Genomic DNA, 71,270 nt, shown 5'->3' on the forward strand with positions numbered 1-71,270 from the left:
TACCGCTTGCATCTGTCCATGGCACTGCTCTCACACAGCCTTTCCCTTTTTATAGACAACAGAGATGGACCCAGTTAAGTTAATTGATATAAAGAGGAGATTTTTGCTAACCTGACACATTTTGTGAGAAACATATGAGGGAGCAATCCCATGAGCGGCTGAACAAATGATAGGACAGAAACTGGTGGAGTCTCCACGTGGGGATGGGCACAAAGAGCAGAGGAGGTGAGAAGCTCTGAAAGCCAAGCTCCTATGACGCTAACAAAACTGTCGCTCAGCAGGTCTTATTAGCCTGGGCACGGTGCCATGCAGCTGAGGGGACAACGTGCAGTCAGCAGTGGCTCTGGGATCTCTGTAACATGCCCCGCTGCGTAGTGCAGATGTCTACGTTGTGTTTTCTTCAGACCATTCATGCTACAACTGTTTTTAAGAGGCTAAAAAAGCCTCAGACTTGACAAGATACACAAAGTTGAAGTCCAAAATGAAATTATTAGCTCATCTAATGTGGGCTCCCATATATCTCAGGATATTAAATTTCACCTATTTATTTTCTGCAGGCTGGAACTGATCCAAAGCCTACTGCAGCCTTTGGACTTATTCCAGAAAATTCAATGGGTTCTGATTCAGGCTTTGAATCAAGCCTTAACTTTATACATTTTTGATTATTGAAAGGACTCTAATCCCCTCCTGCCTCCATGTGTGCTGATACAGAGACCTCATTTTCCATTGGTGGATGCTGGAATTTCTCACTCTGCAGGAAACATGCAACACTTTAAATCGATGCAGTCAACCAGTGTATTTTTCTAATAGATTTTGTGGGTATGTTAGTGGAGCCATGTGGCACAGACTCAGGACACAGTTGACATAAATTATTTCTAAAACTCAATGAGCTGTGAGCATAGAAACAGAAGTATCGTCCTTCAGCTTCAAAAACAGGTCTCTGCCCCCTGAGTCAGGGATGATGTTCCCAGAGGTGCAGTCATACACCCACTGATGTGAACCAGCATCCTTGTCCAGGTACATACTCCCAAAGCTTTGTGAAAAAAATATCGGGCTGGTTGCTGAAGAAAAGCAGGCATTTCCCTTACAGCATTCACAAAAATAACAGTGGAAAGCAGGAAGTTTGGTCCAAGGCAAAGCGTTTTTGTTTCTGGAAGCAGCAGAGAAGAAGGGGAGATGGAGAGATGACAAGGTAAACGCAAAAAGCAAGGCATTTGCCCTGTGAGCCTGAGCAAGCAGAAGGAAATATTTCCCTCCACCTTGGGGAAATCTCCGTTCTGTGTCTCTCAGCAACCAAGAGGCAACAAGTATACACAAGTGAGCGGAGGCTGGCACAGTACCAGCCCCTATATACAATTATTTGAAGAAAGTTAGATGTGAGTGCTGAAGAGAGAGAAACCCCCAAGAGCAAGCAATGATGGCAGCTACATACAGAGTTACTTAAGAAATACCCACAAACTTCATTCCCTGTATCATTTCAAAAAGAACATAGAACCGATGTGTTGAAAGAAGAGTGCAAGGGTTAATCGTTTTACAGATATAAATAACATGAGGTCCAGATCACTCTGCAAATACAGCTTCCAGCTATGCCTGACTCAATAGCGTTCCTTTATGCGTGGTAGTGTAATAAGACAATTCAGCACATCGCCAAGGTATTTTGCGATATGCTGTCATCTCCAGCCAACTTCTGAAGGGTTGTGTGGTGAGAAGGGAGACTTCACAAACTGGTGCGCTCAAACTGAGCTGCTCTCAGAGGAGCGTGCCAGGTCTCAGTGAAGTTAACAGGTTGCCGTCTTGGTTCCAGTCCCAGTCTTTTTTCTGTCTCCTCCTCCAGCATTTTAATTCAATACTGGGGAGAAACCGTAACTACCAGCTAATTACTGCAAGCTTCAGAAAAGTGTAATCTTTCTGATGACCTGCCCAGTAACTTAGGAAATCCTGAGCAAACACTGAGCTTCTAACAAGCCAATTAATGAACTATCAGTGCAATTAATGGTTTCCTTTTATTTAGGACCTTTAAACATCATAATAAAGAGATTTATTCTTCTCTGCACTGCAGTGGTTTGTGGAGTGTCATAATTCGGCACTAATTCTCAGCATGGGCAAATCTCTGCCTCTTCCATGTACCTAAAAGCTCTGGAAAATCAGACTGCAGTTACTGCAGCCACCAGCAAGGGAAGAACCAGTGCGTGTATAGGGGAGGTTACTGGTGAGGGAGATGCCTCCTCCCCATAACAAGACCCATTGGCTCATAGCTCGGTTCCCCAAGCTGGAGATGGGATACTGCAGTTTCGATGCCCACTTGCCTTTGCTGTCCCATCCTTCTGGCAAAATAAATGCTCTTCAGGATTATATGGAGCCTGGTCCTCTGACACTAGGGCCATGACAGGTCTTTCACCTCCCAGGTGAAGCTAGGCACAGCTCTGTCCTCACTGCTCTCAGGCTGCTGCAGGGCTCCCGGTGACCAGCCCACCATTTTAGAGGACCATCTCTAACCTCGTCACGCTGGTGCTTGGAAAAGTTTTGACTACTAGTCTAAATATGTGCACGATCAATATTTACTTCTTTACTATTATTTTATTTACCAATATCTGTTAATGCATTTATTCTTTGGCTTTTTCTTAAATGAATCTTCTCCCTTCTCATGTTTTCTCTGTTGATACATTACAGGACATTTATACTTCTTCAGTTTTCAGCTTGCCAGGCTGACACAGCCAAGCTCTTTAGGTGTCCTCTTATCCTCCCACTTTCAAGGTAGCCCTTCTCCTGTACCTAGGATTTACCTTTCCTGGGTGTGCTTGACTACAGCTGTACAGGGTATTTCAGTTGAGATCTTACCCAGTGCCTCGTACAATGGCATTTATTCTTCCATCTCTCTGATGTCAATTCCTATCCTGATACATTCTGTTATCTGTTTGCTTTCTTTATTTTGTATTTTGGCCATTACATGTCCAGGAGCTCAAAATTATCCCATCAGTCTACAGTCTTTCTTATCCCACAGCAAAAACTATTCATAGCTCATTGGTACATGATCTTGCACTTTCTCACACAGATTTAATCTCTTTTCTCTCACTTCAGTCCTTAACTTCTTTTTTGCCTGCTCTCCTAGTCCTCTTGCCTACCAATGATGCTTCCCAACTTGATGTCAATAGACTTTATTGGCTGACTCCTCCTTGCTGTGCTGCTCTGGAGAGGCTTTTGCAGAGAGCTGTGGCCTTCACAGTCTTTTGGCCTTCTGGAAGAGCCACTGCAGGGACTGCATGTTGTTGCTGGCTGCTCAGCTCCTCCAACCTTGAGCTTCGTCACAGCTTTTAGAAACACAACATCTGGAACTGGCAACTTACTGCACTGTAAACTCTGTTTTTTTCTGATATTTTCATCTCCAAGATGGTTTCATGTTTCTTAAATGAAGTGATCATGTTCAGGGCAGGCATCTTTCCATATTTCTGATGATAAACATAGATGAAGGGAAATTACTTAGCTTCTTAGCACTGTGCTTATTTTGAGTTTTTCCTTTTATCCTTAGTGACCCAATGGGCCCCTGGCTTCTTTCCATGAGACCCTCTTTCCAATATAGGTAAAGAATTCCTTACTGTTTGTTTTAAAGTTTTTGTACTTTTCTGTATGAAATTTATGATGACCCTTCCTATTAATTTCCTCCTTATTATTTGCCTGCTGTAATTTATATTTGTCTTTATTGGCATCCCCAAAATCTGATTTCCCCATTTTAACTTTGGCTTTGAGACTCTCCAACCTTGCTGGTGCCCATACTCTTGTCAGTGGTATTCATCTCTCCTGAGGCTCTGCTGACCCTTCTTTCCAAGGAACTCCTTGATGCTTTATGTGCAGAGGCTACAAATCTGCTGGGGTACAAAGTGCAGCTGGAAAAATTCAGGGACATTGGGAACTATTAAACATGAAGGAACTCCCTCTGAGATGCAAGTTGTTGCAGGCTAGACTGATACTCTGAGAATGTAACATTATGCATTTGCCTCTATTTCTGTGTTACTCACTACTGGCCATGGTCAGAGACAAGGTGGGCCTGTGGTCTGACTCGGTACAGCTGTTCTGAGAGTCTTGGCCAGAAATCCTAGATTTTGCCTTTTCTGATTTGTTTTTAACTTTAACATTTTGAGAAGCTTCTCGTTTAGCTGAAGTCTCCCCTCGTGAAACCCAGTGTGTCTGCCTGAAGCGTTCCCTGGTGCAGAACCAGCATCGCTTTGTGCGCGGAGCCCCTCGGTGCTCGTGGTTCAGTGCCACTCACTGCTCGGTACCTCCTCTGTCTTGGCTGAAACCGGGACCGGAGCAGCTTCACCTCCGCATGGCGGCTGAGCTGGAGCTGAGCTCTGCTGACCACCCCTGTGGCCGAGGTCTGAGACAGGAGCTGGGGACAAGGACTGTCACACGGCCACTGACTTGGTCTGTCACACTCGTGTGACTGCAGGCCCTGGGACAGGCTGTATATGTATTCATATATACCCATATATATACACGTGTATGTATACAAAACATCCGTCACGGCAGAGCCTTGATCTTGGCTGGTACTTACTGCAATAAAAAATAAATGACAAAATACTAAGAGCAAACAAACAATTGTTGGAAACAAACCCAAGTGTGAAGGGAAAATGTAGGGAAATTAAGAAAATCACCAGGACAAAAGTATGCTTGCACATATAAGTGCATAGAAAAGTACAATAATAAATTGCTTCTGTATGTAGCTTACTCCTATGTTTCCCTATGTTTGATTTTCCCATCATTTATTCTAGACAGTAAATCAAGCTGCTTTTGACACTTCCTGGATTAGTTAGAGGAGGAAATAATGGATTATGGTAACCTTTCTCTAGAAGAGGTGTCAGAAATGCTGCAGTGCCCTCCTCTTCGGAGAAAAAAACCATCTGTGCTAAGGGATGAAAACACAGGAGAAGCATTGCACAACTTTGCTAGTTTATGGGAATCTGTCAGGTCATGTTACTAAAACAGCGCTCTTGAAATCAAAGTTTAAGGTGACACTGCCAACTTGAAATTATGCCCGTGCCTGCAAAATAGGTAATTGTTGAAGTGGCAAGTAATATATAATATACTAAACAAATTTGACATATTTTTTCTCTCTAATGAGGGAGCTATTCAGATATTTTTTTGCTAAAAAGACCCTTGTGAAAATCTAAAACTCAAAGATTGAGAAAACAATCTAGTAAGAACAAATAATGTGACAAAAATATTTCAAAGGCATTTCAAAAGAAATCCTAGAGATAACATTTCAAAACTGTGCTATCGGGACTTGATTTTTTCAAAGTTCTTCTCCAATAGGAATCATAACACCCTGATAATGATCAAAGTTTGTAATGAAGCAAATTTAATGCCATGATATAACTTTTTGATCTACGTCACCGCGCTCTTTAGAAAAATGAGTGACCTTTGCATCTCAAAATCCTTTTGATATGAGTATGGGATAAAACGTTATTTTCTGTTCAAAGCAGCTGTCAAATAAAGTAAAAATCAGTCTAAAATCAGTGTAAATATAACACGTAGTCACATTCTCCTAAGTTTTTCTTGCATGAATGTTATCTGCTTTACTGAAAATACTGCATATCTCATTTTCTTGAGGAAGGATACCATACATTTCTCAATATTTTCATAAAATTATGTATTTTTTCAAACTCTTCTGTCTTTTGATGTACCACAGGAACATTTAGGATTACAGTCACTCTGCCTGTTGAACCCATACCCAGCCACATCAGCTCTAACCAGATGGTACCAGTGGCAGAGGGAGAAGGAGCTATTTGCATTTCTTCGGTCCTGTCCCTGTTTTTCACCACTCTCTGTCCTCGAAATTGTTTAGAGAAGTCTTGGATCCCTAGATTGACCAAGCCCATCACAATCTCCTTGTCTCTCAGGTGTATATCTCCTGACTCAGTCCAGAACTGCAGCAAGCATCTGCTCTGCCTGTGCCACCAGCACAGCTCAAAGCCTCGGCACTGGTTTGGCCGCAAAGGAGCAAGCATCGACCTGTCTTTCTCTTGACCCAATTTTTCTCTGTCCCCAGTCCAGTAAATGGGAACGTGTTTCAGTCTGAAGACAGATGGAGGAAAAGTCTCAGGATGTGGCTGTGTGTTGCAACAGCTTGAAAGTGAGCCAGCACGACTGCATCGTTGCACAAAGTAGTAAACAAGCCCAGCCAGAGTACGGAGTTAAGATAACCTGGGCGTTCGGTGTCAGCTCTCGAGCTGGGGAGAGTCACCACGCAGAAGGGACATTTGTCAGTCTTCTCTTTTTTCCCCTTTTTTTTTCTTACACGCTGTGGAAAAAAAGGGGGAAAAAGTAAACATAAAGAAATGCGAAAGATGAGAACCTGACAGTGTTTTAAATGGATTTTCGTATTTTAGGATTTGGGCCTTCTTAATTTTGTCAAAAAACAAGAGAATTCTTGGAGAAAATTAAAAAAACTCACACAAGCATCTGTTAAAAATTTCCATCAAAAAGCAGTGACCTGTGTTGGCTAGTCGAAGCTTTTTCATTTATGTTAGCAGCTGCCAGAAGCCCATTTGGAGCAGGGATTTTGCACTGCTAGCCACAGAGGGATTTTGGATAGAAGCCGCCCTACTGAGTTGTACTCACTGTCCCAAATTTCTTCCATAGTGATGCTGAAAGAGGACCTCTGACGTGAGGTGATCTATATACGTGTACAGCATGTTGTGAAGATTTTTAACCACCTGGTAGTGAGTTTTGGGAACACTGGTCTTAACCCAGGCCCCAAGTAGTATGGCCAAGCGGAAGGACTTTTTCTATGCAGATATCCAGACATACAGGTTTTGACCAAATGCTTACGAAGTCCCTGATTAATTCTTATGTAGTTAGTACAATGATATTTTTTTTTATGTTTGGGAAAGAGCAATGCTTGCCGAAATATGCTATTATGTCTAATTAGTTATTTTTCAAGATTAAAAGCTACTATACTACCTCTGGGTAACGTTGCTCACTACTTAAATCCCTCAGCAACTTCAGAAAATATTTAGTAAAATATTTAGTATCTTACAGCTTTTTTGTGATTTTTTTTTTATTATTATCTTACACCAGTGTAAACCAGGAGAAAACCCACACACTTCAGCATGCTTGACTGTTTGTTCTGCTGCACCAGCCCTGTGCTTCTGGGATGCCACCGTCAGCAGCATTTGGTGAGAGGAAGGGGAAGCAGGCAGGGTGGCGGTTTACCAGCATACAGCAGGCCTAGGCCTCCCGACAAATTGAAGATTTTTATCGACCCAATTTTCCCCAGGATCAGGACCTCTAAATTTTAATAGCTGTCTGGTGACTGCAAAAGCCTCTTTATCTATATCCTTCCTCTACATGATAGTAGCAAATCCAGCGTCTCCACCAGATGCAGCATGTAACCTCTTTGAAGAGTGTCAGATGTTGCTAGCGTGATGCACTCTGCACTCTGAGAGCATCAGCCCAGTGCTCTGCAGGGAGCGAGGGACTGGCTTGGTAATATCTGCCAGTTCAGAAGCTGGGGTCAGAGAATTTCTTCACATTTTTGGGATTATGTGTGCTAGACAGGTAGAATGCCCACTGCTTATGCACAGAAAGTAGAATAATAGAAGACACTACAGAGAGGAATGAAAGAAGCGATAACCGAAAGCAGCCCTTGCAGGGCTATGGAAGGATTTCATGAAGCTCTGAATCTCTATGAAATCTGCTCCCCTGCAGGGTCGCAAGCTGGCGTGTTAGCCTGACTTCAGATAGCGAAGGGTCTCCCGGCCCCATCACTCTGTGCGTTGCCACCGAGGGGCCTCTGGGCAGCCTATGTGTCCCACCAGCTCTGTCCCACCAGCTCTGCACGCAGTGGAATCCCATTGTGTTTCTTCCAGAGGCGCCTCTAAATCCCTAGGGGCAGGAGCAGATTTTGGCCAGCATGCAAGAGTGCTTGAAATGCCTGCTTAGAGCCTGCTGCTCTGTTGTGAGAGGTTGAGGAATCTAAGCAAACGATCAACTTCTTGGGATTTAGGAAACAGTCTGGTATTTAGGCTAGAGTAAAACCAAATGTTCCCTGCAAGAGCAGATGAGGATGCTGTGTTTCACTTCCTGGAATTTAGGGCTGGCAAAGACAGAATCCTTTTAATTCATATCATATCAAGGTCTTCTGCACATTCCTTCTGAATGGGAGATGCTGGAAGTGGAAAGTTGGCTCTGGTTTTTGTGTGTTTCCAAAACAAACTCCTTTTGGTGATATTCCTAACACAGATCGAATGAGTGAAACAAAAACCCTAGAAACTTTTCTTAGAACCCCACCTTTAGGACACTGATTTTTGCTGCGAGACCCCTGTAGTTACGTCTTGTTACATATAATGTTGTCCTCACAGATTTTCTGTTTTACCATTTCAAACTTCCAAAAGTGAAAAACATCATGGGTGATCACTGTGACTTCAAAGAAAACAGGCTCACCCTCTTGGTCCAGTTCTTTGCTCACTCTAACTTTGTGGATTTCAACACTTACCCCTCATTTGCACCAGTGAAGACACTGCATCTGCAAAGTGACTGGTCTTTTTTTCCTATACAACTAGCACTAAACCTGAGCTGATCCATTTCATTTACTTGGTCAAACCCAGTCTCCTGGACTGTAACTCCGATAAGTATTTCATGTGTGGTACACATGGGCCCAAAGGTTTCCATGCTAATATGAACAGTCTAAACTTGCACCTTTGTAGCCTTGTAGCTGCTTTAGTGAATTGCTAAGTGCATAATTAACTTAAATCCCAGCAAGAGGACTCAAGCCTCTGCCTATGTTTTCTCCACAGGCTTAGCTGTTCCTTCTTCCCTGAATTCTCCTTGACCCAAACAAACTCATGCCCCTAACGTGGACCTCATCACTATGTCTGCGCTAATCATCAGCAAAACCAGTCCCCATCCGAATGGAGAATGTAAGGACTGGCATCAATACATTTCAATAAGCCTGGAGACTTGTCACCAACACCATGAAGACTAGGAGGATGCAAGCTCTGCCCGTACCCTCTGCATGAGGCATTTCTTGCTCTGTGGTCTGGTTCAGGCTCCAGGTCTCAGCGTAATCCCTGGATTCAGGAGACTACAGACTGTGCCCAGATCTTTTCCCAACAGAGCTTGGCTTTGGAGATGCCTGTCAGGCCACAGGACACCTCTGGGATCAGGGGCACTCCATCAGGTGTTGGGAGTGGGCAAAGCTTCAGGTGGTAATGAACACAGGAGTGAGGGAGGGTAGATTTTTACTACTTTATCATTAGTGCTCCCATTTCACTGAACCATGCAGAGGAAACTCAGTCCCTCTTCCTGCAAAAGATGTGAAACAGTGGCATTGCAGCCTGCTGTGGAGAGATCATACATGTGTAACACCACCCAAACTTACGCTGTCTCAGCTCTGCCTCCACTGTTAACCTGAAGAATGAAACAAAGCATAAATATAAAATAGCTCTTGGCTATTTTAGAGCTTCTGTGCAATCCCTCTTCCTTTCTCTCTCCTTCCCGTGGTCCCCAGAGCCAAACCCTCCTGATGCTCCAGGGCTGGAGCCACAGGGATGCTCTTTTCCAGGCTCCAAAGCCACAAAGACATGACGAGGAAAGAGTGGCCTCACGAGCAGCCCATGGCTCGTGTGGCTGGTGGATGCACACCTCCCATCTGTGTTCTGCCTCCAGGACTGCCCAGGTTGCTGCCAGGGCATGCCAGCAAGCGTGTCCTCGAGTGTCTTACTGTCCTGCCCCTCTGCCCACATCTGCACGCTCATTGTGTGGTGGGACTGGTCCTCAAGCCTCCCCAGCAAATGGTAGACACTCAAGTCCACATGGGTTAGTCATTACGTTGCCATATCAACGTGTCACATTCAAGCTCCAACATCAGGATGACATCAGATTTCTCAGCACTGACTCCTTACCAAATGTCCTGGTTTCAGCTGGGATAGAGTTAATTTTCTTCCTAGTAGCTGGTACAGTGCTGTGCTTTGGATTTAGTATGAGGATAATGTTGATAACACACTGATGTTTTAGTTGTTGCTCAGTAGTGCTTACCCTAAACCAAGGACTTTTCAGCTTCCCATGCTCTGCCAGGTGCACAAGAAGCTGGGAGGGGGCACAGCCAGGACAGCTGACCCAGACTGGCCCAAGGGCTATTCCATACCATATGACGTCATGGTCGGTATATAAACTGGGGGGAGTTGGCGATCGCTGCTTGGGGACGGGCTGAGCGTTGGCCAGGGGGCGGTGAGTAGTTGCATCACTTGGTTTTCCTGGCTTTTGTTCCTCTCTCTCTCTCACGTTGTTTTCCTTTTCATTACTTCTTCTTCTTATTATTATTATTACTGTCTTATTTTATTTTATTTCAATTATTAAACTGTTCTTATCTCAACCCATGAGTTTTCTTACTTTTGCTCTTCAGATTCTCTCTCCCAGGCCACCGGCCAGGGGAGGGTGAGCGAACAGCTGTGTGGCGCTCGGTTGCCGGCTGGGGTTAAAACACGACACCAAAGAAAGCCAGAGCGCTGGGATATTTTGGATTCACTACCTGCTCTCAGAATCCAAACAGGGTCAAAACAGTCACTCCTGGCACGTTTTAACCTCTGTAGAGAGCTGAATGCTTTTGTCCCTGAAGGACACCTCACCGCAGCCTACTTCGGGTTTGGCTTTTGTGGTGTTTCCTTTCTGCTGTGGCTCCTGGAGATGCCACAGGAGTTGCAGAGCTGGCAAAGCCGTGGAGCTGGGCGGAGGGAGCCTGTGGTGCCTGTGCTTACAGCCGCCGCTCGTTTTATTTTTGCTTCTGGGTGGGAAGCCAGCAGTTGTTTTTAATCTCAATTTGAATGCTTCTCTCTCGGAGTCTGGCTCTCTTCTTGTGTAACACTGTGATGCTGAGATATTCTGGGACACTTTTACTAACCATGTCAGATGATGCGTTCCTGGAGACTGGAGTGAGGGTGTTTTTCAGTGCAGGGCCACATGTTTGAGTGATTCCAGCTGGGAAACCCACTCTCTCTAGTGGTCTGATGGAGCCCAGGTTTACTGACCTTCATAAAACTGTGCCACCCACTGCAGTAAGACCCTCCTCCATGCCACACACATCCCCCTTCGCATTGCGTACCCCAGTGACCTGGGACTTCACACGTACTTCTGGGTTTGGGCAGGCAGAGCAGCTGAGAGGCAAGGATGGCAGCGAGGAGAAGGGAGGAAACGAAGCTACCCATGAATGACAGCAGGCTTCACTCAGGCTCCAGTGGACTCTGAGAGATCCAACATGGCTTTTTTGAAAGCAAATTTGCTACATCGTTAATTCCAAATAATCCCTGCTGCTGAAATGGGATGCAAACATCCTCTGCTGTGATCCTGCTTCTCTCCTACTCTTCAAAATAATTGAGGGGTGATACTGACACAAGGTGACTGCCTACCCTAGCTCCTCTTGTCCCCCTTATCTCCATTCAGATGCTAATGATGGTTTAATCAATGTTTGTGATTCACAGGCCTAAAGCAAAGCCAGGCAGAAGGTCTGTAGACAGTACGGGAGCTAGCTATTTTTAACTCTCCTTCTCTCCTAAGTCAATATTGGGATAGGCAGCAATGAAAAAAGCCAACATACGGAGAAGGAATTTGAAGCCGGGAGAGCTTCAGAAGCCGTCAGAACAAGCAGCCCCACAGGGCAAAGGGCAGCAGAGAGGCACTGGCAGGTGCTAAGTGGGCTGGGGGACCATTTGTCTCTCAGAAAAAAAAGCACTCGACTCTTCGGATATTTACAATGGCTTCTGTCCACTCAAACTGTCTAACTACCAATATATTTTAACCTCCCATAGGCAGACCTGCGTGCCTCTGACTTCCCTGTTAAAGGCAGAGGATACTTCCGAGCGCTGTTTTGATCAGCCCCCAGCTGTACGGCTGCTGGTGTTTCTGGAGTAAAGCATTTCCTCAAACCCTTCATCTTGTCAAGTAGACTAAATCCTACTATGTTTTGGAAAAGGATAATCGGAGCAGGCTTCATGGATTCTTCCAGACCACCAGAGACTCTGCTTGTAGCTTTCTCAATGAGAAGTTCCCAAAGAAGTTTTATAGAGGTATGGGTTTAAATAATATCTTTTTCTTATAGTAGTACAAAGCACATTGGGAGAAAAGTAACTAAGAAAAGAAAATATAAGTTAGGTGATGGATAGGAATTGCAAGAATTTATTTGGATTTACTTTGGCTCTACAAATGTTTTCTCCCATCACAAAGAGAGAGGGAAAGGAAAGTCTGTATTCTGTTGACAATGAAGACAGCATATTTCTATTCCCTTTGGCAAAGAAAATAGAAAATAGGGATAAAGTGACATGTTCCTACTCTATTACTTCTTTGTGGTGTTCTTGACTGATGGACAGAGAGCCAGCAAAGACCACTGTTCTGATTTGGGCATTTTTTTGTATCCTTACTGCTATTCCTTCAGCACTTAGCCTGTTAATGGGGGACAAAGGAAGCAAAACGTGGATGGGAACAGGGGCCAGGAAGGTGAGGGATTATCCGACAATTCCTTTCTCTGAAAGAAACCTCAAATGGGTAAGATCAGAACAGGCCCCATCTTCCCGGCTCTTGCAGTAGAGGTCCTCTCAGAGCTGCGGTCTGGGCTCTCCCACGTTTTCTTCCTGCATCCCTCCAAGGCACCCGCGCAGGGCGGAGGAAGGATGGCGGATAAGCTCGTCGCAGCAGGAAGCTGGGGCACGACGTGTGTCTCACTGTTACCTAGCTCTACAAACCTGCTCAACAAAAGCTTAAAAGGTTGCTCCATGAAAGAGTCAGCTTCACCATGATGTCTTTGTTCACTGATTCAGCAAGGAGTCCTTTAGCAAAAAGAAGGCGGACAAGGCTTGATATCCCTGTACTTTTGAAACAACAAACAAGATTTGACTCCTCCTACATCCCAACTCCACTTAAAAAGAGCAAAACACATTTTCCAAGTCCGTATTCTTCATACACCACAAGGAATCAAAGGCAGCTGATTCTTCTTTTCCCCCTCTTTTCCTACACACCCTAAAGAAAGATCTGATTAACCTGTGATGAAAGTCTGGGACCACTCAAGAGAAAGACAAGCATCCTTGTCATTTCATTGGGGCTGAATGCCAAACCTGGAAAAAAATGGCCAGCATCTTCTCACCAATTGCAGTCAAATTATGGTGAAATAGTTTCTATCAGGGACATGGGGCTAACAAATGAAGTGATATCGGACACAGAAACTATTAAAGGACATCTTGTCATCTGATTCATGGGAGCTAGAAAAATGTCTAGTAATTTATGGGTCTTCAGTATTTCAGCGGCCCTTTAGGGACTCCTTTCAGAGTTTGCTTCCCAGGGATACAAAGCAACCACCTTCTGAAAATTGCTCCTTCTCAGTGTGTTGAGTTTAGCTTTCAGATAACAAGGTTTTCACCATGAAAAAAACCCTGTTGACAAGTGAGGTATGAATTCAGATTCATTGCAATGCCTGTGTTGTGGCTAGAAGAGTGAAATGTTCACCAGCAAGAGGAAGCTTGCTACTGCTGCAGCAGCAATCATCAATTTAACAGAATATTTTTTGTTGCTGTTATTTGGACAATGTCCTGCAAAATGATAAGTTTAAGTACGTAACATATTTTGAACACAGTTGGTTATCAAGGGTTAACTTGGTTAGTGGAACCAAAGTGAAAGTTTTAAAATACTGCTGCCATGGAGAACAAATGCCTTCAAAGCTCCTATAGCATATGTTATTTAAAAGAGCACTGAAACAATGTTCTGGTTTGAATTATTTTTCTTCACAGTGCTTCTCTAACTTTATTGCCAAAGAAAAGACTCCCAGAGCCAATTTTTAATCTTAATTATACCAGATTCAATCTGGGATATTTCCCTTGAAGTTAGAGTTACACCAGATTTACACAAAGCAGAATCTGGCCCAGTTTCCCCATTAGACACTTTCTCAAAAGATAATTTAGGTTAAAAACTGGGGTATCTAACTAAAACAGCTAGCAGACCAAGGATCAAAACCTGCCTACATGCTCCCGTATCCCCTGCACTTGAGCCACACCAGAGCTCCCCTGTCTGAGCGAAGCCCAAGCTGTAGTTTCACATCCATGGCTGCAGGGAAGGGACCTACCCCTGCATTTTCCTCTCATCTCACTTTCTCATTTCTCCCTCTGCACCCACTGGGCTCAAGTGAAGTACATGTAACCCAGTACTCTAAAGGACTGTCAACAACGGACAGGCAAATATGTAACTGGAGCAGAAAAGTGCTCCCTGCAGAATTAGAAGAGGTACAGGCTAAAACCTGGTCACCTCAGACAAAAGGAAAAGCCCAAATCGTCTTTTCTAGAAGTGACAGAAAAGAGAGCAACAGTATTCCCTGACTTTTCAGTGTGTCAGTCCCTCCTGTCTCCCAACTAAAGAATGAAAACTGAACCTGTGGGCTTCGGTCACTGGTACCTCGTGGAATGGCTCTAGGTGCCATTGGTGCCTGCTTGGTTTCTTCCATCACAGATTAGGTTATAGGGCTAACCTCAAGCTTGTGTTTGAGCACAGGAAGCACACAGTGCTGCAAGAACGACAACGTGATTCACACCTCCTGCTAGCACACCTCCAGCACAATCTTGGTAAGTAAATACAAAATGAATGACTGAATTCATTGACTAAGAGAAATGACTAAACTCATTTCCAGAGCTGGAGCTTTTTGCTGACTGTGTCAACACAGATGCTGAGTCTTGCAGTTCCTAATGGTGGATTAGGGGTTCACCTGTTTTGGAAAGTATTGGGTGAAACTCCTAACCTCCACTGTCTCCACACAAACCCCAATTCTGCAGGCTCTTAGGAGGCATTGATGGCCTTCCCTCCTCTTTGTCCTTGGGATCGGTGAGACCCATGCTCAGAATCTCTCCATGCCACAGAAACAGAGGGGTAATGTTTTGTTTGTCATGGTGTTTTGGAGCATGAAACATCCAGGGAGGAGAGGGATCCTTTTAGAAAGCCAGTCACAATTCAGAAACCGTGGCCATAGCTCCAGTTATTCTACAGCAAATCATCCCAAAGGGATACATTGCTAATCACGAAGCATCAGAAGAAAACCTGCTGTGGGATGAAGCAGAAGAATGACATCCCATGTCTGGAGCATGGGCAATTCAGGCTAGTCAGTAAGGAGACACGCTGGGTCTCTCCTGAGTTTGCCCCCTCGTGATGCTCAGCCTACCTTGGCTCTTCTGTGCCCATGGGAGGGATGTATGGTGGATGCAGTCAGCCCAGGCATGTATGGGGACCGACGCTGACACAGACCAGGAGTGGCCTATGCCCACCCTGTCGAGGGTGGCCGTGACCACTATGTCCAGGGTGGCCTCCGCACCAGCCAGCTCCCCCGTGCAGATCTCAGAGCTGGGTCCCCAAGCACAGCAGCCCGGGGGGGCAAAGCTGGTACTAATAGTAAGTAGACACAGAACCAGAGCAGCCTGGTCTGGCTGTGTTTTTGTCCTGCTGTCTGTAATCCATTAATTGCTGCAGCTTGAAAGAACAAAGGCAGAGATAATGGTCTCGGGAGTTAGGAACCGAAATCAAACCTGGGCTGAATCAGCAGAGGAGGTCCTTTGATTTCAGAGGGAAAACTTCTCATTTGTGGCGCGGGAGGAATTGCTCTCTCTGCTCTATTTGCAGCCTGCCACATCCCCCGAGCTGCCGAGCCCGGCCCGCGGCTGTGCAGGGCTGGACCTGCAGGGATGAAGCCCTCAGATTCCCGGGGATGGGAGGGCGGCCCCGCTTCCCCACCCTCTCCAACCCCGCTCCATCCCTTAATGAACAACAGCGACGGCCGAGGCTGGCGGGGCTGGCTCCTCCCGCGGGCTCCGGTGCCCTCTAGTGTCGCGGGCGGCGGTGCCGCTGCCCGGGCACCCTCGGCCGGCGGCGGAGGGACCTCCGGAGGGCCCGCACCGAGCGCCGCTCTGCCCCCCGCCCCGTCGGTGGGGTGACGGGGCCCGGGGCTCCCCGCCCCGGGGGCCGGGGCAGAGCGAAGCGCGGAGTGGGGCGCCGGTGAAGGGCTGGCTGGAGGAGCAGCCCGTTTGCCCCTGGCCTTCTGGGCTGCCTTACCTCACCCCTAAACTGGGCTCGGGCCGCTTCTGGAGCAGGGCGGCGTGTTTATCCTGCCCCAGTCAAAAAGGCAGGGCGGGAGCAGAAGGAAAAACAAAGCCTGTTTTTTAAAGAACAAGGCTTCCACGGCTGTTCTGGCGTCTTTTAATGTCAAGAGTCAAACGCAACACTGAAAGCAGAACAGCTCGACGTCGTGGCAGCGGCGGCCTCAGTGGGAAAGCGGCGGGCGTGGGGAGCCACCTACCTGAGCCAGCCATGTGGGGAATCAAAATAAAGGCTGGGGACGGCAGGCTGGGCAACGTTAATTTCTTTTGTCTGGCTCCCTGCTCTCCCGGTGACACGGGATCCCTGCTATTCAGAGCCAAATTCGGTTGAACAAACAAAATGAGGGAATCTGGTGTTGTGGAAAGAGCGAAAGAAAAAAAACCCAAACTGGTAGGACTGTAAATGCACACAGGGCCCTCCTGCGGGCAGCACACACCTCCTGGGGGGCCTGGGGGGTCCCCTTCTGTCTCAGGAAGGCCTCACCGCTGTGCTCTCCTCGGAGCTCCGTGATAGATGCAAGCACAGATTTATAGCGACAAGCGATGAGAGGCCGCTCCGCTTTCTCCCTCTCTCAGGGGTTTGAGGGGGTCTGCTCCAGGCTGGAGCTGCTCTTCACCACGCAGGGGTCCCTGCTCCAAAAGGTAAAAAGGGTGAGCAGGCTGCGGCTGACCCCCGCACCGTGCATTGCTGCAACGTGGGTAACGATAATCAAAGCCAGACCTGCCTTCCCACCGAGACAAAAGGCTGCAGCCCCACGGCGGGGCTTCCCGCGGGCCCCGAGCCGGGGCACCCCCTCTCACCCGCCCCTGTGCTGCAGGGGACCGCTCGGACCCCACAGGGGCCACCTATTAGGCTGCCTAATAGCCTCAGCCGGCTCAACGCCGCCCGGCTCACCCTTGGGAGAGAGCCGCAGGAAAGGGCTCATTACTTGCAGCAAATTGGGACTCCTCCCGGGTGAGGGGATGCTGAGCGGGGCGGCTCACAGCCTCCCGGCTCCCCTGGAAGCCTCCGAGAGCGGAGCGAGCCGCCCTGCAAAAACCCGCCCCGTCGGTGCCCGCTGCACCGGGGGGCAGGTTGGGAGCATGAAGAGGCGAGAGCAGCTCTAGCCCGCGGTTTTGTTTAAGATGTGCAGCTTCCATCTGTTGCCGCGTAAACAGACGCTAGCGGGACGCCTTATGCTCCAGCCCTTCGGGGGGAGGGGAAGGGGGCTGCAGCGGTGAAAATCTCCCACCCCCAGCCTGGCCTCTCCCTAACCCCCAGTCCCCCGCGCCTCCCTGGACGGGACCCCCCTGCGCCACACGGGGCGAGGAGGGGGTAGAGCTCAGCAGCCGCCCTGGAGGGTTTATTTTAACTACCCCCTCCTCTGCGCGGCACCCCTGGCTTTTCGGACGGGCAGCGGCTCAGCAGCAGCTGCCCGGCCCCGGCGGCCGGATCCCCCCGGGGCGGCGGGCGTGGGGCAGGGCCGGGCCGGGCCGGCCCTTAGCGCGGGGAAGGGGGAAGCCACGTCGGGGAAAGCGGCACCGCCGTCGGAGAGACGCGGCACCGCCGTCCCGCTCCCGGTCCCCGCAGAGGCCGGCGGGCTCCCCGCCCGCAGCGCCAGGCTGGCCTGGCAGGCGGCTTTGCCAGTCCCGAAATTTGCAATTTTTATTTTTCGCTGGCTCTTGTGAGATCCCACGTGGAAGCCGTTAACGAGCGCTCGATAATGATCATGACAAAGGCATTATTCAAATGAGGCAGGTAATTGCAACCAGAAGGCGCCTCCTCCCCTTCCTTTTGCTCCTTTCTTTTTGCAAGAGTAACTCTTGCGTTACATCCCGCCCTGACGGTCCTTCGCCAGGAATCACCTCCACCGCCCCGCACGTTAAACCGGACAGGTTCGCACCGGTAAATCACGGCCCGAGCGGGATGGCCTCGGGGCTCGCAGGCCGTTGCTGCCGCCGGTCTGAACCGCACATCTTCGTGGGGTTCAAATCTGCGAGAGCCCGTGGCTGCGACCCAAGTCATGCTAGGACCTTTCCCTCACAAACTAAGGGGTTCAGGCTGCTGGGTGCGCTCACCCCCCCAGGTAGAGCGTTCCAAGGTGAGGTGTTTTTTTTTACTAGGTTTCTTTGTTTTGGTTTGGTTTTTTGCCATGCTGTTGACTCACTGGGAGCCTGTTGTTTATTCACAAGCATTACGGTATCCTGTTAGCATTCCGACCAGGGGCTGCTCACAGCTCTGACTCCGATGATTTCCTGGAGGCACATGTGGAAGCAATAGCGGGGTTGTGCACTCACCCGAGCCGAGGATGCACTAGCGCAGGGGTGCAAAGGGCCGGCGGCGCCGCCGGGGACCCCGGAGCCCCGCCGGGGGCACCTCGGCCCGAGCGCCCCTTGCGCGGGAGTCGGTGCGCGTTTCTGCCCCTGTTCTCTCCGGGGCATCTTCGCTTCAGAGCCTTAATTCTCCTTCGTTTAGGAAAGAGAAAAACCACCGGATCCTGGCGCTTGACTTGGAGGACAAACTTTTCTTTTGTTTAACACTAAAAGGAAAAAAGAGGTGCGGGGGGGAGGAGGGCCAGACTCGGGAGGGGAAGAAGCGGGAGAAGCCCCGGGGCGCAGCTCTCGGGCCGGTGCCCGCCCCGGGAGGCAGGCAGGCAGGCGGGCAGACAGGAGGGCAGGCAGGCGGGCAGGCAGGGCTCCCCGCGCCGCTCCTTTGCTGGGGCTGCAGTGCCCCCTCTCCCGCGGCCGCCGCATTGCCCCGCCGGCCCCGCTCGCCTCTCTCCGCACGGAGCCTGCAGCAGAGGGGCTGCGAGGGCAGCTCCCCGGCAGCTCCCCGGCCACCCCTTATCGCCAACAGATAGCGACGGCCAACAAAGCAGAGATACCCGGTGCTGGCTCCCCGGCGGGGATCAAAGCTCCGTCTGGAGCGTGTTCAAACAGGACGGGCTCGGACGTGCGCTGCCCGCGCCTCCGCAGGCACCTCCGGCCCTCGCCGTGCCCCCGGTTGCCTGTGACTGGGGTTTGGTTGCGCTGGGCAAAGCAGAGGCGGAGGGGAAGAGAAGAGCTTTCCCGGTCCCGTCGGAGCAGCGGGGTCTGGGGGGGCTGCCTCCTGGAGAAGGTTACCTTTCGTTGCGTCTTTCATTCATAAATGTTAGTGATTCGTCTCTCCCCCTCTCTCTCAGTGCCTCCTGCTCCCGGCTGGCTCACGGCCGTCCATCCAGCTCGCTAGCCCAAGCCCAAGCTCAATGGTGTACAAAGGACACGAGGAAGCCGCAAATTCGTTTCCAGATCAAACTCCCATCCATAAACTCACACTGTGACCGTGGACACCGAGCCCGGCGCCCGACCCGCCGTCCTGGAGGGTCTGAGGAGGGAAGGCTCATTCATGAAATTGGGAGCACTCGGAGTTTTCATGAAAGTTTTTTGGGTTGGTTTTTTTTAATTTTTTTTTTTATTTTCTCCCTCTGCAGTGCAAAACTCCCCGCTTCCCCCTTTCCTCCCCCTCGCCCCTGCCATATGGCTAACCTCCCCCCTCCCCTGCAAGGCTGGTGAAATCTGGAGGCAGAGACTGGCCCCCCTGCCTGCGTAAGAGCCTCCCGCCGGCGCGCCCGCCTCCGGCCGCGGGGCTGGGGGCGCCGGGCGAGCCAGGGCGGCTCTTATTCTGAAGGGGCCGGAGGGGGGCTTCATTTCCTGACAGCTATTTACTTAAAGCAAATGATTAGTTTTGGAAGGATGGACTATAACATTGAATCAATTACGGGACGCGGTTTGTGAGACCATTACAGTCGGATCGAGAGGGAGGGCGAGCGGGAGGGAAAGAGCGCGGCTGAGCGGGGAAAGTCACAAAAGACGTGGACCTATTTTGGATATTTTACAATCTGCAGGATTGGGGCTGCGGACTATAAAGGAGAAGGTAAGAGGTGAGGGCAGTTTCCCCACCTTTTTCTTTTTTTCGCCTTTTCTCTCGCTTCTTCTCCCCCCCCCCTTTTCTTTCCCCCCCCCCCCCCTTATTTTTTTGTTGTTGGTTTGGGGCTTTTTTTCTCCTTTTTCCCCGGTGCTCTGAGCCGGGCGGCGGGGCTCCGGCGGCGGGGGACCCCCGCGGAGGGGAGCGGGGAGCCGGGGCTCGGCGGGCCGTCGGGGCGCGGCGGCGAGCAGCGCGGGCAGCGCTAATGACAAACACATTGGGACGGCGGGGGCCACCGCGCCGCATTCCCGCCGCGGGGGCGGGAGCGACCGCCGGGGCTCCGCGGGCAGCGCCGGTGCCCGCCCGGGGGCACGGGGGGCGACGCGCACCGACAAAGTGCGGTAGGGTCGCGCCCAGCGGCTCCCCCTCTTCTCGCATCCCTTGCTGCCTTCACCCCGCTGCTCTCCCGTCCCTTCCCCCACCCTTTGTTTTTCACCACCTTCCCCTCTCCAGATCCCCCTTCCCCACCTCAGTCCCCCTGACCCGGTAGCCCCAATCGCCCCGAGATCCCGGGCGGGGGCACAGACACAACCCCCCCAAGGCGAGCCGACCTCCATCCCTGCGCGCCCCGTCTTTTTTCACACGTCTCAGCGGAAGAGAAGATGCTGAATTTAGGCAGGACTGGTACCTGGAGCCTTTCCAGCTTACAGCCCCCTCTCGCAACGGGAACGCCAGCCCTGCCGCATGCCCCGCCGACTGCTGGAGCCCACCGCCTCCCACCCCGGGGCAGGGCAACGTCTTCGCGGCCACCGTTTGGATTTTGTCAAGCGCGGAGGTTGCAAACTTGCCAGCCTCTGCCAGGCTGGAGTCCCCTGGAAAAGTCCTAGGAGCAAGTAGGAAATGGCTTTTTGGCTGTCCGCGGCATTGCTCAACATTTTTGGACGCGGATCCCGCAGCCCAGGAGCCGTTCCAGAGAACAGGACTTGGACAGCTTTTTCTGGAGCCAGCAGCGACAGACCTAGCGAGGCAGCAGCAGCCCCGCGGCGCAGCCCCAGCGCCCGGGGCTTGCCCGCATGCCGGCGGGCGGCTGCGGGGCAGAGGCGGGGGCGATGCCCAGGCTCCCGCCCGCGCCGGGGCCACGTTTCCAGCGCCCCTCGACGGCATTTTCGGCGCGTCCCTTGCGAATGCACCAGCTCCCTGGCGCTCCTCCGGGGCCCAAGGCTGCACGCCCGGGGCGGACAGGGCACGGCCTCGGCCCGGGCGGGGACCGACGGACACGTCTCCAGGGCTGCGGGCACGTCGCGCTCCCTTGGTCCCACAGCTCCGAGCCGGGGCACGACGCCTGTTCCCCGCCGAGACCCCCGCCCCCCTGGGGTCTCTGCCTCGCCCGACGGAGAGGGCTGGAGAAGAAGCCCCGGGTCGCAGCGCCAGCAGAATTATCAGCCCCGGAGGGAAACACGGCTTCGCTTTGCCCCTCTCCGTCTCCCCTACCCCGCTTTTCTTTTTCCTGGCTACCTCGCATTAAAAAAAAAAAATAATCGCTCCAGCTTGGCAAAGGCTTTCCTATTGTTTCCCAGACAAACAGCGAAGTGGCTGGGAGTTGCCATCTCTGCTAGGTTTGCTCGGTGTCCCGGGCAGCCTTTGATCCGCAGCGGCTCTGGCCGCCGGGCTCCGCCGAGGGGGATCGGCGGCAGCGCCGCTTCCCCTCTCCCCGGGGGCTGCCCCTCGGGCTCCCCGCGGGCAGGCAGGGTCTGGCAAACGCCAGCAGCCTGAGGGGGGCCGGAGAGTGTGAATGGACCCCCCTCCCGCCACCCCACCGCGGTCCCGGCTGGCTGTCGGCGGCCCGCTCTCTCCCCGACGGGGCGCACCGGGGGAAGGGGGGCGGCTCGTTATGCCCTCGGCATCTCCCAGGGCCGGCGCAGAGCCCAGCCGGGGTCCCGGCTCGGCTGCCTTAACTCCGTGTCCCTGGATGGGGCAAGGCACCGGATCAAAGCAAGGAGACAGGCATCAAAGGTTCCTCTGTCATCGGCCGATCAAAATATGAACTGTGGAGATCCGACTGTTAACTTTGGGTCTAGAAAAGCTAGGGAACGATCTCCCAGCAAGGGACTTCGTTTTTAGCTTCTAGTTAACAAAGAGCATTTTAGAAAGGCCCTCAGCTAAACAGCAGTTTGGCCAACCTCAAAGCTTGGGAGGAAAAAAAAAAAAGTTTGAAGAAAAATGAGACCGCACAAAGCACTGGGATTTAGGCGTCCACAAGCAAACCAGCTCTCCCAGCCTGCAGGCGCTCTCCCGCTGCTTTAAAGCGAGCCCCGTTGTTCTGGTACTCCTCTCCAGGCACCAAGGGGCAGGAGGCGTGCCAGTCTGCCTGCCATCGGACACTGGGGCCATCTTTGCTGTTATTTGCTTGTTGATGTATGGGAAATCTTCATGCGGCTGTGAGAGTAATATACAGGTATTAGGTTTCAAGAAAGCAGGAAGTAATAAATAGTTTAATAAAATACCTCTCTGCAGTGCTACAGTATCGAGCTAGGATTCGCGTACCGTGTATATAGACAGAAAAGGTCTTGCATACCCCAGACCTTGCTGGTTAGTTCCAGCTATACCAGCTGGTCTACAAATGAGGGTGAAATGTATAACCTTACACAGTCCTCGCCTCGCTTGCTTCCTTAGATCATGGCCACAACGGCGGTACTTCTGCATGTGAACTCTGGAAATTTTAATCAAAGATGTTTGCTTCACTTGTTTTAAGGACCAGGGAATGACTTCTGAGAGGTTATTCTTCCTGGTGGTGGCAAGAATTGCTGATAATTTAAAAAAAGCAAGCAAGTAAGCAAACAATCCTTTCTCTCCCTCTTGCCTTGCTCTCCTGCTTGACTCATCTCTTTCAAGTCAATAAAGCTTTGCATGGGCACCCGAGGGAAAAGTTTGCAACAGCTAGGCTTCCTAGCTCCTGAGGTCAACAGAGATGGGATTGTTTTTTTCCATGCAATGCTTCTGAGCACTTGATTTGGGCTCTGAGGTGTTTTTTGACCTGATCCTAAGAATCTAAGTGAGACGCATTCCTTGGAAGTGCCAGGCTTTTTGTCTGTTTCCTGAGACAGCCTGGAAAATCCTCTTTGGACTGTGTGGGGAAATTTAGACTTTGCAAATTTCCCTCCACCTTTAGCTCCTGGACTGGTGGAGCCTCTCCTTGAGGGTTAGGCTGAAGAATCGGGGCTGACTGGAAGGCTCCTTCGGTAGCAGCCATCACTGCGTGTCCTGCAGAGCCCGCAGCGCACTGCAGGAGCCCAGCACTGGGCTAGTCTTGGTGCGTAGTCGTTCCTGCATACAGGCTATGCTGAATGCAAATACTTGTAAAGGGATGCGGAACAAGCTTCATTTTAGGAGAACATTTGTGCCAGTCTTTCTCATTGAGGACATTTTTTTTGTGTTGTTTGAACCTTTCCCCAGTGAAACCTTCAGACCCGCCTGTTAGCACTGCAGGGCAGCTCTGCTCTTGCGGAGAACTGAGTCTGCAATTTGGGAACTGAGAACCAAGAAATGTTTCGGGAGGTCCTGTCTGAACATTCATATTCAGCTGGTGACATATACCACAAAGAGGAAATGTTCCCCACTTTTCTTGGGCTGGCCTTAGCTCTTCCTGGAAAAGATCAGTCTTCCCAGAAGGACAGACTGCCACTCTGACAAAATCACCACTGAAATTATCCAGCCCTCTCATAACAAGGATAATCACATCATTACTTGCCAAGATTTGCAATCCAACTACTGTCTTATCCCTTATGTAAATACAGATCAATAGGGACCAGTTTGGTTTTTTTTTTTTTTTTTTTTTTTTAAATCGGTGAACTCGGATGAAATTAAAATGTAAGAAATTTGAATTTTACGTTGATCCAGGAGACCCAGTTTAGTTTCCATCAGCTACGTTGGAGACTAGCGCTTCCTTCTGCTCGGCAGGCGATTTGGCTCATTAATGTGGATCAACATTGCCATCCTGTGGCCAAGAGGATGAACTGCAGAGACCGGGTAGCTGGCAGGAGATGTGTTGCTAGTCTCCAGTTTTCTGGTAGATGGGCTAGTTTTCTGTCTTGAAAGGGGTCTTTGTTTGATTTACAGCACTATGACAAATATATACCACTGGCTCTTCTTGGTCCGCCACGGTGCTTTCTCTCTAGGTTATGTAGAGCAATCACCTAGGAAAAGCATCATTTTCTAAACACGTTTCCATTGGCTTTCTGGATATTGATTTTCCTTTGTCTTCCACGGTGCAGTCAATGAAACCCTTCTTGGTAGGAAGCCAGCGCTTGGCAGTGAGTGTTTAGAAGATTGACTCCTTGCTGATAACAGTTCTTCAGATGTTCTTTCCTGATTTTTTTATCACTAAAGCACACAAGAGTGAGATCAAAATTTCAGTCAGATCCTTTCAAACCCCAGTGGTTAAAGTAGATGCAATGACTGTTTTACCCTGGGTAATCAGCCTCCCCTGCAGAGAGCTTGGCCAGCCCTTCATGGCATCACGTAGCTTTCACTATACACGCCTATGTTTCTATTTTAGCTAGCAATGTTCAAGGTATGCAAGGAATTAAGGTTGGCTCAAACTTACCTTGTATGTGTGCTGACAATACTGGGCTTTAGCTTGCATAAACCTACTGGCTTCAGTGAAGTTACACCAATTTAAGGTTTGATGGAGTGGTGTTAGGAACTGAACCTGGCATATTCATTCAGGGCTGAGATTTGGGTGATTTAGGACAAAGAGGGCTGCTCTGTCATAAGAAAGGTAAAAAAGGCAAATGAGTGCATACAAAAAATTAGGTGATCACAAATAAACAAAAACATGGTAAGCATACCTGCTGGGTGTTGTGGGAATGAGTAAACTCTCTTTTGCCAAGAAGTGTGAAATCGTATCTGTATTAAACTTTGACTCCAGCAATGATGTGCGAGGATACATTGGCGATGGGACTCCAGCATGCTTAAGTCGGCTGCATGATGTAATGAAATCCAATTCGAATAGATTTTGAGTACAGATGATGGTGAATCCTTAGTACGTTATTCTGTCGTTCACAGTGAGGAAGCGTTGCTCTGGGTCTTGATGAGATTAACAGGCCCCTGAGGAAAGATCAAAGCTCTGGGTTGTGAAAGAATAGCCAGCTGGAAAGAGCAAATTTAGTTAAGTCCTTGTGTTTTTAAACTGCAATGGTAGATCGCGGCACTCAGCTCTTATTGATTTCTATGGCAGCCCAGCCAAGACAGCAAATTCGAAGTAGCCCTTTGGAAATGCTGTCATCTGTACTTATATCAGTGTAGTCATGGGGCTTCACTTCTCACTTACCTACACAGCTCTGCAACAGGGTAAGGCCACTTCAGCAGAGCTTCGGCAGGCTGGTGTGCAAGAGCTGAGCTAGCTTTGTGTTTTCTCCTTCTGTGCTGCGTCACTTGCACTGAACAGTCTGCAAAAACAACACAAAAGGGGGACAGAAAGGAAACTTGGCAGACAGCGGGGCAACACTGTCTTGTGGATCTTGGGAGGTTAGGAGTCAGATCAATAAAGCAGACCATGGTAAGTCTTTCAAGATTTACAGTAGGTTACTTTATCAGAAAAAAATTACAGGATATAAATGTGATAAAGATGAGCAAGGAGGATGAGACTGAGGGACTTCTTTCTTTGATGTCCGAGAGTCTGTTATCAATGGGAGACAGATACATAAACACATGGCAATTATTGCTAATTGAAGAATCAGGCAAAACACCTTGTCTCTGCTGGAATGTTGTCAGCTGAATTTCCAAAGTTGTTTGTACATGTTTTTGGGGGTTGGTAGTTTGTAAGTCTTCTAATCCTGTTTCTGAGACCTTTATGTTTGATCCGTGTATCAAATACTTTTTGTTTTGCAAAAGTGCGCTGTCTGCTCCACATGTTGTGGAGGAAAGAGAGACTGGTTCAGAAACACTCCTTGGCGTGTTGTAAGGATTTAACTCACATATGGCACTGGCATAGTCATAATAACTGAACGTACCTATGTGCTTTCCTGTCTCAGCATCAGGAGCTGAATACCAGAGGGTGAACAGAAACTCTCCAGAACCTTTGAAAAGTAGTCCTGGTCTTGGCACATCATCCTTTATTTTACTCCTTAGTCTGTGTTTCAGATTAGGGGCTCTTCCGTGCTGACATTTTTTAATCTATATTGGCTTTGGGCCAAATCCAGTTACTATTAAAGTCACTAACAAAATGTCCATTGATTTCAATGGGAGCAGGGGTTGTAGGACCTCCTCCTTTGGAAATTATCTGGCAGGCTGCTTGAGGGTTTTAATAGAAATATCATTAGATGGGACAAAAATTACATAGATGCTTATTGCCACTGCTGCCTCTTCAAGACTGATGCCTTAGGATTATGTGTTTGAAAGCTAAAATTATCTCATGTGATCTATGACTCCCCACACTGTTGGGGAGAAGAGATGCTCTGCGAATGGCAGTGCTGGTCTACAGTCTGTCGTGGATTTATACCATTAGAAAATTTCAGCATATGTTTTAAATAGCATGTCTCTCAATCAAGGGAATTCTTGCTAAATAAGCAATAAACACTATTGTATTGCATTGTATTCAGTAAGCTATATATATATATATATATATATACATATGTACAATGGCAAAACAAAAATATCACTCAGGATTGTACTATTTGTAACAAAAGTAGCTTTTAAATATGCTTTTTCTCCCGTAAAAGCTGCTTGCAGCTAAAAGGCCAGCACTTACCGCATAAAGCCATTGCACCCTCCCCGATGTGCGTGAGGGTACTGGCTCTGTGCAGGTGTGTCTCTGTGGGCTCAGTCCCGGTGGCTGCAGCGGGCATCAGAGCTGCTTGCAGGTTGTTCGAGAGAGGGATGCGCCAGGACTTGGCTCCTTACGCTGCCAGGGGAGAGAAGGGGTTATGGTGCCTTAGCTGCATTCCCCGTGCCGGTGATGTGTCCGTGGCCCCACGTACCTCGTGGGAGGTGGTGACACACATCTCAATGGGTTGTGGGTGAGAGCTGGGGTCCCAGGGGCCGCTTCTCTCTGTGGCACCATGCAGAGTGTTGGGAAGCTGTGCTAGGGCACTGCAGGAGCGGGGTCCTGCAAACTTTCATACCATTTTCAGTCCATTAACTGGCTCCCTCTTGCCTTCTTTCTGTTTCAGTTGTTGGTAACTATGGGTACTTCCCCATGGATGTTCCTGATCCTGGGATGTTTTCTCACAGGTAATGTTTCTCAGTCCTCTAAGCCTCCTTTGTAAATCCTTATTTAAGCTTGCTTTCATTGTGCCTATGATAACAAATGCCAAATGGTTGCCAGCTGGCTACAGGCTCGATTTTTCTGGCTGTCCCTTTAGTAAGCTAAGACAAGAACTACTGAGAAGACGGTACTTTTGCTGGCCTGTGCTGGCCACTTTGGCACCCCTGCAGCTGCTCTAACCTCCTGCCCGGCTTGTCTGCCCGTGCAGGGAAAGTGAGCCTGCCTACCTCCCGCTGTCTCCAGCGGCACGGTGCAGGCGAGGCTGCCTGTGTGGGCTCCCCGCATCCTCCCACGCCGCACCACCGAACCGCGCTCGCCGGAGCTGCCTGCCGAACCTCCCAGCATCTGCCGAGCGAATGGTGCCGGGACGGGAGGGCAGGGTTTGCCACAGGGTGCCAAATATAGAAAGGGCCTGTAGATTGAGATAACACGTGCAGGAGCGAGAAACTGGTTTCAAAGACAGTCTGGATTTCTGCTGCCGGTTTATTGCACAGAGCCCACTTTCACGCCATGGGCCTAAATGCTTGTTTATCATGGTCTACCCTATCTGTTTTGTATGGGTCATTTGATAGATTGGAACAACAAATCTGTTTCCCTGGTGAATTCCTTGGTTTTTTTCTGTGGGGCTTAGGGTGTGGATCCTCTAATTTTCCTTCTGGGAGTTGGACCTGCATCAGCCCACCTACAAATTACCTAGGCTTGCAAATCTCAGCCTCTAACCATAGACTGCATCTGAAAACCAGTGCCACCTACCACATCTAGTTCAGTGAATTACAGTTTTATTTGGCTATAAACCTGTACATTTTGGCTAGAGGTAGACCTGATGCACAAATTTTGGATCTAAGCCCCTGCTCTAGTCCTTTGCAGAAATAGAAGCCAGATGTAAAATGCAGGTGTTGGTCTTGGGAAAGGGTTTCTAACTTTCAGTTGTGAGCTTACTCGAAGGCTGACAGAACTGCTGTTTTCCTGACCATTGCTGTAAGGACCTGCAAGATGCCTGTGACCCAGCAGCCAGGGTGTGGGATTCACTGGTCTGCAGCAGAGCGGTGCCGCATTTGGGGCTGAGAAGCTGAGGTGTGGATTGGGAGCCATCTCTAACTTCACCTCTGTCTTTCACCTCTTGACATGACAAACAGAAGTCAGCAAGCAAACACTTAGCATTTCAAAGGTTTGCTTTGATTATGTGTTTGCCTTCCATTGGGCAAAGCTCTGGCTTTTAACAAGGGCAAATTTCCTAGGACATCAGCACATCTGAAATGGTCAGAAAAACAGCTGCTCTGGATCCACTCTGCTTTCTTTCACATCCCTGCTCTGAGGCTGTTCTGTGTGTTCATATGCTATTTATTCGTGTCTTTTTGCAGGACCATTCCTAACATTTTGCCAGCTTCCTCTGCCGACTATTGTTCCCAATAGGAATGAAATGGTGGTACAGCTGAATTCCAATTTCACACTCAAATGCTCTGGAGACAGTGAAGTGAGCTGGCAGTACCCAGTGACCGAGGGAAGCCACAGGATAGACATTAGACATGAAGAAAACAACAGTGGCCTCTTCGTGACGGTGCTTGAAGTAGGAAATGCCTCAGCTGCTCATACGGGCTTGTATGTTTGCTATTATAACCACACTCAAGTGGAGGATGGGGAAGTGGAAGGGAAGGACATCTACATCTATGTGCCTGGTAAGCGGGGGATGCCACAGCCGTACCTGGAGGTTTGGATGGGAGGGTTGAACCATGCATGTTCAGAAGCAGCATATTGCTGGTGGCAATTTGATGTTGGAGAAAGATGAATGACCCCAGGGCCATTTCCTCGCGTGTAAATCAAGACCAGCCCCTGTGAGTCTATTGATATGTTCCTCTTTCTTTCTATTGGTTTTCACTTTTTTGGTAAAAGTTTTAGTTCTTAAGAAGAGGGATGAATTCACAACTTCAGAGCTGAGGTCTGACTGCCAGGGGCTGGGTAGTAGACCTTGGTGGCTAGGCTAAGCCCCAGCTCAGCTGTGAGAGCATGTCCAGCCTTCAGGTTTGCCTGGCCCTGGGAGGGGATTAACACCAGTGTTGACCTTTTCAGGGGTGACTTGGGCGGATGTTTTGGGACGTGTACTGACCAAACCAGTGCCATGTCTGGCACTAAAGCAGTCGCCAGACGAGGAAGGCCATATCTCGTTCTTAACCTCAATTAGGCTTGAACTGAGAACTGGAAAAAGCTCACGTGTGCACAGGGCCTGGGAAGTGTAAAGCAAGGGAGGTGTCTTGGTGGGGGTGGTTGTCACAAGGGAGGGTGAAACGAGAAGTGTTAACTGCTGGCCAGTCTGACGCAAGATTAAAAATATGGTGCTGCCATGCAGTGCTCTGTAATTTTCAAAGCAAACTCAGCCTTCCCAGGCTCTGCGCCGCCTTTCTCTTTAGTGGTGGAAAACCTGTTGGACCCAGAAGAAATGGCATCCCTTCTTTTCGGAAGTACCTATCCCCAGCTTTGCCCTCCCACCCCCTTGTTCTGACTGGAAATGTGTTTAAAGGCTTTCCACACTATCCATGGGATGGTCTCTATTGTTGTAGCTGAGATAGGCAGCAGAGGCTGAGCCACAACGGACTGCCTTTGTAAAGCCCTGTCTGGATGTTTCCTCAGCGTTGGCTGGAGTTCAGGGGATGAGTGGCACAACTGCAGGGCCAGGAAAGATCAAGCCAGTAGATTTGCAGTAAATATTTTGAAGAGGAAACGAAAGAGAGAAGAGATTGCAAATCATCCTGCAAAACTGCACTATGTTGTGAAGGAGATGATGTCTGAAACTGCAGGGAAGATTGTGGAAGGGGAAAAACTCAGGAAGCACTAACGAGACTTGTTTTAAGGGCAATTTTGCAGTGGCATTAAGTTTTTGCAGTTCACAATGTGTGATTTGAGGACAGTGATTCTTCCAAGATTTCTTCTCCATTTCCCACAACAAATGTAAAGCATTTGCCTTCATTCTTGAAGCAAGAAGATGCGTCAACAGAGGCTGCAGGCTTTGGCACATGTGTCTCAATTTCCAAACAGCTCTGACCAAATCACCAGAAGATTTTCTTGGTGTTAAGCAGTCTTATAACTCACTCAGTGAAGGAATATAAAGGCAAGAAATGGAAGATTTCTTCAAGAGGGATTTTTGGTTTGGTTTTCAAATGCCTCTAGACATCAGCCTACCAGATTTGCAGGGCAGAGACACCCTGTAATTTTTTCCACTCACTAACCATCAAGATGTCATAAATGCAGAAACATATCCTTTTCTCCAAATTATAGAGAATGTTTCTGTTTCCACTATAAACTTTGTCTTTGCAATTGTTTTTCCTGCAATGAATTAGGAGGGCAATGGGTGGCAGCAACCCACTTTAGCCAAGGAGGATTACATTGAGACTTCACACAATATCCTATTTTCAGTAACAGCACACAGAAAACTAAACTAGGTGAATCCTGTTTCTGTTTTAAATTACAGTGGGAAAATGAATGCATGGAGTTGGCAGCGTGTTTGGGACAGAGTGCTGTGTTTGGAATATTGCTACAAAGAGCCCGCCAGTGCAGCAGAAAGTCTATTGTTGGAGAGATTTGGATTGCTATTTATTAAATTTTATTATAAAGCTTCACACAGAAGCTTCAGGCTAACAGGGATTATTTGTTTATTCCGAATGGCCAAACAGAGATAATTTGAGGGCTGTTCTTTTTAAGTTGGATATGTTATACAATTATGTTTTAAACTCAGACTTTGGATTGGCTGGATAGGAAAGCTGGCATGTATTTTGTTGACTTTAAAAGAAATAAAACTACCAGGTGTTTGTTTGCTTTCTTCTGGTTGAATACCATATTTTGAAAACCACATGCTGTGACCATAATTGAATATGTCTCATAACTGTAATGTTGGACATGTTAGAAATGCATGAAGATAAGTACCTTGTACTATTTTTGATGAAATGTGGCTTTAACGGTGTCCAACTTAAACAACATGAAACTAATTTCTACATTTTTGACATTGAAAGCGTTTGGATTTTTTCTTCTTTTTATTTTTTTTCCCTGCTTATATATTGGTTAGGGAACGGCTGCTATCACAAAAGGAAAAAAACTCTAACTGAAGAAGATGAGTGATTTGTGCCAATAAAAGGCAGGATCTTTAATACATTTTTGTGTGCAGTGAATGTTGCACCTAAGTGCAAAATCTTTTGTCATAGAAATAGGATGTTTAAGTCCAAATTCTTCCCTAAGACCTTTGCTGTACATATATCTTGGTAGAGTTGTCTATGATAAAGTGACTTCGCCTTTACTTTAGTCCCTAGCAATTGCATAAATATTTTCACACCCACTAGTGATTTTCTTGCTTTTTGTCACCTAATATTCTTTTGCCTTCACTGTAGGAATATCTCAGAACCAAGTCTAAGGGGAATAATAATCCTCAGTGTTTTTTTTGTGGGGGTTCTTTTGTATTTTTCATTCTGCACCCTGAATTGTCACAAAGGAGCCCAAGCCCTTTCCTGTTCAGTACTTAGGTTAAATGCCTTGCTACATGCCACATCAAACAGCAAAAACAAGATACTGCATGCAATCACCATGCTCTGTCTCTGAAAAAGTGGAGTAATGAACTGTACTAGTTTCAGTTACAATCTATAAGCGGTCATTGATATCCACTTCTTGTATGTGGACTTACTACAAACAAGATAGTCTTTGATTACCTCTTGTTTTTTACAGACCCAGACATGCCTTTTGTTCCTTCTATACCAGAAGACCAGTTCATCCTAGTAGAAGAAGGTGATCCCACCGTTATCCCTTGTCGGACAAGTGACCCAAGTGCTCAAGTGACTTTAATTAACAGTTTAGACAAGGCTGTTTATGCTTTCTATGACAGCAAACAAGGCTTCATAGGGAATTTCCCTGCGGGCTCATATACATGCAAAACAATGGTTAAAGGCGTGGAGTTCAAGTCTGATGAGTTTCTCATCTATATTTTAAGAGGTATTTATTTTTGTTCATTTAAAAAAAAAAAAGAAGTAATAGTGTTCAGCCCGGTTCTTTCTTCACAGTGTAAGAGCCATATTAGCATCAGCATCACAGGGTTATATCAGACACTTTCCTGATGATAAGCTCTTTGCTTTTGTGACAGTATTGCTAGTTATTTAGTTGCTAGTTTACTTAGCCGTTATGTACAATTTTGATGAGAATAAAGTGGCCTGAACTTTATCTCCTCTCCCAAATGGTTGCAAGAAAAGTCTTCTGTAATCCATGTCTTTTCATCCTGTTTGCTGAAACGTAACTTAAAAGACTGGTGTTTCCCAGTGGCTTCAAATCATAGGACCTCAGTTAGTCTGAAAAACAGCATGATTCAAATATTTTGAAAACAAGGCTTTTATTGGCCAGCAATGGATTCTCAAAGACGGTCACTGATTAGCAAAATGGGAGGCTGCTTTTATACTGAGTGCCTTTTCACAGGGGCGTTTGAGATAGGAACTTCTTATTGACATCTTAAGCATAGATCATTCTGTGTGGGATTGAACGCAATGCCTGTACACTTCATGCTTTAAATACACAAAGTTTATATCAGTATAAATCAGTAGTACTTTCACTAAATTTTCCAGGTAATTCCTCAGTAGAGGAAGTGAAATGGAAATCTCCCCCTGAAATCACACCATGTGAAAACTGCACACTGTTTTAAACTAAATGTGCTCTCTCTCGCTCTCTCTTTTCTCTTAGCTACTTCACAGCTGCCAGTTGAAATTGAAGCTCTTAAAACGGTCTACAAAACAGGCGAGACCATCGTAGTAACTTGTGTGGTCTTTGATAATGAAGTGGTTAATTTACAGTGGAATTATCCTGGGAAAGTGGTAAATATCTCTTTTTGTTTGTTTGTTTGTTTGTTTGTTTGAACGTTTGTAGCTACTTATTGGGGAAGAAGGCGGGGTTGTAAAATAGACTTCTCTGAGTGAGGACAGCTGAGGAGAGAAAACAAAGTAATTTCTTTTACTTTTAGGTTACCGCAAAAGAAAGTCAGTCCCAAAAGTTAGAGTTTGCTGGTAGTAAGCATGCAAAGCATGAGAGGAAGGTGAGGTGTGACTAGGAGTCCATCCTCTGAGGGAGGAATGCTGTCTCTCAGGTCTTGTGCTGGTTCAAAAAAAGAAATGTTGTAGAAATAGAAAGCTCTAGGAATGTGTGGGACATCTGCATAGAGTTCTGCTGCTGGAGGTCTGAACCTTTAAAATGGCTCTCTTAAACCCTGGATTCTTGAGTATAATAGAGGACAATGAAGAATCAAGTTCATAGACTTAATTGTTTCTCATTATGCAAGTGCTAATTAAAATTACTCTCACAGTCAATGTAATTACTCACTAATGAGAACCTCCTAGTAAGAAAATCTTAAAACTTTTGGAGAACCTAGGAAATTTTCAAACTGACTTAACATCCTTCTGCAGTGGAAATTTTTATTCAGTGAAACTTGGTTAGAGCCAGTCCCGGTCAATGGAGAATTTCAGAGTATCCCATGTAAAAAGTCTGGTCACTGAAGGGATGGAGTCGTTGAAGTGACTATCTAATTGTGACCCCAAATCCCACCTTTTATTTAAGTAAGTTAAGAGCTCAAGAGGAAAAATTATTTTAGAAGGTTTTGTTCTATTTTCCAAGTTACACATTATAATGTTTGCTATATGCCACCTTTCAAAACTATCCCTAGCATATTTTTTGTTCTATCCTCTCATGATAACACGGTCTGCCATTCTCACCATCCTTTTACTAGCAACAGTCTTCTTGTTGCCAATAAATTATTCTTGTTTTGAGAGCACCAGAACATAGTATCTAGCAACTGGTTACTTTTTGTCTGATGGAGGGGATAAAGACTCACCTTATTTCATGGGAACTGAACAAATAAAATTTAAAAGAAAACCCCACAATAAGCAGTAAAACACTCTTTCGGGCTGCTCACCCAAATTTTGAATGGTATTTTGTTTCAAGTGAACAGAATATGAGTTCTCAACCTCCTCACCCTTCTGTGCCTGCCCCCAAAGGGGTGTATTTTTGTAGACACACCTTTTGTGCCTGTGGCTGAAAAATACATTCCTGCCTGAGTAAACAAGTCTTCTGCCATACAGGGTTTAGACGATTGCTCTCACTCCAGTGGCATCATAGATCCTCAACGGTGTGCTTTCAGCTCAGTTACTTAAGTAAGGTTTTTTTTTCCTTCTCCAAACTACAGAAAGAAAAAGGTCTGATAAAACTTGATGATATCAAAGTCCCATCGCAGAAGCTGGTTTACACCTTGACCATTCCTGAGGCATCAGTGAAAGACACAGGGGATTATGAATGTACTGCTCGGCATGCAACCAAGGAGGTTAAGGAAAATAAGAAAGTAGTCATTACAGTTCATGGTATAGTCTGATTTTAGTGTCCAAAAATTATTAATGTGTTGGAAAACACCATTCTTGAAAAATGCTGCACAGCGTTGTTTACACAAGGCTTTTTCATTTACAGACAAAGGGTTTGTTCACCTGGAGCCTCAGTTTAGCCCTCTGGAAGCTGTCAATCTACATGAAGTCAAAAATTTTGTTGTTGATGTGCAGGCATACCCAGCTCCAAAAATGTACTGGTTGAAGGATAACGTGACTCTGATTGAAAATCTTACTGAGATTGTTACTAGTTCAAACAGAGTCCAGGAAACAAGGTAAAAATATTCTTCTGACCCTTACTTTGCCATGTTGACTTGAGTTTCTTTCCCAGAAACCTGGGCATTGCTCCTGCTCTCTCTTTCCACCACAGTTTGTTGCTTCTTCCTCACTGGCATTTGAAAATATTTTCTTTGTTTTCTACTCTGAAGGGCAATGCCTAATCTGCCTCTTCTTATTACCTTCATAACATCAACCCCTCCAAACCACAGAAATCTTGGTTTCTGAGTGCTAAGCCTCTTCAGTTCCTCCAATATGTCTCCACGCCAATGATTTCTAGCTATTTCCAATAATATCAGGGGATTTGTCAGATTCCTGCAAAATATAACTATGCCCACTTGTTTCTCAGTTGTATTTTGGTAGTTATTTACCATTTGAGTAATGATTTTAGTGTAAAGGCATGTTAGAAATGCCAAATGTCACTACGTTGTAATCTCCACATACCCAGATTACATGTTGCACCAAAGTGAATTTTTTTGCCTGCCCTAAAAATACAAGCAAAAACTCTCATTTCTATAGGTTTCAGAGCATATTAAAATTGATCCGGGCCAAGGAAGAAGACAGTGGGTACTATACTTTGGTTGCTGAAAATGAAGATGAGATTAAAAGATACACCTTCTCCTTGCTAATACAAGGTAAGGAGCCCCAAAGCCTTGCCCAGCAGAACTAAGGGCACATAGCAAAGACTTGATCCACTTACACATCAGATTCCCTGGAGTACTGAGATAAGAAAGATGTGAACTGGGGTGTCTGGAGGAGTGTGTGCGTGCTGAGTCCTTGGAGCTCTCATACCCTGATCTTGGCTTTCACTTTGACTCTGGCCTTGAGCCAAAAAGAAACTTTATCCTCCCGCCTAAGTTATTCCAGCTGACAGCGGGGACGATAGCTCCTTTAGTACGACATGAGGACGTGGCATAACCACAGCACTTCCTTTTTGTGGCTCTAACCTAGGATCTGCTCTGTCCTATAGGAGTTAAGGACCTCCTGGATGAGTCCAGGTCTCTAGCTGTCGCTAAGCTGTCAGCCAAACAATACCTGTCCTGGTTTTTTTGAAATTTCAGGCTGCATTTGTAGACTTGATGAGTATTTTAACAAAATCCTGTCTCCTTCCCAGTTCCAGCCCTAATCTTAGACCTTGTGGACGACCACCATGGCTCTGCAGGGGGGCAGACGGTGAGGTGCTTGGCGGAGGGGACCCCGCTTCCTGATGTGGAATGGCTGGTTTGCAAGGACATTAAAAAGTAAGAAAAGCGTGTGCTTTGTTATCTAAAATATGACTTGTTGCGTCCTTGATTAGCTTAACATTATTAGTTACTGTACCACATTTTCCTCATCAAGGGTCAGTAAGCTATAGATCATTTTTTTCTTTATAGAGGCATGTTGCTTATATTTCAAGAGAGGTGGTCAGTGCCCTTCCTATTGCATCCTGTAGGAGAAGACACAACGCATCGATTCAGGAGGTTTCTCTCATAAAAGCTTTGTGTTCGATAAGTGAACTCAGCAGATTTCACAGTCCCAGTTTGAGTAAGGATCTCAAGGAGCAGCTGCCCCTCCAACCAGGGAGTTCTTATCATTTCACAGATAGTTCCATTTGCCTCATTAACACTCCTGCATGCTTCTAAATTTTCACTTGCAATTATTTCCCTCCCAATTACAATTTTCACTTTCAAAGTATTTTAGACACGTGGAGCAATTACTCCCATTTTTGCTAGTTCTAGACTGGATCCTTCTGTGGCTGCTGGGAGGCAGGGTTTTCCCTGGGAGGTTATCCACCAGGGAGAGGGACACCATGCATGGAAGAAGGCTGGGAGCCCTGGGCACCTCCCAGGTGTGTTCTGCTCTCATTGTGCTAAAATCTCTTGCTGCCTGGTGGGACCATTGTCCTCCTAGCCCTGTCCCAGGAAGCCTTGTACAGCATTAAGGATTCAGGGAGAAACAGAGACCTGATTTCCTACTATATGTCTACGGGATACACAGTGACACCAAGGTCTGTCTATACCAGACCTGCTGGGCTGCATTGTCAGGCCCTCAAAGTGGCAGCAGTAATGAAGATCATAAGGCAAATTATTCTGAGGGAAGAAAGATACAGGCTTTTCAGAGAGGTGGTCTTAAGCATTTCTGGTCTTTAAAATGATCATTGTTAGAAGAAATAGGGAAAGATGACTGCTGTTCTGTTCACTCTTCTTTATCCATAGCTATGGCCAATTCCTGTTTCCCCTGTTACTCTCTGCAGGTGCAGCAATGACACCTCATGGACTCTTTTGACTAACAATATCTCTGATATACACATGGAAGCCCACCTGGATGAGAAAAACATGGTAGAAAGCCAGGTGACCTTCCAGAAGGTAGAGGAAACCCTGGCTGTGCGATGTGTGGCAAGGAATGACCTTGGTGCTGTTACTCGGGAACTGAAGCTTGTGGCTCCCAGTGAGTTTGCTTTGTCTTTCTGTGAAATTACAGCAGCCAGTTTGACCCCTCTCTAACACTCCCCAGTTCAGTCTTAATAGGTAAAAATATGAATTGTTGCCAATAAAAATAAATGAAAATGGATTATTTTCCACCCTGGGATATCTGAGGATGAAGCATTCTACAGGTCTTTATGGTGCATCTGTTTTTCACTTATTATGTGGTTCCATGATTCATTTTCTCATTTTATGGCCACTGGCTACGGGATGTTCTTCTAGACAATCTCTGCATTTGGTTTTGAAACAGGAAGGCAGAGCAGCTCTGGGCTTGGAAAGACTTTACAGTCACCAGCCCCAGGAACTACTCCTGCCACATCTGCAGGACATGGGAACTGTGATGGCAGGGGAGGTGGGTGTCTTATGCGTGTGTCATGTTGCTGGTGGCTCAGGAGGAAAATATGGTCTGTCTTTTTACTCCACAGCCTTGCGATCAGAACTAACGGTGGCTGCTGCAGTCTTAGTGCTGTTAGTGATTGTGATAATTTCACTGATTGTGCTGGTCATCATATGGAAACAGGTAATGTAGAAAAGTATTTCAGTTTGGATGCTGAGCCCTGCTGGATTTTGATCTGCTCTGAAGTCAGGCACAGGACTAATGGTTGGTTTTGCATTCAATGTGCTTTGCAGAAGCCGAGGTATGAGATAAGATGGAGAGTCATTGAGTCTATCAGCCCTGATGGCCACGAATATATTTATGTGGACCCAATGCAACTGCCTTATGACTCCAGATGGGAGTTTCCTCGAGACGGGTTAGTGCTTGGTAAGTTTCCTCTAAAGGACTAATCCCATCCTTCTCTGGGGAGAAGGATGATTCAGACCAACTCTGAGGTCTCTGCTACCGGGATTTGTGATGTAACTCACGGCCATGAAGTCCAGAGCTTCTCTGAACCTGTCTGTTCTCCTCAGTTCTCCTGTCACATCCTCTTCTTCCCCTACAGTGGTGTCAGCCTTGAGCTCCTTGTGTTAGTGCCTCCCGCGCCTCCGTTCCAGCTCTGCTCCGCGTGCCCTGCGTGCAGTGCCCACCTCCACATGGCTTAGGCAGCCTCTCCCAGTGTTAAATTTCCTCTTCAACACTCACTTCTGCTAAGGCACCCACATGAAGCGCATTAGCATTTTTTACTTGCAAGACATTTATACGCTTATGTGTAGAGGCCAAGGGAAATCTGCGAGTAGTTATGTAGTTTTATTATTTTTTAAAGTATAAATCCATGATGTGCATATATCAGTGCTGAGTAACTGCATAACTTATTTTTGTCGCTACTGTCCTTCTTCCTTCCCCTTCTGCTGTCGTGCTTTGTTATCCCTGCATTGGAGTTCATATGAATCTCCGTTAGTAATTACTTCTTCAGGGGTGGCCCAACGTGTCATTTATATCAACTGAAAGTGTAATAATTATAGACAATTTCAATGTTCTATCCAGATAGTGCTTTAAATCCACAAGACATCCCTCTCTTGGAGGTATCTGTGCACCAAGTTGTCTACACAAAATACAGGAGAATGAAACTAAAGATGTTTTTGTTTGATATATTTTAACACACCCCTTAGTGTAGTTCTCCTTCCCCCATCACAGAGAAAGAATTGACGTTAATTCTTGAGAGAACCAGCACAAAAATTTCTGGTTCAGGAACGATGTCCTTTAATTAAATTCATGTTGCTAATTGAAAACTAGAGAAGGGTGGATATTTAATGGAACTATTTTATTACAACCCAGACTTTAATTATATGCCTAAGTAGGATTTGTCAGATCTGAGTTGTTAACAGACCACCACCGTGACTTTGTCTCCCTCTGACTCATGAGCACCAGCCTACTTCAATGCCTTCCTGTTTACAAGTACATTCAGGATAGTCAGTGCTTTAAAAACTAATGCTATATGTCCTTTTAGTGATCTGGATTGCACAAGCATTCTTCCTGACATGGTTAACATCTACCCGCTGGGAGTTTTGCCACATGAAATGCTTGCTGGTGGGGACCTCTTTTGTTTCTGGGGCTGATAAAATTCTTGTTAGTGTGGGTTTTCTCTTATCGAAGTGGGAGATGGCAGCAAAGCAATTACACCTTTAGCTCAGGGAGGCTCTGAAGCAGAATACAAAATGATTTTGGCTCAGTCAGATGGGCATTTCCCATCCTAGCTGTGTAAGCCAGCTGGCATTTATTTGTTTTTCTAGCTAGTAGTGCCTGGAGTGTAGTGCTGCGTTAAATGCCAACTCTGAACATTGGCTGGCTGGAGCTTCAATTGATAAATTTGGGTTACACTGCAAATTTCCCTTTGCTATCACCACTCCACAATGTATGTGGTACACTGCTGTTTAAAGGGCGCAGCAGCCAGCACAAGCCTAGGAGATGTGTAACAGAATGAGAAATGCGATCTTGCAGTGAGCTGTTTAAATGTCACTGCCTTCTCCGGGCTCTGCTGAGAAATGATGAGGTCCCAGCAGGACCTGGGCCTCTTCCTTCGGCTGAGATGGCCGAGGGCAGGGCCTTTTGAGGAGCAGGGTCCGAGTGCTGCTGTTTCTCAGGATCTTGGGGTGGCTGTAGAGAGGTGGAAGAATTGCTCCCATCGCTTCCCAGCAAGCCACCCATTTGTCCTGATGACCTTAATAAAATGAAATGCTGGTCTGACACAGAATCAGACCCATCCCCATTTGCAATAGGCAAGTTAAGATTCAAGTTAAACAGCATTTAGGGATGTGGTACCTAATGTCTAGAAACTGGATGTACATTATAAAGCTTGTCACTTGCTCGGCTTTTGATATAGATCAAGAGAGTTATGGTTTAATTTGGGGTGGGTTGATGATCCCAGTTCAAGTTTAGCCAAAACATCATCCAGTTGAGAAGATTGAGTCTGGAACAAATTCACAGACTTCACCTTTGTCCCCCCCGAGGAGAAAAACAGCACCTCTCCAACAGGCTCAGCAGATAAGCTCTGTGGATGGGTAACAGAGGCTGAAATAGCTCTCACCCCCAGGTGCTGTTCCTCCGCTAGTTTGAGGAGCCTTGAGCTGCTGCTGTGTCTGCACAGTCCCTCTCTGGTGGAGGAGTGCTGCTCCGCTGCTGGGCAGATCACAGCGGTGCCTTTATACTAGGAAAAGTTATCACACACTATAATTTTGGGCTCCACTGCAGGCCTCAACATCAAGAATGTGATGGCCTTACAGATGCCTCCAGCTCTTAAGCAGTCAGCTCCCACCTGGCTCCCGATTTCAAGTGTAAAACACAAGGGGCTTGGGCTATGTCTGTGGAGAGAGGTGAAAAGGGGAAACAGCAGCGCTCGCTCCCCGCCACTCCGGAAGCGCTCTCACCGTCTCCACATGCACCCCGGCTCAGCAGAGGTGATGGAGCGGGAGATGTGCGCCTTGTGCTCAGCCAACAATATGGTTCGGGGAGGAATTAGCTTGTGAAGACAAGAAGATCAAGGAGCATCAGCAAATGCCATCACATTCTGAAGGGCTGCATCCTGCCATGTGGCTCCCAGACCTTTGGTCTGAAAAGTTTCAGGGGCCAAATTTCAGACTCAGGTTGTTTGAATTAGTCCAAAATTTAGTGGGAAGCTTTCTCACATCCTGACTGGGAAGAATAACCTTTGGAGCACAAGAATCTTGAAAATAAATTCCATAGTTTGTGTGTGCATGACAAACTACGCTGTCATAGTCTTGGAGAGGTTCTCAGTAGTAACTCAGCTAAGCATACTTTAACTGTTGCTTGTTCTTGTTAATGACGCAGATAGCATTTGGCTGGAAATTTTCTATTAAAAGCATGTATACAATTAAAGTGGGGGCTGTAGCTAGAGGATAACAGAAACATATGGCATTGCATGCCAGATAACACCTTCAGAAGCATAAAAGGTGGGAAGTTCAAACTGCAAATGAATGTCTAAGACAAAATGCCGTATATCTCCATAGTAAAAGTCACTGCTTATTCCTCCTGTGCTGGAAGTTAAAAAGTAACATAAAATAAAATACAGAGCTTGTCAGGAATATGAATATATCCTGGCATCTGGAGCTCATATACGGGTTTGCTCACTGAATAAGTGTTGCCTTAATGAACTAGCTTTTCAATATGTAACCTATGAAATATAGTGTTTTGGAGTATGTTTGTGCGGTTCATATTTCTCTAAAATCTCACTCAATCTGTACACAGTTCTTCTGCACACTGTATCCATATCAGGATACAGGATATGATAATCCAAAATTTTTGTCTAAATTGATTTGTGGGAAGAGTAAAGTGTGTATAAACGTTAGCCATTTCATTACAGCGCTTGGAAATTTGCAATAAAATTTATTCAAGCATATGAAACACACTTGTACATTAAACTTCAGAGAACCTTGCCCTCATATGTGATCAACATGTATCTCAGCTTCTTGCAGATCACTGATGGTCCTGCCTGTCTATTTCTAAATGTGCTGCTGATGTGTTTCAGTCTATCTGACTGCTACATGTATCCAGCATTGATATAACAGCCCGAAACTACAGCTAAGGAGTTCAATTCAAATTTTTAAGTAAAGGGCACAAGTGTGCTGTAGTCAGGTGCTGACTGAGGCAGAGAAGTCAACTTAATCATGGGAGAATCAGTGTTTAGAAAGGATAAAGTGAGGGTGGCAGGGCAGAGTGGGAGACGAATTCGAACGAGTTGAGCTGCTCCTCAGAGTCCCTTTCCTACAAGCTCCCATGTGCAGATGTGCTCCTGGTGTTTGCTTGCTTGTTTTTATTTAAGAATTTTACTTAATGACAACATTTCTTTAAAATATATTTGCCTTTTCTCCTTAACAACATCAGTAATAATAATACCAATGGTCTGGCTAAGTAGTGTGCTCTTTCTACACAAGAATCACAACCCAGAGAGGAATGGCAGTGGGAAACAAGGCAAATTGCTGTTACTTTCTGAAGTAAATAATGCTCTCCCTTGTGTTCAGGTCGAATCCTTGGTTCTGGTGCATTTGGAAAAGTAGTTGAAGGGACTGCATATGGATTGAGTCGCTCTCAACCAGTGATGAAAGTAGCTGTGAAAATGCTGAAACGTAAGTTGTTGCGGTTCCGTTTCCCAAGCTAGGTAGGGCATGTTCCCACAGGGTTATTTAAGCATTGCTTGTGTATAAATAGATTCTCCATATCTGAAGTTGAAAATGAACTGTGGAATAACTGAAATTTAGAATTATACTTTAGATTGCTTCATGGTGTTTCAAGACTGGAAGTATCCAGTCTTCTGAAAACATCCAAAATTTGGTTTTAGCTGTATGGACCGTCGCAGCCACAATAACTCAGAAAAGATAAAATAACCATGAATGTTTGTGAACAAATGAAAGCAATATGACACAGGAGAAACAGGCAGGTGTCATGTGAGAATCTTAAGTTCACTGAAGATTTCCTGGTTCACGAGAGTTGAGAATCTGATGCAGTAATTCTGCAGGAACCATGAGGAACCTTCTTGTGTTGAAACTAGCAGCTTGTAAAGTGCCTCTGTGCCACCTGGGCAATCCACTGTACCTCTGGAGAGGGACAAACAGACTGGGTCAGCTATTGAGCTGCACCAAGTGAATCCTTCATTGGTGATTTGTCACTCCTCTCCAAGTCTTAGGAAAGCCCCTTGTCAAGTAAAGGACACAGCCTTCTTCAAGAAACCGTGGTAGCAATGCTCTAATGAGGCAAGCAAGAAATCGGTTGTTATTGTGAAAAAGGCAATTGCTTTCACTGAGTGGCTGGTGTGTTTTTTTCAACAGCTACAGCTAGATCCAGTGAAAAACAGGCGCTCATGTCTGAACTGAAGATAATGACACATCTTGGCCCCCACCTGAATATTGTGAATCTGCTTGGAGCTTGTACAAAATCAGGTGGGTTTGGCTGACAAAATGGAGGTTTGCTGTGGAGCCATCATTCACTGCTTAACCAGCACACAAATTTCAAGTAAAGGATTTGACAATAAATATAAAAAAATAAAAGGTTTCACAAACCTACTTGATATTTGGTAGTAGTTGCAGTCATAACTTAGTAAATAAAAATGTATTAACCCACAATACTTTTTATGTTTTATATTCTATTTTCTATTATTTTTGGAGTATATTTTTTTGTTAGATTCCACTCATCATTTTGCTTTGTTTCACCAGGTCCTATTTACATCATCACTGAATACTGCTTTTACGGTGATTTGGTGAACTATCTGCATAAGAACAGGGACAATTTCCTGAGCCGACATCCAGAGAAACCCAAGAAAGATTTGGATATCTTTGGGATGAACCCAGCCGATGAAAGCACAAGAAGGTGGGAAAAAAAAGGAAAAAAAATATATGACCTGCAACTTAAGGAAATGGGAAATGTCATTACTAACCCTTACTCCATTCCTCTCATTCATTGGTTTAGAGCCCTCCCTAATTCTTCTCATTAGACTTTTATTTATCATGTTTCATAGATCTTGGAAGGTTTCAGCACTTTTTGTTCAGTCTCCCTGACATGTGTCCTAGATCCATGTTTCCCCTGTGTAGAGATGCCTGCAGTCTTGGGACCACTGTGGGCTCTCCATAGACATCCTGAGGTCCCAAAGAACATTTCTATTAATAAAGCAAGGCCCAGTGTTCCCCTTTTCTGTAAAAACATTGTTTTGCCTCTACCCACCCAAGTTTTAGAAGTAAAGCTCAACTACCTGGTTTCCTTGTTTCCCTGCTTGGGGAATTTTTACTGTCTAAAACTCCTTCCCTTCAAACAACCTGTCAGAGTTTGTTCTCTAAGCTCAAGTACTCTCCTTTATCTACCAATGGCTTAGCCAGTCTCAATAGTTTCCTTATGGTTAATGTTCACCCCATAGCTTTTTCCAGATGATGGTGGAGGAAGCTTGTCATCATATATTCAGCAATAAAGCAATGTCATGAAATTAGCTAGGATTTAGAAGGTGAACAGAGATTCCTTCAAAAAATCACTCAGGTAGATAGATCAACTGTCTTGGTAGCTGAGTATAGCCAGGGCTACTCATCTGAGCATGGGTTTGCTCAGCAGGACTGGATTTGTTGCAGACTCTCTGGGTGAATAAATGACATCTATCATTTGGAATGCCTTGAACTAAAAGCCCTAGGTAGTAATACTTGAATTCAGTGGGATTTTGGGAAGTTAGACAATATACGTTTACATACCTGACTACTGACAAAAGGATAAGTTTGAAGCACTTGTGTTTGACTACAGTGATACATGGTAACATGTACTAATATGTGACAATACACGGTTATGTTGTCATACATGACTTTTATGTATTCCCTATCAAGAAAACAGCTCTTACATTTCACAGCAATACAATTGTACGCCATAAGAGAACTGTTAGATCTACTGGATGCTGTGGCAGGGAAGTCACCTGGGCAATACTAGCTGATACACCTGTATTTTTTTCCAATTTCAGTTATGTGATATTATCATTTGAAAACACTGGAGAATACATGGACATGAAACAAGCTGATACAACTCAGTATGTGCCAATGCTGGAAAGGAAGGAGGGATCTAAATACTCTGATATTCAGAGATCTGTATACGATCGGCCTGCTTCATATAAGAAGAAATCTATGTCAGGTAATGTAGAATTGCCCCTTCTGCATACATCATTAATACAAATAATTCTTGCATAAATGCATATCTTATTTTTGCCCTCTATATGGACACAAACTACTCAGCTGAGTTCTCCAAGTGTGTGAGTATAAGCTGTAAGGTAAAAGCTTATGCTTGTGTTCTTCGTTATGCTCTGGGAATAGGAGAAGGAGGCTGGTTGTGTATTTGCTTCCACGCTGAAGTGCTGAGCGGCTGTGCTCTGCAATGGGGCTGTAGGCACTCTTTGGAGGTAGCAATTTTATCAGTCTTGTAGTTTGCAAGATTTTGAGCAATAGCAATGAACAATAATAATAGTAAATTTACATTTCACATTAACTGACACTTACCAAATGCAGAACACCTCCAAATACTTTCCTGGATTATGTAATGAAGATAATGAATGCATCCCATTCCTCAGCTCCGTTCTCAGAAACCAGATACGCTTTGCTTTAAAAATAGGCACCGCCACTTCTGCCTGTAGGCCTCAGAAGCTGAACCATATCCAGTCCCAGATTTACATGGCAAACTACTGTGCTCATATTGTGCTCTAGGACAGTCGGGGTAAATGAATCACTGAATTTTGACTGTTTTTTTTGCTGACATCTTTAATAAAAAAATAAGGACTGTTGCCATAGAATTCCTGACCCTTTTTGCTGGTATTGGATTAGTCCCAGTGAATACTTGCTGGGAAACATAACTGTTCAACAAAAGTAAACGGATAAGAATGTACATGCATGCACAAAAACCTAATGAAGGCACCACCTCTAAATAAACGTTTTTGTACTGCACACTGAGTGTTGTAAACAACCTGTGAAAGACTTCAGTGGGCCTTTTTAACTTCACCCTTTCCTGCAGTTCTCTGGGGAAAAAAGCATAGACAGGAGAAAAAAACTATATTTAATACTGGATGTTTTTAAAGAACGCAGTATGTGTCAGTGACTGATGCAGACCTTAAAAGTGGTTAGTTATTATGAGAAGACTGGTTTGGTCATGGTACTCTGTTAAAGTCATCAGCTCAGTATCATGATAGGTAGGGGAAAATGGATGTTGCTTTCACATGCTACAGCACAAATAAATTTTTCTCTCTTTTTCAATAGAATCAGAAGTCAAAAACCTTCTTTCAGATGACAGTTCGGAGGGCCTCAGCCTACTGGATTTGCTGAGCTTCACCTACCAGGTTGCACGGGGAATGGAATTTTTGGCTTCTAAAAATGTAAGTAAATAAAAAAGTAAGTAAAATATAAGAAAGTGTAGAACCGTCTTCATCTCCAATTATGGGTTTCAGTTTAGATTCTGAAAACAGGACACTACATAATATTCTTTTTGGGCTTGTAGACAGCTTTCTCACTTACCTGGCAACTGAGATCACCATGGTTGGAAAAATCAAAGCAGCGGTCCTTTTCTCCCGTTGCAGCCTGTGACATTCATGGAGGCACTGTGCCAGAGACGGTGGTGGATCTAGGCAGGGTCCAGGTGGAGGGTCCATACAGCCACAGGCCAGCATGGTCAGAAGCATAGACACATCATTAGTACATGATGGGTAGAAGCGGAAAGGGTGACATCACTTTTATCTTCCCACTGCAGTACATCTGCATGAGGCCTCGCTGTTTCTGAGGACTGATGCCTCCCTGCCCCTGCTAGTGGGGCAATACACGTGCTTGTTCAGTAGAAGGTCTTGTTAAGACTGTGCCCAGAAAGTCAACAGATCTTTTTCAGGGATCTTTGCAAGGGAAATGGCCCTTGTGGAATTAGCATGTCCTTGAACAACTTGATTTCTCTCCATACAGTGTGTGCACCGTGACTTGGCAGCTCGTAATGTCCTCCTGGCTCAAGGAAAAATAGTGAAGATCTGTGACTTTGGGCTGGCTAGAGACATCATGCATGATTCCAACTATGTCTCCAAGGGCAGCGTACGTACTTCTTGATCTCCTGAGCTCTGCTTTAACTGAAATGAGAAGTGTCAGTTTTAAAGGCTGTTTAACGTTCTTGCCATTCAGTGTTGGCTACGCTAATTGACCATTGGGATGAACGCTCCTGAGAACAATTTTTCTTCAGTTCATTAATTCCTGTAGCTTTCCTAATTTTGCTTTAAAGCTGAAGAGTACTTGGCCACACTTAGTACTTCACAGGCTTACATGTTAAGTGGCAAGTTTTGTGACTGGATAAATCATTAAGGAACTGTCACTGTGATATGTAGAGTAGTGATACATCAGTCAATGATGTATCAGACCTAGATCAGCAGTGCCAGCTTTTGTATCGTACCTTCAATCAGCCTGGTCATTTGCCAGTAATAAAATGAATACAGTTACGGCTTAATTAGTTTTTGTGGGGAGCAAATAGTAGCATTCCTTATAATCCTAGTACCTCTGTATTATATGGAATTAAAAATAAACACTAGCCAGATTAACACAACTTTTCTTGTTAGAGAGAAGTTAATCCTGGTTATCAAACAAGAGTCATAATGGGAAGTGTTTCTTTAATGACTAATCTGTGCGGTTTGGGGTTTCTTTCTTTTTGCTACAGACTTTCCTCCCAGTAAAATGGATGGCACCTGAAAGCATTTTTGACAATCTGTACACAACATTAAGTGATGTCTGGTCTTATGGCATTCTGCTGTGGGAAATATTTTCTCTTGGTATGTACTGTGAACACTTTCTTATGTGTAGTGATTAAGCTTTTTCAGTTCAAGCTGTTCTACACAAAGTATTTCAAATTCTACAGTAAAAATATATGTGTGAAATCAACTGTTACTTATTCTTCTATATGGGGTTTTGGATCCCAATGTTAGGTGTGAAGTAAAATGTCCATACTCTCCCAAAATTCTCCTCAGATTTTTTTTTCCAAGCTACTTTTTTTTTGCTAGAAAACTGAAAGCACTGAGTGAAAAGCTTTTGGAAAAGCTTTTGTGGAAAAGTATTGCTGTGCCAGCCCAGGATGGATTTTCTGGCTACTATGAGAAGGAACATGCTTCCCTCTTGCAACGGGGTGCCTGGGGCTGCAGCCCAGCCCAGTGGCTGGTTTGAAACATTCTCTTCGTATACGTTTCAAAAGATCCCGTCTTAGTCCCATTACAGAAAGAAAACAAATGTCAATCTTCTGGGACGCTGATTTCTCCTTTCCAGGTCAGCACTCTTCACACAGTTGGTTTATGGCAGTGTAAAGTGGTTATGACAACTTATAGCATTTACAGACAATATACTGTTCCCAGCTGGGAACAGCCTGGCTCGTTCCTCAGCCTGATTAATTAGCTTCCCAGGCAGGTGGCTGGCCTGCTTCAGTAAACGTGCATTGCCCAGATTTACTCTGAGCAGAATTAATCATGCCTTTATAGTATCTACTACTGCCCCATGGCAACCCAAAGCCTAATGTTATTTTCTAGAATAAGTTGTCATGTAGCTACTTCTCAGAAAACCGCAGTTGTGCCACTATTTACGGTATTGATTACTGTAATCTCTGGGCATCATAGGATCCTGTAAATATCCATTCACCAGCATCCCTGGGAGGCATGGGAATGCTGTTGGATAGCTCAGGAGTTAAGGCACAGCTAAGCCTGTGCTTCACTGCCCTACCTGTAAGGAAGGTTCTGAAGCCCAGTTTTAGGTGAAAATCCTGCTTTTGAAAGGGCTGAGGTTTCTGGTGTAAATATTACAGTATGCCTCCTCCACCTGAGAAAGATGATGTTTCTCAGAAAGCAAAACATATCCTCAGCAGCATTTATTAAGAAAGTCAACTTTGACATCTTGCTGCAACACTGACTTCAGCTTGAATGGTCCTTTAACACGTCAGCAATGTCTCTATGCTGAGGCCCCAAATGATTGCTTAACTGTGCCAACTCAGGGTCTGAGTCCAAACTTTTCGACAACCCGTGCACCTGCCATGTTAGCTGTTATCTAAACCTGGCTGCCCAGGTGGGAAGACTTGGGTATGGAGGGGACTGGCTCACACTAAGGCTTTGCCCTTACAGCCAGGATGAGGCGAGTAACTCGGGCCATGTCACTCTCAGCTGTCATGCAGGTGCCAAAGGCAATAAAACCAGACAGAGCAAGTGACTTGCCTAAGGTCACACAGAAAGCCAGTGGCAGAGCAGAGCCATGACCTCAGATCTGCCAAATGCAGGCTGATGACCTGATCCAGATATCATCCAGCCTCTGTCCCCAGTTGATACATTCTATAAATACTGTAAAGGGATTTTTTTTCTAAGCAGTACCTGCTTCAATCTTTCCTAGCCAACGTTTCACATCAGAGCTTAATGTGGTCAAGGCAATAGCTCTGGTGAAACATTGGCTACGAAAGATTAATTGTGATGGCATGTCAAATTATAGCTTTAACACTTTTTGACATGAACAGCAAGACAGTATTTGGGAACTCTGCATGGATAGTCAAGTATAGAGTAGCATTTTTTCTTCTCTTTTCTCTGCAGGTGGCACACCATACCCTGGCATGATGGTTGATTCTACTTTCTACAATAAGATCAAGAGTGGATACCGAATGGCCAAACCCGATCATGCTACCAACGAAGTGTATGTGTGCATTTGGCTTTTCCACACCTGGCCAGTTTCCAGACAATTTTGGCTTTAGTTTCTGTTTGGTTACTCATTTTCCTTTACCAGTTGGTTAAATTTATTTCCATCTTATCTGCAGGTATGAGATCATGGTGAAGTGCTGGAACAGTGAACCAGAGAAAAGACCTTCTTTTTACCATTTGAGTGAAATTGTGGAGAGCTTGTTGCCTGGAGAGTACAAAAAGGTTTGCTTTTTGGAATTTTCTCTGTGTTTTCTACATACTGTTTTAGAGGGAATTATGAGTGTTGTTCCAGCCATCAGACCCACAAGCACTGAACTGGCATATCCTAACCTGTGTGAATGATGTGATTTGGACAGGGACATTGCATGTTCGGTTTCTGCATGCAAGCTTACTGAGAGAAGCAGTTCTGCAGTATTAGCTGGGAAGCAGAACTCTCCGTTTCTAATGAAATCCTACCAAATCAATTTTTCTGCTGGAGAATGGCTTTTATATATTTTCACGGGATTTTCTAGGCAGTGAAAGAATTCTAGAAAAGGGACTACTTGGCCCATCTATATAATCTCCCTATCTCCCTCTTTGGACCCTGACACCAGCAAGTTTTCCTCTCATCCTTCTGATACCTCTGGACAAGCTCTGCCTGCCCCATCATTCAGTGTTTCATTTTCCCACCTACCTTCATTCCCTTCCCCCTCTCCCTACCGCTCTTTCACATGTATTTGTCTGCGCTGTGCTGCCACACTCACTCCTGCATCATCTAAAACTTACATGTCAGTTCTCCCTTCAAATCGTTTGAAGATGCTGGGCTTCTCTATCCAGTGTTGCTGGCTCATAGGGAAGAATATTTGCTGGGTTAGTGAATCACAGCTACCCACGTGAAGAAAGGCAGCCTTAGTAAATAGCATCTAACGAGGCATTTGAAATGAACATTTTCAGAGCTATGAGAAGATTCACCTGGACTTCCTGAAAAGCGATCACCCAGCTGTCACACGCATGAGAGGGGACTGTGACAATGCTTACATTGGTGTCACCTACAAGAATGAAGACAAGTTAAAGGACAGGGAGAGCGGATTTGATGAGCAGAGACTGAGTGCTGACAGCGGGTACATCATCCCCCTGCCTGACATCGACCCTGTTTCTGAAGATGAGCTTGGCAAAAGGAACAGGCACAGGTAGGTGCTGTTTACAGACCATGTAGCCCATAGTCAGCGTTCGGGGTCATGTTTGGCAATGTGCATTAACACTTTTTAGCATCCTACTCCACAAATGCTTTCTTTAGCTCTGTTGAAACTCCTTATTAGGAAGGTCCCATGTAAATATGGTAGTATGATTGGCCGCAGTGTTTTCAGAGGGAAAAACCTAATTTTGGCTCTTTTGTGACTGCCAGGGGAAAGGGACTGCTGGTAGGGTGCTCCTGGGTGTCACTGGGACTCCCTTGTTATCTTGGACAAGTCCAAGCGGCTGTCTGGTGGCTCTGTGGGCACATTTGGCAACACATCTTGCCCCTACAGCTCAATGCCTTGGAGCTACATATGAGATCTCAAGGGATTGATTTGTTCTGTGTGAGACCAGCTCCAAAATTTGGGAGTTGTTTTTAATATCTTCCATAGTATTCTTTTCATTTACAGCAGGGTATCCAGGGCTTTTTACTGCTCCCTTGTCAGTTTGCATGACTGATTCCACTACAGCACAACAGTATAACCCTTACTGTGAATGGCGGGGGTTTAATTCAGCACTTAATTCGTAGTATATAGAATTAGCAACCTAGAAACTTCTTTTTTTTTCATATTTTTGCACTATTTTCAAGAGGGAGATGAATTAAGTCTCTAAGAAGTACTATCCAGATTAAGATTTTTTTACCTCTCTCTCTTATTATCATATTGTCTGTTATTGTTATTTTATTTTCACCTGACCTCCCTAGATTTACCTAAATGACCTATTGTCACAGCAGTGTCATACAGCTATTTCTCTAATGAGTCTCTGGGAGAAAGTGCTTGGAGGAACATATGAACAACCCACTCCTTTGAATTCTAAGGTGGTTCATTACTCTTGACATACAAGATGAGTCATGTCCTAAGAAATGGGGGGGTCAGAGTCACCTAAGATTGCGCTGTGGGTCAGAAAGCATGTGTGGAGGTGGTGTTCAGTTCTGCTAGAGACTCGAGGACTTACCCAGCCACATTCGCTGTGTATTTTATCTCTGAGATGTTTGTCTCTTCCAGTTCCCAGACATCTGAAGAAAGTGCCATTGAAACTGGTTCCAGTAGCTCTACTTTTATCAAGAGAGAGGACGAGACCATTGAGGACATTGACATGATGGATGACATTGGGATCGACTCCTCAGACCTAGTGGAGGACAGCTTCCTGTAACCCCATGGACACCTTCAAGCTCTGCACACGGGGAAGCTTGCCATGTCGTCTACAGACTTCTGCTCCACAGAGAAAACCACTTTATTGCAATGTCAAGGATGTGAAGAGGAGGTGGATTTGTACAGAGAAATTCCTAGCGATGGGCAGAGGAATCAGCCTGAGTATGAATGAAAGAGATATGTCGAAGACGGATTTTTTTTTAGTGTTGCTTCTTGCAGTACTTCAGTAGCATCTCAGCGTTGTTTGCCATTTGAACTTGTAGGAGGACAAAGGAAAAGGCCACAAACAGACCAGTTTTGTGTTTCAAGGGCATTCATGTGACTTTGATGGATCAAATTTCCACTGCAGCAATACTTCATCATTGTAATTATGTAAATAACTATCTACTCAAGGATCTTTTGAGGTGCACATTGAACACATGCCATGGATTTTAGAAGAGATTGTTCATGAATTTTGTGTACTTCCTTCCTCAATCTCAATGTCAGCTGCTGTTGAACTATCATGTGAATTGAAGAACATGCAAAAACCACTTTTGGACCAAAAAGGTCTAAAACTGCAAGGGACTGACCGGTACTACAAAACATGTTACTTTTTACCATTAATGCAAGTAAAGGGGAATAATAATAATAATAATTAAAAACCAGTCTATAATAGGTGTTAGAAACCTAGTAAGTCTTTATTAACTATAGAAGATAGCTGTTTTCAAAATAATACTACTACTGTTTTCAGTAACACTAAATGTATATTTTATAATTCATTGTCCTTCAGTAAAAGCACAATCTCAAAAAACTTCTTTAAGTACAAGGAAAAAACTTATGACCGGAAAATTTTTATGAAACAGTTCTTTTATTTGGCTGTACACAGTATGGTAACTGCTCTGGTTAGCTAAAACTACTTTAACATGGAGAAAAATTTAAGATTTGGTTTTCTATCATGAGCTGAGTAGTTTTTCTAATCAGATATACTAGAAGCAATTATTGTCCTCTGATTAAGTGAGGTTCTAAAAATTTAATTAAAAAAAAATAATACCAGATTTCCAAGATGCTCAAGAATAGAAGATTATGATAAACTACCAGCAACATCCCATTATTAGCGTTTCATGGTTACTCAAAAGAAATCTTATCCTGGGGTTAGCTGTGAAGAATCAATTTGGTATTTGAACTGCTCAAGGAACAAAGACATCTCTCCCAGCCTGGAACTCCAGATTAAATAAGCAGAAATAATTCTGCAGCAAATATTCTTGTCTTAGTTTTCAGGTTTAAACAGGAACAGAAAGCTCTGACTATTATCTTTGCAGACTGTAATGACAAATGGTAATTGCTTCCAAGAGTGTTTTTCAGAAGAAGGTGCATGAAAATGAACATACTCTCAGCCTGCAATAGTTGTTTCTTGACACCACTTATATGAACAAAGTATTATGATTACTGCTATCACTGTACAATGTGTTATTGAGATATGATGCTTTGGAAGACTTACATGTGAAAAAAGGTACATCACTGCAAAGGGCCCCATCCTTTCTGGTGCTCAACTTTCAAACTTAACCTTAATTCAGTGCGATGAGCACCTTGCAGGACGTGCTCAGCCTCTGGCACAACACAACCAATGCAAACGCGGTGCAAACTCATCCCTGTGTTGCAGTATTTTTCCTAGGAAGTGTGAAAGATGGACCAGCAGTGACTGACAGAACATGGTGCCATGTTAAACTACAGTTTAACTTGAAATGGCCCTAAGAAAAGCTATACAAGTCCCCTTGACTTTACTTGTTGTGGACAGTTGTGGATCAAATGAAAGCAAATGTAATATTGTCAGTGTTACAGGCAAATAATTCTGGGTCTGGATTTCAAAATGTCACCTGGCTGAGGCCACGTACAAGCATACTGCAGATGTGAAAACAGGACCTGAAGCAAGGCATCCACATTTTCAACTCTGATGGAGGCTGACAATCAGAAGGAACCGTGAGTGATGATGTGTCCTCCATTTCTTGCAGTCAACAGATCAAGGCCAAGTGTCTTCCTGGGAGCCATGCTTTAGCCAAACACATGTCAATGAGCTCTGTACGGGGACAACTGTGAAACACAAAGACTCTTGATATAGCCAGGACAGATGAGACAATGTAAAGTCTCCCTCCAGCTATGAACTATGAATTGAGGAAACACAAATTGTCTATTGGATATCCCAGATATCTGAATGGCCGCTTGAGACCACACATGCCTTAATTTGCATGTGTAGTCATTACAACTACACATTCAAATCAGGCAAGCAATTTCACCTGCATTTTTGCACATGGCCTAGTGTTCTTCAGGGTTTGAAAATCAGCCCCAGCACATTTATTATACCAGCTACTGGAATCTGAGGACATTTTCACACGGTCTTCCCTACCCCTCACTGGTTTCATTCTGTATCTTGCAGCGCATCTCGGGGCTAGACCCAAATGGTGGATGTGAACCAGAGCTGGCTCACTCTCCGATGCATGGTAATGTTGATTCCCCATCCTGTCATAAGTATCATGTAGATGAACTTCATCTGTGGGAGGGGTCTAGCCAAACCCAGCTCACTACAGGCTTCGAATCAGATAAGCTGGCCTGGAAACTGGAATGAGAAGCAGAGGAAGAGAGGGGATTTACTAGAGAGGGAGAAGTGTGAGAGGATGATTCGTTTAGTTTTACAATATTATCAGTATTACAGACTTTTTCTTTTATGGCTTAATTTTTTAGAAGCCACTGGAAGAGATACTCCCAAACTTTTCGCTACAGTAATTATATAACGACAATCAGTGTTAGCCTATGAAACACGGCTTTTGATTTGGAATGGCCAACCAATTCCTTACAGCGTGATCTGCAACTTGTACAAAATGGTCCTATTACATGATGAAGGACGTGAGATATGGTGATGTTATACATCAATATGTATATAAGTATTTTTATATAGACTTCTAGAATACTGCCAAAACATTTATGACAGCTATATCACTGCCTTTGTTTATATTTTTTTTACTGTGATATATTCCACAGGCACGTTAACTGTTGCACTTTGAATGTCCAAAAGTTATATTTTAGAATAATAAAAAAGGAAGTGTTTCCAAAATGGTGGCTGTTGTGAAATGTTTGAAGAAGGGCAAACTGGCCTGAGTGATGGTAGGCACAAAATGTATTTCAAAAATGCCCCTGTTGATATTTTGTCTTTTAAAAAATCCTGTAAATTAAGATCTCTATATTTCAATAAATGATATATAATTTAAGGATATGTGAGGGGTCTATATTCACTTATTGAAAGATGGTTACAAAGAATCAGTCTTGCTTGGGTTTTTTTTCCTCCAAGAGGTTTTTGGTTAATTGAGTGCTCTGCAAAGCCATCGGGCAGCAGTGACAAGCAGGTCTCTGAGCCCTTCCAGTGGGCATAGTGGGGAAGTGCCTGTGGCAAATGACTTGGATAGCAAGTGACATCTGCAGGGACCCATGTTGTCCCCCAAAGCATGGCAGGTGTGGTGCTCCAGCGACTGCTGTCCGGAGCAGGGCATGTGCCCCAAGGTGGGCACTGGGCTTCCCGCACAAGACGAAACCTTTCTTGACCTTGGCACCATGTGTGCTGGGGGGGGGGTTTGATGCCTGCTGGTCTGCACACACTGAGGAAAGGGGGGGGCATGGGATGCAAATGGACATGCTGCACCATGTGTTTGCGATATATGCTCTCTGCCACTTCTAGCACTGGTGTATAATAAAAGGTTTTATGAAAAGGTTCCTTTTAACAGGGAACTAAAAGTGACTTGTGTCAGTCTTTAGCCTAAAGCTCTTGATGGTTACAGAGGATTAGATGGCCTCACCTTGAAATGGCCATGGTTTCTCTGCCTCTGGCTGAGCTCACCTTCTTTATCAATCAAACCAGATTTTGTCCCATGGTTCCATGCTCCTGCAGTAATTAATTTTACACAGTGGATGTAACTGAATGCGAATTTGAGAAGAATTGCAAGATTTCAACCTGAAAACAGAGTTAAACTTCTCAGCTGCATTTCCTGCACTGGAGCCTGTCCTGGTTTGCCAGTGGGAGCCAGGCAAGGCTGGCTGTGGGAAAGCCCTGTGAACAGGCAGGTTAGCAACCTCCTGTCCATGGAGCAGTCACTGTTGTTAAAACATGCTTGGAGATGAATTCTCTGTCTAACATCTCCCTCTCGTTCACCACTTCCTTGCAAAGCAAAACCCCTCCTTGCTTCAAACAGGGTGCAGCAGCCTTGCCTTACATCAGAGTTAGAGCAGGTTCCCTCTCCTTTTCCACCTTGCCCAAGAGGAGTCTTCATCGTACAACAGTGTTCGGTAAGAATGCTTCCTGCTGCCCCAGGGTTTGGGAAAGAGTCCTGGCAGTGCTTGTATCCTTATATCTGTCCTGCTTGGCTGTGCACCTGCTCTTCTGGAAGTTCAGCAGCTGTGTGAGACATGAGGACAGATGGACTCGTTATTCCTGCTGTGCACGGTCAAGGGTGGTGGTACCAAAATCCGTCTCTATGCAAGAGCCTGCAGCTGGGTACAGAGCTCAGATTCAGTTCTCCTTCCTCTTCTTCCCCTTTGCAGAGTGGGAATGCAATCTTCCGTGTGTAAGGTATGGCTGTGTGTGCCTGTGAGCGTGTGTGTCCACACTGGGGAACGTTGATGGTGAATGTCTCACCCTCTTGCTGAAGGTTTTGCCATTTTGGGCAAAAGCCTAACCCCTCACTCCACTGATGATAACCACAGTCTGTCTGGCGGGAGTCCCGCTCATCGTCTTGCTCCCTGTCTCAAGGTCTCTGCAAGTATTTGGCTGGAAATGTACCGAGGGAGTGCACTGGCACACGGAGAGGCAGTCTGCCCAGGAGTGAGGAGCTGGGAGGAGAAGCAAGAAGCAAGTCATCATCAGCCAGAAGCAAGTCATCCAGCCACCCTGAGGTGCTCCCAGTGGCTCTGGGAACCTGAGGCATGGTGCTCTTGCAACTGTCTCAGCAAGAGGGTCATGTCCCATCACCTTATCCCTGTTGTTACAGGTTGTGTGGTACGGGAGATGTGTGCTGGCGTAATCCCTGGGAAAGATCAGAGGAAAGCAAAGGAAAGCCTTTCATATGTTCAAAAACAAAGAAGCGGAAAAGTCACCTGATGGACCTGGGCTGGCCCATGAAGCTGGCAGCTGAAGCAGAGTCCATATGCCGTGGGAGTCCCACCACCAATGCCTACAGCAAGGTAAAGGGTTGAACTCAGCATTCATGGGCTTGTCCACCTGGCCCCGTCTCTGTCCTGCACCCCTTGGCACAGCTGGCTTGTGTGAGACCACAACGCAGCGGGTGGCAGAGGAGGCATCAGCCCCTTCTTCTGCTGGCATTGATGTTTAATGCCTTCCAAAGGGAAAACTCATCTAACTTCCAACCCCAATTCATCCCTATCCATATAACTGGAGGTAAGGATTTGGGACACCTTTAAAAATTCCAATGTTTCCTTACATTTGTTAACAACTTTACTGAAATAAAGAGCCAAACTTTTCTTTTCCGAGTTGGCCACAAGATGGAAGCATCAGACAAAAATCTGTTAAATAGTTCTTCTGTTCCTCATCCCTTTTCTGTTTTTGTTTCCACAGCAGCACAGATGTGCTGCCACTGCAGAGGCAGAACAGCTGGAGCCTTTACAGCAACAGGAGGTAAAGGAATACATATGGTGTCCGTCAGCTCCAAATGTTTTGTTTAGAAGAACTTTGAACCTGTTATGATAATGATAGTTTTCCATAGGATGGGACCTATGGTAGACACTCCTTCTTAAGAATGAAATATGTACTCAAGTCTACTCTTACCAAAGGGAAAACTAAAACAGCATCATGGAAGTCAGGGAAGTTGCCTGGGATTTTTCTGGGCCACAGTTAGCCATTTTGTGTTAGAACATATAGCCCAAATTCTGCAAAACTGGAAACTTCACGAGCAACTGCCATGCTATCCCTGATAGCACTGAAGGACACTCTGCCTCTTGCCTCAAAAAACTTACCTCTAGTGGAGAGAGGGAGGGATTTAGAATAAAATATGATTTAAAATATGGTGAGGAGTGAGACCTTAAATCTCCCAAACTCAGCTGAGACTGCATCTGTCTCCTCTGCATTCATTCTTTTGTTGCTTTAGTGTTGTGCTGATGTTAGACGAGGAGCCAGAAGTGCTCTTGAGCTGAGGGCCAGATTCACGTGCCTTCATGGTATTCAAAAAATAAAGAGCTAGGACCAGTCTAATGAACGAAGCGATTCCAAATCCTGCAGCCATCTGATGTATCAGACATTGCTGTATCCACCCTGCCATTAGCACTGCTACACTCTGCCAGCAGGAGCATCACCTGCTTTTATCATTTCTCCAGAAAAGTGATGAAAGGTTTGTAAGAAGGGGAATGTGATTTATTAGACCAGCTGATACAGCTGAAAAAAAATGTGAAGTCACTCACATCAGGACTTGAGGTAGGGTTTGGGTATCTAAAAACTGGGAAACTGGGCTGTGTTTTCCAGCTCTACTAATTGGCATCATAAAAGACACCGTCTGCATATTAATTCTGGGTGGTTGAGATAACAGCAATTATGTTGCCAGCAGTAGCATGTGCCAGCTGATGCCCAAACATTAGAAATGTCTGTTTAAAGGCAGCTCTAAGCTCTGAAATTGGAGCCACCTTGTCAAAGGTAAGGCAAGCATGTGTGTGTGCGCTACCAGCGACAGCTCTGCAAAAAAGTGGCTCCCACAAGCAAGTGTATTTGGGTGTATTTGTATTTATACCAAGTGCATTTGTGAGCTCGTTGATTGATTGCTTTCAAAGGTAGGGTTTTGTTTTGCTCACAATCTATTTGACATTCAAAATGATGGGTGCTTTGGTAGGTAAAAATGCTGCTGTATTGATGTGGGAATGACGTCAATGCATTAAAGCCAATCTTCAACTATATAAAAAAGAGTCTACTGTCGTCATTTAACCTGGCATGCTCTATGACACAGACCAGAGGGTTTTCCCAAATTAATTCCCACTTGAACCAGATCCTGTCATCTAGCAAAAAAAGCAGTCTTTTCTCATCTCTGTGAATCCTTGTGTAAATATCAGTTTTTGCAGCTGCTTACATGTGAGACAAGTGTTATTAGTTCAGCACTCTGGGCATGCACCAAACCAAGACTTATATTTCCACACTGTTTGCTTAGAGGAGCTCAGAAACCCGTTAGCCATCATTTCTAGTCTGATCGGCTGGATGAGCAGGGGAGTGGGATTTCTTCAACATATTTCAATCACTTTCAGTGTAGTTTCTGCTGGCTGCCTTTGGCAGTTTTAGTTATCTATGTACAATACTCTGATGCTCTGTGTATGAAACGGGAGTTCTTCTGGCTAGAAGTTAGTGGAGGTGGACTGGCCTGAAGGAGGAAAGACACCTGTAGCCAAAAAAACTGGTATAATGTTTCTACCCAGTAAGAAACTGTGGGTGAATTTAGTGAAACTTGTTTTCCCTCTCTGTCCCAAGACCTTCTTATGCTTTTCTGAGCTGTGCCTCCCTGTTGGACGGCCCAGGGAGATTGCTCTGAGCAGAGCAGGAGGGGTGCCACTGCTGCCTCCCCCCCCAGGGCTTCGGTCAGAGCTGCCTACGCTTGACTTTTATGTATGCAAAAGCAGGAATGGACAGAGAACCCTCTATACCAATCCCAGCTACAACATAATGTAGCAAAACAGAGGTCTGGGCTGCTGCCTTTGGTTGCAAGCACACGCTCTGTTACAGCTGTGGGCTGGTTGGGAGATGCTCTCCCTGGCTGCAAGGCTTGGCACGAGTAGTGAAATGATGCTGGGGCATGGCATATTCTGCTTTTTTCTGCTGTCTTGTTAAGACTACACAATTTGTTCAAAGGTGCACTTAACTTGGCTCTTTTTCCTCCCACCCTTTTCAGCTTCCCCCATGGTGAAGAGAGCTGGGAGCTCTCCTGTATCCCTGCCCTGCTTCAGACTCAGACGACACCCACTGCTGCCAAAGGCCCGGGTCAAAGGGGTCCAGCGCAGCTCCAAGCTGCTCCCGACAGTCTGCATAGCTAATGTATTTCCACAGCTTCTCCCTGGATCCTCGGCTGTTCCCCTGGCAGTGAGAAACCCTCAGAATTCAATACCGTGGAAAAGCGTTGTTGAAAATGTACAAGAGAAATTGCATTTTGAGAGAAAATGCATTTGAAAATGTCAGCATTCTGTAAAAGAAGAAGAAAAAAAATGGTGCGAATATATGTTGCTTTACTGTCAAAAATTGAGCAGCCCAAACCTGTCCTGAGCTGCCAAAAATTAAAAACTTTATTTTTTGGCTCGAATATTTTGGTATTCAAATTTTCTCCTGAAAATGCCATGTTCACTATGGAGAATGTAGAAAGCAAGCTTTTCTTTTTTTTTTCCCCTGTTGAAATCCACTTTTACCTCCTTCCTCCTGAAAAGGACCCCCCCTTCTCATCCTGCATGTTATGACATCTTGTGCTAAGACCGAGACTGTGCCACTACAAGGACCTTTCATAGGAACAGCTGTTAGAAGTTGCCTTGCAACTCCAGGGAGGTATTTATCAGGATTTCTTATCCTGGCAGCTTCCAAAAAAATCCCGGCAGAGGATCAGGGCATGAGAGCTGCCCCCGCCAGGGTGCTGCAGGCAGGGAACCAGCAGCACCAGCCTGGGCATGAAAGGTGGATTTTATTCCTCTGCTCTGCCTTGTGGCAGTTGGCTATGGGAGCTGGTGAGAGCCTCCTTTCCCTGGAGCATTGCTCATGCAAGGGCTTACATGCATGAGTGAGAACACAGCGGTGCTTGTGTGCGGGCACACATCTGCCCACCTGCCTGCCCACGGGGCACTCACCTTTATGTCCCAGGAACAATGGAAAGAAGGGGTCTGAACCCCACCATAGCCTTGCAACTTCACGCTGGTCAGAGACACTGCCAGCGTTGCCTGGCTTTTGCCAGCCACCGGGGCAGGGCTCGTAAAAGACATTACCTCTGTCTGTGAACCTGCCGCACGTTCATCTTGAGACCATCTCAGCTAGGGGAGCTCTGCTGCGCTAGCACTGAATTTTGTCACAACGCTGCTCAAGTCAACTTTTTCTGCACCAAGAGTGAGCAGGGAGATTGTGAGAATGCTAAGTCAGCACAAAGGAAGAGTTTTCTTACATATCTACTGAATGGTAGTGATGTAGCCCATGGCAAAGCTCTCCCCCTGTCTTCTCCTCCCTCCAACACTATGTGTCTCGCCCTAGAAGCTTGTCTGCCAGGCTGTCCCTAGGCTCCTGCTGAGGTCCCCCAGCCACACACATCCTGCTGGCCCTACTGCTGAGACTTGTCTGACTCGTGCCATGGGGGGAACAGTAGCTCTGGCCAAGGAGACCCCTCCAACAACAGTAGGTGGCACTGGATCAGCTGCTGGTGAGGGAGGTAGAAGGACCACCATATGTATGTGGTGGAAGAGGGAACAGGACCATGTAAGATCTAGGACAGGGTAAATGTCATCATATAACACACCCTACAGTCCTAGCAAGTATCAAACCCTGTCACCATTGTCCAGGACAATGTACCTCTGTTCTCCTTCACACAGGAGCATTGAGCAAGGATCTGGCCAAGACCAGTAAGTCCAAAAGTGTGACACTCCTGGACCACCTAGAGGGACAATTAAAGATTTAGCCTTGAGGAAATCACCAGGAGGACTTCAGAAAACCATAAAAGCAGCCCCCTTGTCCCAGCCCTGCACTGAAAGAGGCTCTTTTAGGGCTCAGAGGATTTTGTGGTTCTGGCTTGAAGTTTCTTACTTCTAGGTGTGCTTACCATCAGTCAACACACCCTTGGTGAGTTTTGCACCTTGACACTTCTCTTCTAGGGAGTGGTCTGACAGCTTTTATGGCACTGTCTAGAAACTGGAGGGATGGGTAACCCAAAAATATTGGAGTAGTCCACTGACTCATTTTACTTAAGTCAAACAGCTGCCAGAAGGTAACAGCAGTGGTAATTCCATTACTATTATTATTGCTGTTGGCAACCTGGGCTGGATTTGACCCGCTGACAACTGATCCTCCTGTCAACTCCCCAAACCATCCATTCTTCTTTTTAGCTAGAGTTTTATGTCAAGTAATCACGCAGCAGCTAAAATACTGACAAATTATGATTTTACGATATTGTTATATTGTTGAACCTGATGTGATGTCATGAGATTGGATTGTTTATGTATATACATAACCATACCTTCTTCTCTCTTTGAATGGTCAAGCACTCCAAATATTGGTCATCTGGTGCACTGAAATATATCCTCTGCATCTTTCATGGAATGAGTATAAACTTTTTGTTTATTTTTTTATTTCATTAAAATACCTACCAGAAATTTTTGGGAATGTTTTGAAGTTTTCTATTTTTCTATGAATCTGGAAAAAACAAGATGAGAAGAGGTTTAATTTAGTAAAAAAAACCCCATTTATATAAAACATTTTAACAACAGCAATGGAAAATCAATTATTATCTATCTTATGTGACCCACAACCTAGGCTGAGATCAAATCTTTTTAGTAGAATAGCCACATCTTGAAGACATACTATTTTTGGTAACTGCCTGAATTCTTCTGGCTTTAGTAGTCCTGTGATTGGAAGTGCTCAAAGGCTGGACACAAGTACTAATACTTCAAAGCAAAAGAGAATATGAGTTTATTGCAGAAGTTATACATCTTTCAAACTTTTAATTATGTTAACATGACTACAGCAAAAGGATTTGTTAAAATTTTGTCTCAAATCTAGACATGCAGTTTCAGCTTATCAACCTTTGCATGTGACCTTAGTTGTCAGTAATCCTGTAGAATAAATTCTGCTAAATACGTAGATGTACAGCTATACGTCTGCTCAAAAGGGCCATAGTTTCTCTCTGCAGAGGAAACTTCTCATGAAAATGAAATTATTGTTTTGGATGGAGTAATGAAAGCGAAGGATGCTAGGTAATCAGAGGGTCCTAGGAGAGCAGGAGGAGCAGGGGCTATCTGTGCAGTGGCTGGGCTTGTCTGTGCCCTGTTGCCAATGTGTTCTCTTCCAATATAACTCCCCCAGTTTGGGCTTCAGCAAGCTCAGCTCTTTTTTGTAAAGAAATTGGCAGAAAGGTCCCTTAGTGTGCAACAACCAGAAAGCAGCAACTGATAAATACTTGCCTTTCCTGCTTCCCTCCCTCTTAGTTCTGCAAACATATCATTATAGAAGTCACAAACTAGCAATACCATTGTCCTTTCTTGTCCTTCCTCTCCCTTAAGGCCACATCGCCCCCATGATATGTCAGTGGTCAGTACCTTGGAAAATCAGTTTGACTTCTTCCCTCCCTGCAGGTGCTGTGACTCATTCCCCTGAACATCGCTCTGGAGGACACAGATGCTTTGCTCAGTGCTCACTGTGGTACTTTGCTCCATGGTCACTGCAATACTTTGAATCACAGCTCAGTCTTGGGTTTAAAACCTATAGATTTCAGAGAGACATGTATGTGAGTGACTGTTCAGGAACACAGCTAGATTACCTCTTTAAAAGATAAGTATTTTGATGCAAGAGCTGCCCATTGGAGAAGACCAAGAAAAAGCAGAGAAACAGTATTATCAAAATGATAAATGGACAACATGCACCAGCCCCCCAATACCATCTCCAGATCCTGAATCCATGACTCTTCAATCCTTTGTAAATGAAGGTCCATTCCCATCTCTGCTTCCAATATATTATCAAAGTTATCCAGAATATCCTCACGTGCTGTTTCATCCCTATTCATCTTCTGGTACAGGTCTGGAAAGATTCCTACTGATGTAGAAGGATTTTGACTCAAAGTCTGTCTTGATTACATAGTGTGCAATATGCTTCTCACTGGCTGACCTTATTAGCCCTGATAGATGTCTAGGGGGCAAAATGATGATGGTACTCAGGAAAAAACCTGAAGCGTTGCTGTACCCAATGACAAAGAATCATAGGCTGATCCTCCAAGGCATGATTTAAAACCAAGGCAAAACACACTGTGTTCTTTCAGTTCCACTTGGTGGACTTTCAAGCTGTGCTTGCTTCACATGATGATGTTTATCTGCAATGATGAGAGCTACCAATGCACTGTGTACAAATGAAAGTGAAGAAGCCATGATTCCAGCAGCTGGGACTTCACCATCCATCTCAAAGACATGGCAAAGCAATCTGATACAGCACATAGCCAGTCCAGCTCTCCTTCTGCCAGCACAGAAGTCCACAGGAGTTCACAGAAGATTTTAGGGGTCCTTCTCCAGAACTTCATTCTCTGGGAAAACGACCAGCATTCAGCCGATTAAGTAGTATTATGTGCACAGTTACCTGCTTTGGCAGGAAAAAAAAATTCCTTCCTCTTGTCTTTTTCAATTTGCTGGTAACTTTTTAAAAATGAGAATCCTAGAAGCTGTTGCTAAACAGTACTAGAGTTTGCCTGGCTGAGCTTTAATAATTAGCAGAAATTTGAATAAAACTGAAAGAAAGTTCAAGGGCTATACTCAACAGGAGATCCAGGTACTGCCTTCAGTCTCAAGTATTCACATCCATAAAGCAGAACTGCAAGAAAACGATGATTAACTTCTGTTTATCTCTCCCATTTTTACAAAGGCCAGGTTTATACTCTGGCTTACGTGCAGTCATTAGCATGTAATAACATAAATACCCATATTCCCTTATCAAGTGGAGTTGTTCGTCTGCTTTTCATCTTCTGCAGGTTCAGATGGCTGTGTGTACACAGTCGCAGGTGTACGTGCAGGGTCTGGTTTGGATTTGACACTTCCTCTTTCATCTCACCCATTCCTAGGGAGGCAGCGATGAGTGTTTCGAATCTCTGAAGTCCATTTCCTTTAGCTGCTCCTTGTCATTTCCTAGCAGGATTTGTCTGTGTATGTGAAGACACAGCTGGAGAGGGGTGGTGTTTGTCCTTTTTTTCCTACAGCTAACCTGTCTGTATGTGTGGAAGCCGTCAAGGAGGCCACAAGGCTCTTGGTTGCAATGAGGAGCAGTAGAGCAGTGTGACCTCAAACTCTTCCCAGGACCCAAATCATCTCCCTAGTTTAAATTTGGTACTTCCTGGGGTTTGAGATGTATAATTATTTTCACTTTTTGCTTCTTGGAAAACAAATTAATGAGGAATGGAGAACTGAGAAGCAAAACTGTGTGGTTTAGGCTAACGAGAAGAGGCAGGAAAAGAACAGAGCAAAGTCCACAGGTAGGGAAGGTGCTAGAGATTAAATGAACCAAAGTCAAACCTGGATCAAAGCTTGCAGCAAAGGAGCAGCTGTAGGTAAGGAAAGGGCAATATCAGAGGCAAAGCTGGTGTTTATACAGCAGCTGTGAAGTCAAGGGCAGATACTAATAGACTTCCTTCAATTTGTATCACACCATAGCCATCATTTAACAATAGCATTAAATGGCATTGAAAGCTGAATTTAAAATATACTTTTCTAGACTGATTTCACAAAAACTCCCATCCCAGCTGTGATAAAGCTGGCACTCTCAATTTACCCACAGAATGAGGACTGGGTCCTCTAGGAAGACCACATCTTACCATGGGAATCTCTACCTTTGTTTGCTAAAGGCATGCTGTCAAAATGATACCTGCTTATTTCCTAAAATGAGTTAAAAGTAGCTTGAGGATTACACCTGTCTTTGCCAATTTCTGTCATCAAACAGTTTCCTGTCTCTAGTTTTGTGCTTTATTTCCTGCTGGTGTCTAAAGGACGCGTGCTGACAGCTGAAGAAAGCGACTGTTGTAAAACACTGGCACTGCCTGTGGGGCCGTGATCAACAGCAAGACTAACTGGTGAGCCTGGGTGAGATGTTTTCTTTTGTTTTGATCAATCATTGAGCATGAGAAAAATGCGGCTTTGGCGGATCTGGCACTATTCACTAATTGGGCTGAATGTGCAGATTGACTAAAGCACATGCTTATGGTTTGGGAGATCCAAGTTCAACTCTGCCATCTGCTTGAAGCCTCATTTTCCTTCAGTCCTGGCTGAGAAGGCTCTGGGTTGAGCAGGGCTGACATGTGCACAGTCTCTCTGGCTGAAGCTGTTACACTTTGCATACAAAGATTAAATATTTATTAGCGCTGATGGTCCCACGTGTCCCAGCTCCCACCTGGGTGCCCTAATCGCTGCACTGTAATGCTCCCTCTGGAGCAATTTATGTTCAAATTTAACGCGCAAAGTGAGACCACATCAAGGGGAGAGACTGCAGGAGCCTTTTGGTGCCGCACAGCAGTTTGCAAGGCTAAGACAGTCTCCTGGGGAAGGGATACAGGTACGAATCTCTTTGTACAGAGGAAAGCAGGGCAGAATTGGGGTTTCCTTTACCTTGACTATGCGCCAAGCCTGTGGGTTCCCCTTTGGGTGTGGAGACTTCTCCAGTCACTGAGCTATGCAAAGGACCATGAAAAGTGTTTAAGAAGCCTGAGCCTGCAGGGGAGATTTTAAATCCTTTGTACTAGGATCCTCACCTGGCAACTTTCAGGGATTTCAGTAAATCAGAAAAGCTGGAAACAAGTGGAGGAGAAGCTTGGATAAAGGGCGGCAACACCCAGTAGAAGATGAACTAGAAATAGCTACCTGCTTTTTTGGCTTTTATCAATTCAGGTGCAATGCATTAAAGTATTTCTGAGGTCTAGGGACTGGCACAATCAACAACACAACTGCAGAACTGAGTCTTTCCTTCAAAACCTCACAGGCCATAGTGGGTAAATATAGTTCAGACACAAATATGTTTTTAAATGAAGAGTGTTCTTTTAAATCTTTTTATCTCTCTTCTGAGAGTGCCAAGTAGTGCCAGTTTGGAAGTAATTTCTGAAATGTGGACATCTGTCTTCTAGGATCTGTACTGAAAACACCATCTTTTTTCATGTGGCTCACCAAACAAGCCATTCATCAGTATCTAGTTTCAATCTGTAATGACTTTGGGTCTGATTTGTGGTTGTAACTCTTGAGCTTTGTGCCATTGTCAGTGGGGTTTGCATGAGCATACATCTGGGGTTCAGAAGTGAATCTGGCCCTCTTTCTGGTCAGACTAATGATTTTCATGTGATGTTTCACAGCTCTTCATTGATCCCCAGAGCCCTTCTAATGTCTGAGAAAGAAAAAGCTGCAGAATAACATCTACACCATAAAATTACTCTAAAAATAACAGCTAACCTCCTGTTTGACATGTCATTTTATAGAAGGAAAGGCTTTGGAATACACCCCAGCTCTTGTAATTACATGACTGTTTTCTTTCTTGAGGTACATAAGCAATTCTTCTGTCCTTAGCTGAGAATGTATGTGCTGTGTTCTGCCCCCAGATCTTTTAGCACTAGCTAAAAGGTATTTTGCACCAGTCCACATGTAAGAAAATGCTTTTCATCAGTCTGAAGTAAGGTATAAACAACCGCAGGAAGTTTGGAATATGTTATTAAAACTGTTCTGTGGTATTCTTGTTACAGGGTGTTCTGGCATCACATGCTTTAGTGTAAGCTTATTATGTATGTCAGTTGTTGGCTAGCCTCTGATCTGTCCCATGATTGCTCATCAGAAAATCACATCCTTTTGTAAGGGGGGTATGAAAAGACATACAGTGTGCTTCTGTTCATTTAATGATTCACCCGTCTTGCTTTCCTCCTCTTCTAACTCTCCTCTGTTTCTGGATTTCAACCTGCCTGTATCTTGGGCATTCCTCTTGGCTTTCCCCATCCTGTGCCTTGGGCACACCTGCACTTGAATACATCCAGGCTGGCTTTGGGCACCTCCCTGAGCACGGCATTGGGGATGTGCTGGGCCTTGGCCGCGCTGCAGTCCGGGGAGAGGTTGTGGCATTGGTTTGGAGCGATGCGCACCAAAGCTGGCATTAAAAAAATTAAGGATACTAAACGAGAGCCCCTTTGCTCCCCTGTTATAGGGCATGAGCTGAGCCTCCTGAAGAGATGACCCTCTGCAAGCCCTGCACACCACCCCATTGCAGGCACGCTGCCGCATTCAGGTTTTGCAGAGAGAAGTGAGGTAGCAGTGCCTAAACTGCTGAAACCAAGAGGTGTTTAAATGCGGAAAGGGGAATGGGGCACCCAGATATTTGCATTTCCAGCTTCCAGTCAGTGCCTCTTCCTCTTACTTTACATTTGACATATTAAACTAAAGGATGCCACAGGCAGATCCTGTGCCTAGAGGATTTTGAAGATCGACATCAGCCTTGGAAAATGCTCCGAGGCCCTGTAGCTGTGGATGCGACAAGTACTGTATTTATTATTGCTAAGGAGGTATAAATATAGCAGTTACAGGAAAATATGAAACTATGGAAACATAGATATGAAGCATTTACAGTGCTGTATGAGGAAAAGCATCAGGTAGTTATTTTCTTTGATGGCATATCTTAAAATGAGTAGCCTAGGATGACATCTGATACTTCATTTGTTGTCAAGAAAAGCGTTCAAAAGTCTTCAGACCTTTGTCAGAGGTCTGTAATCATCTGTCTCTTTAAAAGACCCTGCCCCGCGTCCTTTTATCAGTTGTATTCCTCACCCTGAATAGAGCAAAGATCATAAATCCGCAGATTAAGTAACAGGGCTAAAAACAGCTGGGCGAAGAGGATGGCAGAGCGTTGCCACCACCGCAGAAAAAGTCAGCTTGGACTTGCAGTGAGGTTATCTGAAGTGCTCAGAAGCCCCAGAATCAGTACGAATTCAGCCTCCCTCAGGGCTTCCTGCACTGCCCATCGGTCCATCAGGCACTGCTGGCAGTGGTGCCATGGGTGCTGGGGCTTGCGGAGTGCAGGGGTGGCCACGGGAGGAAAGGGAGGAAGACAGGGGCCAAGCAACCTTCAGAAATCTTCCTGTGGTCTCTAAGGCATTGCCAAAGTTTGACGCACTTGTGCAGGAGTAACAGGAATAAATAGATTGGTGGTAATGAGTATGGGTAAAGAAACTTGTGAGGGGGACCCTGCCAATGTTTGCAGATACCTTTTCCAAAATTGCTTTGGAAGTGGAACCAATCCGAAATATTTCTTTCCTCTTCTTTACACAGAGGTATGTTTAATGCACCATTTTGAAAGGGTTATGAAGCGGCTGACAGATGCTGTATCAGAATTTTTATTAACAGAGCTGTAGCGAGGGTGTGTGAGGAGCCAGAAGCAGGAGCAGAGAAGCCTGAACCCTGCGTTGGGATGGGTGGTGCAGCTGGGGAAGAGCGTGGGTGGCTGTGGTGTCCAGGAGGGAGGGCAGCAGTGTGCATTGCTGTGGAAAGTGGAGAAAATCTACTCGAGGAATGTGCTGGCATAGGGAGAGATGACACAGCACCCAGCTATCTAGTCTGTCCTCCTGGCAAATTGAAACCCATCAGCAAAAGCTGCTATGGTTGTTATATATTATAGTTACGAACTATTTATTTTCCCTCAGAAATTAAGCATGTGTTAATGGTATATTATCTGTTACTGAGTACTATCCTTTATGTAAAACAGAAATTTTCTGCTCTTTCTCTGGCTCTACATTTTATATCCACTGAAAGATGCAGATGTGGATCTACTTATTTGCTTATCTGAATTGCTTTTGCTGCTTTTGCTACCACTGCTATAAATTTCCTAGGAAACCACCCTGCAAAGCCTCGGTAGGAATTCAAACCTTTTTGGCTGATGGCACCACAAATAAAAAATTCCTTCAAGGTCAGACACATCAGAGGTATTCAAAGCTTTTAAAATAGCTAGCCTAGTGCTGAGTCAAACATATTTTTCTTGACTTGGTTTGTATTAAAGGCCTGAGCTACAAACCTTACTCAGGCAAAATTCCCATTTATTTTAACCACGCACTTGGCTCCTATTGTGTCCTGGTTTTGCTTGCTTTGGTGGAAATCAACTTGCATAATATCCTGACCTGCACAGACAGTGTGACACTAACCTTCTTTAAACCAGTTATCCTTGCTCGCCCAGCACAGGTAGCAGTTATCACAACAGATATGGAAGTAGCAGGGAGGGAAACTGCCTGGACACAGCTGGAACCTCAGGCACAACCAGGATGGTCATCCTGGGGACCTGCCCATTCTCCTGGGACAGCAGGATGGCTTTCAAGGGTGCAGAGGTGGCCTTAACTTCATGTAGGGATACACCTTTCCCCAGTAAAATATAAGATTGTCCCAGTTGATGACAGCATTTCACCAATTCATTGTTATTCTCATGTTTGGTACCATGGGGTTTCAGGGCATAATTACTGTCATATGGTACCAGTGGGTTTCCACAGGTTTCCTCCATGACCTCTGTCTGGTCAAGTTCCTCTGCTTGCCAAGAGCAGTCAGATCCTTGCAAAAAATCTCCCCTAAACTGGAGTTTGCAACTCCAGCCCAGCTACCTTATCTGCGGCTAATGCACCTTCCAAGACCCTGAAGTTTTCTCACTGGACCAGAAGTAGCTTGAAATGTCATTTCAGAGAGCAGGAGGGCAAGGGGAGGCAGCAGTGAGTGAGGCAGAAAATGAAGGTGGCCTGTTCATGCAGCACAGGTGCTCCCAGAAGGTCCCGCAGTCCCTGGAGCTGCTCTGGGCATGGGCAGGGGCACGGCGCTGAAAGAGTAGAGGATCTGGCTTGACTCTCAGATTGGTGTTTACAGGGCAGGCAGAGGAAAAGTGGATGTTTTACTTGAAATGTTATGAAAATCGCTGAGAAATAATGCTGTAGAAGGCAGTTCTCAGAGTCTATTTCTGTTCATGAGGGACAAAAATGCATGCAACAGAATCAAAAATTCTGCAAATCCATTTCGTTTTATTTTATCACTGCAAGGTTCACGAACTGAAACAGGAGTTTGAGAAATGTGACTCAGTTTCCAAGTGGAATTACTAGTTTTAACTTCTTTTAATAATCAAACCTATTTTTTTAAGATAAGCTTGGATTTTTCCCTCTATACAATAATAGTTAAACCTGATACTCAGTTGCTTGGCTAAGAGACTGATAGGATTAAAATCTAAAAATACAAAAGATAGAAACCAGATTGTGTTATCTAAAATATACATCCTCTCCTGTCGTGCTGGTAACTTAAGTTCACACAGTGTAAACAGAGAACTAACAAGCTCTGGTATTGTCATTTGAGCTAGGGTTTTTTTTTAACATAAACTAGCTCCAAGCAGCTCACAGAGCTCTCTGAGAGATCAGGTACATAGATTTCAATGCGTCTTCAGTCCATGAGTGTTTGACTGATATAGTACAGTACTCCTGTTCGTATAAATATTTGAAGTTGGAAAAACCTTCTGGTTTTAATTCTGTTAAAAAAAGCCACTTTAAGCTAACTTCCCACAGCAGAACAGTTCTTTCACACACACACACACACACACAGACATAGCTGTGTGTAGTTCTGCTTCATGTACGTAAACCCCTGCCCTGAAGGATGTGTTTTGTGTAGCCCCTTGGCCTTTGTTGTTTCTTACCAACCAGCAGGAAGGTAGCAGAGGTCTGATCCAAAGCCAGCTGATTTTG

At 45.4% G+C, this 71,270-nt stretch overlaps 1 protein-coding gene across 2 annotated transcripts; it reads left to right on the forward strand.

The window, feature by feature from the left end:
* Positions 1-18,570: 18,570 nt before the first annotated feature.
* On the forward strand, positions 18,571-55,070 carry PDGFRA (platelet derived growth factor receptor alpha). 2 transcript variants are annotated; one of them, XM_087737457.1, is made up of 25 exons: positions 18,571-18,645; positions 19,271-19,515; positions 19,973-20,001; positions 27,162-27,222; positions 28,618-28,932; positions 31,961-32,224; positions 32,960-33,090; positions 34,452-34,623; positions 34,727-34,916; positions 35,437-35,552; positions 36,032-36,158; positions 37,151-37,344; positions 37,805-37,899; positions 38,010-38,142; positions 42,294-42,398; positions 43,098-43,208; positions 43,482-43,635; positions 44,759-44,925; positions 46,038-46,153; positions 46,728-46,850; positions 47,464-47,575; positions 49,361-49,460; positions 49,582-49,687; positions 50,399-50,634; positions 51,685-55,070. In XM_087737457.1, exons 4-25 carry the CDS (start codon positions 27,174-27,176, stop codon positions 51,830-51,832), a joined length of 3,264 nt encoding a protein of 1,087 aa, XP_087593583.1. In that variant the 5' UTR covers positions 18,571-18,645; positions 19,271-19,515; positions 19,973-20,001; positions 27,162-27,173; the 3' UTR covers positions 51,833-55,070. The 2 variants fall into 2 exon arrangements, with proteins under 2 accessions (XP_087593583.1, XP_087593582.1); XM_087737456.1 differs by lacking the exons at positions 18,571-18,645; positions 19,271-19,515 and having other exon boundaries at positions 19,858-20,008.
* The last annotated feature ends 16,200 nt before the right edge of the window (positions 55,071-71,270 follow it).

Source organism: Nipponia nippon, unplaced genomic scaffold, assembly GCF_047370975.1.
Source record: "Nipponia nippon isolate SJK-2023a ecotype South Korea unplaced genomic scaffold, ASM4737097v1 scaffold_6, whole genome shotgun sequence".
NCBI lineage: Eukaryota > Metazoa > Chordata > Aves > Pelecaniformes > Threskiornithidae > Nipponia > Nipponia nippon.

What these genes read in the sequence shown, in the direction of transcription:
- PDGFRA (XM_087737457.1), top strand. Translation starts at nt 27,174, where the DNA reads ATGGGTACTTCCCCATGGATGTTCCTGATCCTGGGATGTTTTCTCACA. An exon ending in AACAGAGTCCAGGAAACAAG is followed by an intron (nt 34,917 to 35,436) that starts GTAAAAATATTC and finishes TCATTTCTATAG; the next exon opens with GTTTCAGAGCATATTAAAAT. An exon ending in GTGGGAAATATTTTCTCTTG is followed by an intron (nt 47,576 to 49,360) that starts GTATGTACTGTG and finishes TTTTCTCTGCAG; the next exon opens with GTGGCACACCATACCCTGGC.